The following is a 72,089-nucleotide window of genomic DNA, read 5'->3' as shown; positions in this document are numbered from 1 at the left end:
CGGCTGACAGAGGAGGGGGGCAGCTGACAGAGGAGGGGGTGGCTGACAGAGAGGGGGGTCTGAAAGAGAGGGAGATCTGACAGAGGAGGGGGGTCTGACAGAGAGGGATGCGGCTGAGAGAGACTGACCTCAGGAGACAGAGACACAGTGTGAGTTAGGACTCACTCCGGCAGCATACAGGGCTGGTGAGATTACCCACAGACACAGTCCAGCCCTGCATCCGCATGTGACCAGCTCCTCCAGGCTGATTGGGAAACCCAGAGAGTTTAGGGGATTCCAATAACATGTTGACTGCTGAACCACATTATAAAAGATGTATTTAATATACAAGCCTATGGTTTTAGCCATAGGCAGGGGAGCAAGCATATACAGTACATACAGTACATGGTGAAGTCATTGCTCTATCTGAGGCTGGGAGCCTTAAAACATTTATACAATTCTAAAAGGGGGGTGGAGATCTTGTGAGTCTTCTTTGAAGGTCTGATCAAGTTGTAATTATATTTATATTAACAAAGGGATGGTCACTTCGCACCTAGGTGTCACTTCCAGATTCTCTGGGAAAATACCCCTCACAGCTGGGGGTGTGATTGGCATTTAGACACTCTCAAGACAGCTATGAAAACACATCCTGTGTATTTGAAACAAATACACTTGCTTAATCAGAATACATGTTTTTGATAATCATGACAAAATTGTTTATAAATAAATGGCGATTCCATTTACCCGCTCAATCCCATCTTTTGGTCAAATTAAAAATTGACCACATAACTAACAAAACATAAGATAACAGCACTAAACCAAACAATTCACATAGTGGTTGTGGACAGTTGGGTTCTTGACTATTCAGTGTAGAGATTCTTTTGGTGACAGTTAAAGCTGTGTAGGGCCTAACTAGATGTGAATATTAATTGTCAAGATAATGGGGAAGATGGAAAAAACGAAGTCTCATAAAACATATAAAACCTAACACAAATGGCATTTTAAATAAAAGCAGATACAACTACAATTCCTATCAATCGCTCCAACATCTCTCTAACTGCCTAATCTTAGTTGAAATATATATTTTTTCTAGTTCATATTCCTCCTAATTTATGTACGCAATTTACTTCTGCAGAAAAACCTCATTTTGCTTTTTGAAGGCTAAACAAAAATGTAAAAATACAAAAAATCACTAAAATAAAAAAATTACACGTTGATCTAACAATGTATGAAGAACGCCAAGTCTTTTGTTGATTCCTCCGCTGTAACTTTGACAGCTAGTCTATAAGACTCCACTGCAACACCTTAAGAACGCATACAATGTTCATACATAATCTTCTTTTCTTCAGGACTATCGCAGTCCACATGACAAGAAACTTCCGGTAGGTGTGCAGATCTTTTTGCGTTTTTGATTTTCTTCTTAGACAGCTGACATGATAAGTATCAAAGTTCTTCAGACATTTACAAAGCTTTTGAAAGCACTCTTTTCCATCGATGCTGTTTGTGGCTGATGTCAAAAAGCCACGAAATCAGGGAGGAAATTTATGAAGATGGCGTCACTCAGATTGTTAGTCCAACATTTGATCATTAACAAAAATGCCCATAAAGCCGTTGAGTTTTTTACTGCTGAAGTAAATTTATGTTCTAGAGGCAAATACGATCTAGAAAAAAAGAAAAACGTAAGCCATTATCATTCAGTATAAAATATTATTCAACTGTCATTTAATCTAGACTATCCTGAATTCAATGAAACATTTATCATGAACAATAGGCTTCTCAGAGGGGGGGCTGCTATCATATACATCTTGGATCAGTGATCCTACAGGAACGTAGACAAGAGAGCACAGAATACAGGATTTACAAGAATGACAGGGGTATAGTGCAGTACTGGGGTTCAGGGTTCACAGGAAGTCAGTTTCACAAGATACAGTTGATATACAAGGGTTCTAAGGCCGGAAGGATACCTAATGGTACTATCTGGGGAGAACACAGCATGTCTGCACATGCAAAAATGGTGAGGGCCCTTGAAAGGGCCGAGGCGCAGAGTCTAAAGAACTGCCTTGTCTTCTCCAGAGCTCTTAATGGTAGAGATGGGTTGTGCTGCAAACAGTTCCCCGGTTGCGGCCCTCTTACTCACCCAGGTTTGTGCCTGGACACACACACAGACATTGGGGACAGATACACAAAGACACATAAGACGGCTAGAAATGAAACTGCAAACAGTCACACAGGATTCTATAAGTGAAGTTGCATGGTGTCACCGAACAGGAAACTAGCTTAAAATAGACTTGGAGACACAAAGGCAGACTTGCTTGGGACATTGTTATTGAAAGCCTAAGGCAATCTGCTTCAGCTTGAAAAGGCAGTACTGGCTGGGCAAGTAGCTAATTCAATTAACAGGAGGTCTAATCTCAACCGCAGACCTTATAAGTTAAAGCATTGGAACTAAATGCTAATAGTAATACATCACACACATAGGTTGGACTTAATGGACTTCTCAACCTCACCTACTATATAATGCCAGCATACCTACTGATAACACTCAATGTAGTAATACTGACATACATGTAGTAATAATACATTCATTACTTTTTTTTTTTTTTTTGTCATCATAGTTTAAACTAGAGCAGCAATTATTCAATTCAATCTTAATAAAAACTTTTCATCATAAAATAATATACAAAAACTATATAAGGCTCAGTTCCCACTATTGCGACTTAAAGTTGCAGAAACTTTGAAAAGGTTCTTGCGCTACCTTGATGCGACTCTGATCTAGAGACTGTGGAGATGAATCAAAGTCACACTCCAGAGTCTCTGAATTATGTGACTTTGGGGGGTCACTATAGTGGAAACGTAGTCTAAGACAGGAGATGCTTAATTATCTAGGCCAGGGGTGCCAAACTCAATTTCATCGTGGGCCCCATCAGCATTATGATTGTCCTCAAAAGGGCCGGTTGTATCTGTACGATTAGATGTCCAACACATCCCCTCCCCTTACATTAGATGTCAAGAGCCACCCCACCATAAGAAGTTGAGTCCCCTACTCTCCCTAACATCACAGTGCAACCCTTTTCCTTATGCTACTGCTGGGAAGAAGCTGCATGCATTGCTCGAAAGCAGAAAGTACAGGGTCTGAAGGAGGACCAGAGGAGGGCTGGAGCTCTCCTGCAGCTGCAGGAGAGGTGTGAGGGCCACATGAAATGGCCTGGAGGGCCGGATTCAGCCCGTGGGCCTTGTTTGACACCTGTGATCTAGGGCATTGAAACTCTTAAAATTTCAAAGCTCATATACGTCAGATCATAACACAACAAAAAAAGAAATTTAACACTTCATACTGTAAATAGGAACAAGAAACTGGGCAGTATAGACTCAGATGGCTGCACCAATATTTAGCTAGTGGGGGGAGTGAAACCCATAAATGTTTACATATGAAAAAAAAAAAAAAAAAAAAAAAAAAAACTTTAGAACAATACTTCCATTGTTGAATTGTCTTTGAAGGCTGTGGTCTCCTGTTCTGAAGACCTTAAATAAATCAACTCAGGACATAGAACTAATCTGAGGAATAAGCATCAACATTTTAGTAACAAAACACATTATATTTTCCTCCTAAAAATAAAACAAACATTAAAGATATTTAACATTTTCTTTCTTAGATATTTTACCAGTGCACTTTTTCTAATACCCCAAAAAAAAAAAAAAATTGTTTGACGTCAAACTAAATGTTACCACGTGGATTTTATGTATGGTATACCATTACTATAAAAAAAACTATTATTCACCATGGTTAAAAATGAGCAGCTCAAAAAAAAACTGATTTTTTTTTTTTTTTTTTTTTTTTTTTTTTAAGTTCCTCTTTGTCGACAGTTATACATCACCATACTGAGCATATTGGAAAACTTCTTCAAAAACAGTCTATGGAAACAAAGATTACCATTAATACACATAAACATGTAAATAAACATTATTGGGAGGTATTTAACCTTTAGGCAATATTACATTTCACACTAATTGATGGTAGTATTACTCCCCGGTACAAATGTACTCTCGTCTATTCTCCTATAGCAGTATTTCCCTTTACCTGGATATTGGAGTGTTAATCTATACTGTTCAATAGAAAAATTGGCTTTACATACATCTCTAATATTAATGTTAAACTCACTAGTCTCATTATCCCAGTAAAATGGAGTTGTAGTCAGCAGATAGCCTTGCTTACCATGCTCTAGCTGTGCCCCACAAATCCAACAGTTGGTCTTGTTTAGCATAAAGGCATTTACATTAAGTAAGGAGAAATAATGATTTTGATCAACATGTAAAGCAGAGATTAGTGTTGTAAAAACAACATGAGAGTAATACCACCTTCATTCTGCAGGTTCTGTGACCTTTTTTCAATGGCTAGTGTGTATCCAGGAGTCTTTGGATTAGAGTTTCACTGCTGTGTGTGTCACTAGTTGCATCTGAAATGGGCCCTCGTATCTGGGTTCAAGCCCTTTTTCGTATATATTTCTTTGCCACCACCCAATCTCCTGGGTTTAGAGGTATACTGCTGCCCGGCCATAGTAAATGCAAAATAATGCTGACACTCTATGGTAATAGGAACAGAAAAATATGCATTAGCCAAATCAATAACAAATCATGTACCAACCGATATACAGTTGGTTATCCTGGTTCACCCTTTTTTTTTTTTTTTTTTTTTTTTTTTTTTTAAACTGTAAATAGAGGAGTATTTGCAGGTGAAGTACATTTGGCAACTACATCCTTTTCCAGATATCGGTCAAGTTGTAATTGTATCCCTTCTATTTGTTGTGGATTCAGGGGATACTGGGGCTTACGTGGAAGGTGAGCTTCTTCCTTTAGTTTGACATGTACAGGTGTCACATTCAACAATCCAACATCATACCTGTCAATTGCCCATAGAGTTTCAGGTACTTGACTCAAGTCAGGAATGTCAGCTGTATCTACACATTTAGCTAGTAGTATGGCAGCAGAAGCTTGATTTAACACTTCATCAGATAGGGGGGTTGTTACTTTAATTCCATTTGTGACAACACATCCGACCCTAAAAGATTCTCAGGAGTAGATGAGGACACTAAGAGACTAGTAATGATCTCTGTTTGGTTTCCTAATTTCAGTTTAACAGGTTTGGTTTCTTGAAGTGGGCATGGAACTCCTCCCAGTCCAATTACATTAATTATTTTTCCTCTCAGTATACTAGAAGGTATATTTTCTGCTTTTAGAACCGTTTTGGCCACCCCAGAATCCACCAAACAGTCAAAATTAACATGTGGAAAATTAGAAAAAGTAGGGGGTACAAAAGCATCTTGACTGTTATTACCTTTGAGAGAAACATCAGCATACATAATTTTCTCAAAAGCTTTATTAGACACTGGTTGGCCTTCTTGTCAATATCTACCCAGGTAAGAGGACTCCCTTTGTTCTAGTTCAGGTTCATTTTGAGGTTTAGCTTGATCATTCTTGATTTTTTTTTTTTTTTTTTTTTTTTATGACCACTATTTTCAGGTACAAATTTACCATACATACATTACTCTCTGTGGTCTGGCTTTCTCTTTTCTATGTTTCTAGCCAAATCCATTATAGAAAAGGACCCCATTGTCCTCCATTCTGGTCTTATCTTTATTCTGTCACTCACTTTTTTGTTAAACCCACTCATCAAAGCACTTCTAAGGATACCATCAATCACTTCCTCATTTGCATTCTGACAATATGCAGCAACTTGCTCACTCATCCTTTGAAAGAACATATCACATGTCTCATTCGCACCCTGGGTTGTTTGTAATGACCAGCCCAATCACCTTCCTTGTTTTTAAACTTTAATGATCAGTAAAAGGCTTTCTTTACGTCATTACTCTTTTTAACATTTTACTTTAATTATTTTTTATCAATTTTATTAAGTGTATTGGGTGTGGCTTCAATGATCACATTATTAGCCACCCAGCAAGCATTTAATTTAAAGATTTTTTAGCTCACAGTATATAGATTACCTTTTCTTTTAGAATAAGCAAATATAATATTTTTACGTTTGTTTTTTCATATTAAATTTACCACAGTGCAAAATGACTACACAGTGCACATGGTTTTACAATTTTAAGTCTATATTTACCCAAATTCTATAGATCAAATTGTTCACGATTTTAAGTTAGAAATAAAAATTTTAGTCTCTATAATTTTAATAAATTTTTACACTTTACTGACAAAATATTTTTCTTGCTTCTAAATGTTTCAGTGACTTGTTACCTGGAATTGCCCTTGCGGCAATGTCCCGTTACTTTAAAACATACATCACAAACATCAAAACAAATCATCATGCCATCCATATTCATACTGTGTTACTATTATTTCATATTCATCAGTCCCTAACCTCAAGGAGCTTACAATCCTAAGGTCCCTAACTCACATTCATACATACACTAGGGACAATTTAGACAGTATACAATTAACCTACCAGCATTTCCCCGGAGTATGGGAGGAGACTGGAGTACCCGGAGGAAACCCATGCAGGCACAGGGAGAACACGCAAACTCCATGTAGGTAAAGTTATGGTTTGAATCAACTGTTTTGCTGATACAGAACTTTGGGCATGTTAATACAACTAACATGACATAACAATCCATGGATCTCATACACATATACAACAAACATAACTCTCACACTTACCCTGTAGACAAAAATATTATGCAGGACAATAAGTTTCTTTCATTTCCTCTTTTTTTTTATAGCCTTTTAGTGGTACAACACCCCTGTGTGCTTTTGTTCCATTCCTTGAGGGACTCGGCCACTCCTGTTCCCAAGGTGAATCCTTGGCAATCCAGGAGAAGCTGTGGGATCACACAGACCCCAATCTGAGGTGTACTCGGTGGTACAATTCCCCATCTCACACGGTGGTGAGACTTCCTCAAGAATTAATCTATTATTAAATCCAATGGTCACACAGATACAATTTTACTTAATAATAGCAGGAACTGTATATCTGGCCTCCAATCCTGGCCAAGGATATGTACCAGATACACTGTACTAATCAGTCACACAGACCGACAGGCACACAACTGAGGGGGGGGGTGTTAGTCACAGAAGCTGCTAAAAAAAAAAAAAAAAAAAAGAAGGAAGATGTAACACACTCCTTTCTAAAAAAAAAAGGAAACAGTCCACTTATATGCAAGATACATGGCAGCACATATGATAGGCACACAACTGAATAGGGTCACACAGACAGATTAAAACAGTTCACAAATGTTACAAGCACTCCTTTAGACAAGCCACTCATGCAGGACACACAGCATAACAAAAACATGTCAATAGGAGAAAATTCTAGTATAGAATCTGATAGTTCTGCTTCCTAAAGTCTTCTACATCAGCTTATAGGCACTGTGCAGAATAGGAGAGATAGTACATCTGCTCATGGTGTAGTTTTATGGAGAACTACGCAGACGCGAAACGAAAAATAGAATTTCATTCAAAACTGGTACTATGGTTTCAAGCAGCACTGTTTTTTAAGCAGGCCGTCACCCTCAGCAATAAACCAGGGCCTCACCACACATAGCACCTTATCAGCCACAACCTATGAATGATCCCTTGAGTCCGAAGACCCGATTCTTGACCTGGCTGGTCACCCAGACGCAGGAAATGCAAAAATCCTAGCTAAGCACACATTGCACCTGAAATAGGGCAAGTCATTCACACAGAACACACACTTGCAAGGACAGTAATAAGTACAGATAGTATGGAAAGTAAAAAGAAACATAACAAAATTCAACAGTCAAGGTTCTTGGAAAGAGTACTTCTACATGACACCGACTTACAGAAATAGGCACAGCACAAGGTGAAGTCGCAGTAAGCAAAAAATTAGCTTACCTTTAAGTGAATTCCCAGCTTGTGCTGCTCCATTTCTTTGCAATGTCTGTAGAGTTTCTTTTCCGGCATTCGAAGGACCATTTTGATTGGGAAACCCAGAGAGTTTAGGGGATTCCAATAACATGTTGACTGCTGAACCACATTATAAAAGATGTATTTAATATACAAGCCTATGGTTTTAGCCATAGGCAGGGGAGCAAGCATATACAGTACATACAGTACATGGTGAAGTCATTGCTCTATCTGAGGCTGGGAGCCTTAAAACATTTATACAATTCTAAAAGGGGGGTGGAGATCTTGTGAGTCTTCTTTGAAGGTCTGATCAAGTTGTAATTATATTTATATTAACAAAGGGATGGTCACTTCGCACCTAGGTGTCACTTCCAGATTCTCTGGGAAAATACCCCTCACAGCTGGGGGTGTGATTGGCATTTAGACACTCTCAAGACAGCTATGAAAACACATCCTGTGTATTTGAAACAAATACACTTGCTTAATCAGAATACATGTTTTTGATAATCATGACAAAATTGTTTATAAATAAATGGCGATTCCATTTACCCGCTCAAGGCGAATCACATACCCTCATGTCCTCCATCTTCCATCCTGCACATGACCTGCTCGGCCAATCACGGGACACCCCTACGCTGCCCATTGCTGAGGTTAATGTTCTGGTCTTCTGGAAAATGGCGGCCAGCGGACCTCTAGCGAAAACAAAAAAAGGATATCCTGGGACATTTCCCGGGAAACACTAAAATCGGGAAAAGGGTCTAAATCCTGGGAATGTCCCAGGAAATTCAGGACTATTGGCAACTATGTTATTTGCGCTTCAATGTGCACTGGTTCGTGCATTCAATTAATTACTTTTCCGGTGCACCAATTAATGTATGAGCTGGTGCAGTGCCTTCTTAGTAAACCACTCCCATCATTTCCATTGATGCTGAGCATTGTGAAAGCTGCCCATTACTATAGAGCAGGGATCCTCAAACTACGGCCCTCCAGCTGTTGTGAAACTACACATCCCATGAGGCATTGTAAAACTCTGACATTCACAGACATGACTAGGCATGATGGGAATTGTAGTTCCTGAACAACTGGAGGGCCATAGTTTGAAGACCCATGCTATAGAGCGCTATGTGAACTTTACATTTCTCGAGAGTGTGGTAGGAGCTGCAGGTTGCTAGAAAATGCCATTAACCTGCAAAAAGAGCTACAAGGACTTCTTGTTAACAGAGAGTGCTATGAGAGCTGCACACTACTGGAGAGTGCTACGAGAGATGGTTGTAAGAACATTGCATTATGGGAGACTGCTGCAAGAGCTGCAGAATGCTAGAGAATGCTACACAAGTGCTATGGGAGCTGTGCCAGTCAGGATCTTTGATTTTGCCCAGTTTTGGCAATCTAAAATGTTTCAGGCACTTGGGAACTGTTCAGAAAAATGTGCCCCAGCAGCGCAACGATGCTCGTTGTCAGTGCATTGACTAGGAAGGTGACACAGGTAGCAGTAGAACTGCAATAATGGACAGTGTTGTCACTCTTTTGGCTTTGTAGAGGTGTGAATCCCAAAGATGGCAGGTATTTCGCCCTGTATTTCAGTCACTAATTTCTTTTCAGAAACCAGCACAACAATCTCATGGAATGAGGAGCAGTCAGTGATCAGCAGCCAGAATAATGGACAATTATCTCTGACAGTTTTAGGTTGCAGCCAGCACTGACTAGAGACTGATAAAGAGTTATTTATAGAGTGGAGATATGGCTGCTCTTTGGCCAGGGTGTCAGTGGCATAATCTCATCTTCATATATGGACCAGAAAAATGCCCTCCACTTCTTTGTGGTGATATCATGTTATCAGTATGTCACCCCCCAGCCAGCTTCGCCCCCCAGGGATGCAGATCTGAACAGCTCCTCCATCTGCTTCATATTACCAGCGGCTAATTCCGATTAGTGCACTTTTGTAAGAATTCATCTCTGAAAACACATCTTCACTGACTATCAGGCTTAAAGTGTACATCCGAAAAATGATCTCCTATTATCTGCATACCTCCTATCTTTTTAAAAGGGGCAGAATGTGGTGCGTGTAGCAAGTGTAACCATTGAAAAGTGGGTGTGGCCATATGGGAGTGGTTTAAAGATCCCACTTCCAATAGAGACCTCTTCCCTCCCCATCGGTACAGACCTCCCCAAGTACAGATCTCCTCCCTCCCCACCAGCACAGACACCCCCCAGTACAGACCACCCCCACCAGCACAACAGACCCCCCCCAATAGAGACCTCTCCCTCCTCCCAGTACAGACCTCCTCCCTCCCTACGCATACAGCCCCCCTTCCAGTATAGACCTCCTCCTCCCCCACCAGTACACCCCCATACAGTACAGACCTCCTCCCTCCCCACCAGTACAGACCCTCCTCCCAGTACAGACCTCCTCCTTCCCCACAAGCACACTCCCATACAGTACAGACCTCCTCCTTCCACACCAGTACAGACCTCTCCCCTAGTACAGACCTCCTCCTTCCACACCAGTACAGACCTCTCCCCTAGTACAGACCTCTTCCCTTGCCAGAAAAACAGACCCCACCCCTCCAGTACAGACCTCCTCCCTTCCCAGCAGTACAGACCCAACCCCTCCAGTACAGACCTCCTCCCTCCCCACTAGTACAGACCTCTCCTCCAGTACAGACCTCCTCCCTCCCCAGCAGTACTGACCCCACCCCTCCAGTACAGACCTCTCCTCCAGTATAGGCCACGTCCCTCCCCAGCAGTACAGACCGCATCCCTCTAGGACAGACCTCCCCCCCACCCTATCAGTACAGACTTTGATAAAGTACAGGCCTCTCCTCCCTTCCCAAAAGTACAGACCCTCCCTCCAGTTCAAACCTCTTCACTAGTACAGATCGCCCCCACCCCATCTCCAGTACAGATCTCCTCCCTCCCCACCAGTATATACCTCCCCCTAGTACAGACCTCCTCACTCTCCAGCAGTACAAACCCCACCCCTCCAGTACAGCCAGACTCAGTGAAAGGAGACTTCTGCAGCATATTTAGCAAGTACAGAATCACAGTATAGATAAAATAACATGCAAAGTGGTTTCAGTTTCTCTTTAACCGCTTGCCGACCAACGCACACCGATTTACGTCGGCAGAATGGCACTGGTGGGCAAAAGGGTGTACAGGTACATCCCCTTAAAAGAAGCGGTGATGCGTGTGCCCGCCATCGTCTCCATGACCACGGGTCCCGCGGACTCGATGTCTGCTGGGTGCCTGCTATAGTGTCACAGAGAGGTAGAACGGTGAGATGCTTTTGTAAACAAAGCATTTCCCTGTTCTGCCTAGCGACAGGACAGAGATCACTGCTCTCTGTCATCAAGAGCATTGATCGCTGTCATGTGAGGTGTAGCCCCTCTCCCCCACTGTTAGAATCACTCCCTGGGACACACTTAACCCCTTCACCGCCCCCTAGTGGTTAACCCCTTCACTGCCAGTTTCATTTACACAGTAATCAATGCATTTTTATAGCACTGATCGCTGTATAAATGACAATGGTCCCAAAATAGTGTCCAAAGTGTTCGATATGTCCGCCATAATGTCGCAGTCCCAATAAAAATCTCAGATCGCCGCCATTACTAATAAAAAAAAAGAATAATAAACATGCTATAAATATATCCTTTATTTTGTAGACGCAAAACAATCAATATACGCTTATTGTGTGTGTTTTTTTTTTTTTTTACCAAAAATATGTAGAAGAATACATAAACTGAGGAAAAAAATATGTTTTTTTAATATTTTTTTGGGGGGATATTTATCATAGCAAAAAGTAAAAGATAATGTCTTTTTTTGTTTATAACGCAAAAAATAAAAACCGCAGAGGCGATCAAATACCACCAAAAGAAAGCTCTATTTGTGGGAAAAAAAAGGTGTCAATTTTCTTTGGGAACAACATTGCATGATTGTGCAATTGACAGTTAAAGTGACACAGTGGCGAATCGCAAAAAGTGCTCTGGTCAGGAAGGGGGTAAAATCTTCTGGGGCTGAAGTGGTTAAGCTCACTCATCGGGAGAACAGTGGAATATAGAAATGCAGTGGCAGCAGAAAATCCTTCTTCTGGCTGGAGCAGAGGAAGAACTTCACTTAGCGTGCCATATGAATGAGCTGGAGGGATATTTGCATATGAATGAGAGAGTAACCCTCATTCCTTTGTAAATCCTGTGGTCCGTCATTAAGGTGCCTGTTCATTCATATGCAAATCTAGTGGTAATTTGAACATTATTGCACTGTTGACCTAGTGTACAGGGATAGAACTTTGCGAGTCCCTGTACACAGGACAGCGAGAGTAGGGCCAAAATGTGGGATAGTCCCACACAATTTGGGATAGTGGGGAGGTATGTTATTTGTTCCCCTTTTTGGTCTATTTTATATTCCATTGAAAATGCTTTGTTTTATCGGTTGGTAAGTGCAAAAATAAGAACCTGTTGATCATGCCAGTAATATTGTGAGCTGATAACTTCTCATGCTCTCTGCCTGTGATGTACTGTCATCAATTACATTGTTGCCAGCTATCGTCATGTACTACAGAACACCTCCTCTGTATGTTTAGAAAGAGAAGGAGAGTTGTTCTGTATCCCTGTCCTAGGATGACAACATTGCTCCTTCATAGATAAAATACGATGAGTAAGTGTTGTCACTCAATACAGGAAGTGTGTTATTGGAAGGATCACCAGGTGAAAGAAAAGGCAGTAAAAGCCTAAAACAATAAAAAAAAGAAAGCAGCCACCACATTTAAAGGCTAGTAAATTTTAATATCTTACATTTTTGTTCTTGCGTTTAAGTAGCACTCCAGCCATCCCTGCAGTCTTCAACATACATACTCTCCTGTACTAAGATGCCTTATTTTGATTTCCCTACACACTGAGCTGACTAGCTGTAGAAAGTCAGATAGAGCTGGCCTCATTTCCTGGCTGGAGGACATCCATCACCATCTAGATCTTTCCTCCCCACCTTTGACTGCCCCTGCACACAAATAGAACAAACGGCAAGTTAACTTGAGCTGGGAATTTTTCTTTGTTATTGTTTGGTCCTGCACACAAATACATGCATAAATGCCTGCATGTACACGGCCATTATAAATTCATGGTCATATAAAAAAAAAAATGCCAGACGCCCTTAAAGCGGTTCTCCACCCTGAAGTGGAAGTTCCGCTCATCTGATCCCTCCCCCCCTCCGGTGCCACAATCGGCACCTTTCAGGGGGGAGGGGGTGCAGTTACCTGGATAATCCAGGTATCTGCACCCACTTCCGGGACAAGACCCCCGCAGACGCCCCGCCCCCCCGTTGTGTTCTGGGAAACACACAGTTCCCAGGACACAGCAGGGACCAGCAGAGACACGCAGCGCGACTCGCGCATGCGCAGTAGGGAACCAGGCAGTGAAGCCACAACACTTCACTTCTCGATTCCATGACAGAGGGCATCAGAGAGATGAGCGATCGCTCGTCATCTGCCGCCGACATCGCTGGACCCTGGGACAGGTAAATGTGAATTTATTAAAAGTCAGCAGCTGCAATATTTGTAGCTGCTGGCTTTTAATATATTTTTTAAAGGTGCAGAACCGCTTTAACAGTGGCATTTTTTTCTGCCCATGTGCATTACCCTTACTGTTTAACTATTTAAATGTCAATGAAACCTGGAATTAAAGTGGTTGTAAACCCTTACAACCAACTTTGACCTACAGGTAAGCCTAGATTAAGGCTTACCTGTAGGTCCAAGAAATATCTCCTATACCTACACAGTTTAGGAGATATTTGCTGAAAGATAGGCACCGCTGTCTATGGCGCATGCGCCGTAGACAGCAACGCGCAGGCGCACTGAGCGTGCCACGGTCAACGGCGATATGCCACGAGTGGCGGTTCCCATGCACATGTGCGGGAGTGATGTCATTGCGGCTTCGCCGAATGACAGCGGCGGAGCAGCGAGACCCACCGAGAAGATGGATGCGCTGGACTACAGGGGACATCGGTGACTTCGCTGGCTCCTGTGTCAGGTAAGTGACACATAATGCACTACTATGCGATGCGATTTACCTTTGCAGGGAATGAGAGAGGAAGTAGACTCATCAGGGTTTACTTCCTCTTGAAAGAGGTTGTAAACTCGGGTAGGCAAAAAAAAAACCTCCAAGACAAAGGCATAATGAGCTACTAGCTCATTATGAAATACTTACCTTAAAATGAAGCCCTACAGTGCCACCCGCACTCCTCTCACATGGCCGACCTCTTCCTGGAGTTCCTTCTGGGTTCACGGCCCTGGCACTGTAGCCTGAGCCCCAATGACGTCACCCCCGCGCATGTGCACAGGAGCCGCCGTGCACGTCACAGAGCGCGGAAGGACCCGTGCCTCTTCCTTCAGACTGCATGTGCCAGTGATGTCACTGGCCGCATGCAATGGAAATATCTCCTAAACGATACATGTTTAGGAGATATTTTCACTACCTATAGGTAAGCCTTATTATAGGCAAATATCTGCAGAGGGAGTTTATTTCCTCTTTAAGAAGAGTACTAATGCAGAGTGCTGTGATATTTTTAGGAAGCTAAGTACAGCACCCTACCATGATTTGCATATAGAAGCAGTGTGACCCAGTGATGATGATGATATTAGTAAATCCCCCACATATCCTAAAAATACGTATACAATCATTTATGGGAGCAAATTAGGCCTAGGGGCATACTTATAAAGCAGCGATAGTGACATTCAACAAACATTTATTGCAGGTGAATCAATTGCTATCATTTAAAACTCAGGTACTAGGAAGATACACCTACACAGAATGTATGGTGAATGTCACGTTCGCTCTTTATAAATATAGAGGTATTGTCAAATTAACTGATGCTGCTAAATTTGGCTTGGACATCTAGGTATCAATGAGCCAACCTCTGGTCACAGAAGCTTTAAAGTTTAACTCAGAGCACAAAATGTTCTATTAAAGTGTTCCTAAACCCACAAGAGTAAAATCAGTCTGTATATGCAGTAAGATATGCTTGTTATACTCACTGGAACCTATGGGTTAATCCTCCACATTGTATAAAAAGGCTGTTTGATCCTGTCTTCTCTGATCCTCTCCTTCTTCCATTCTCCCCAGTCCATCTGATAGTACAGAGCCTTTAGAGTCACTCTGCACATGCTCAGTTTGGTGTGTATTGCTAGAGAGTAGGGATGGTAGGGTGCATGTGATCAGCACAGGGCCAATGAGAACTCTCAAGACAGGGTTTCAGTAGTCATGCAGCCTCATAGGACAGTTAGAGGAGAATCAAAACTTGTCCTACAAGCTCTAACCAGACAATGATAGAAGTCACGAGACTGCTATACTGCTAATGAGAAAGGGTATTTATCAGTTAAATTAATTGCATTTCCATGTTCTGCGTACTGTGGAAGACCAGATATAGTGACTGCAGGGTCCTGGTTTTACTATTTTCCCCAATAGCCACAAAGGATATAAATCTGCTTTGTGTGCCCCAAACACTTTTACAAACTCAGATATTGCCTTGTAAAATTAGCAATGATACCATCCCTAAATTTTCTGTATATGATCTCTAAAGTGAGCAGAGCTGTGGGAGGGGCCCAGCAAGCTCCATCCACTACAGGAAATGACAGGAGGGGGAGGAGACAAGACCAGTCATCCTGCACAAGGAGAAAGAGCAGCAGTGACCGGTCTTTATTACAGGAAGTTCTTACAGAGACAGTTTCACACTGGATTACTGCACAGATCTGGAAGAAGTACACAAAACATATCAAGATTCAAGGAATAATACACATGATTCTTGTATTCAGATGATATTTGATTATCCTGGAGTTCAGCTGTAAGCAGCAATCAGATTCTATAAATGTAATGAGCAAATATGGCTTTAAAAACTGCATATATGCATAATTATAAAAAATGCACGCAAGACTTTTAAAAGATGATCATAAGATATTTAAGACACATTTCATGTACAATAAGCTGGTACTGTGACCAGATAAGGAAAACAGACATTTTTGAATACATAGTATCAATATTTTATGTAGAACTATAAATAGCCTGTGAACATGCAATACATTGCAGGTATCGCTTTTATTAAATGACATTCCAATATAGGCCCCCACGGGACATACTTTAATTGATACATAGCTGTAAACTGTTTGTGAACTTTGTTTTTTCAAGTGTTTAACCAGTTCAGAATGAGTAAAGTGCTCCTGTTAGTAAAAAATGGGCATGTTAGTTGATTGTACCAATTAAAGTGTTGACAGACATTCACACATTGCGGGCTGTGGGTGCAAGTAATAATGATCATAAGAAGAACAACAACAATACAACAATAATAATAATAATGATAATAAAGATAACACCACAAAACTAAATAAACTATTACTGTATCCTGTAACTATGAACTGTTTTTTTTGTAGCACTGCTGCCACCTTGTGGCAAAACATGATAATTACCGCTCAGTGGACAGCATGAAGTTGCATTTGTACATACATTTAACCATATGTGCTTTCAGTCATGATTGCCGCAGAAAGGCTGCCAACAGCCTGTTTTTGCACTGTATGGCCTCAGGGACCACAGCTATCCACACACAGGTGTCATTTGCAGCCGCAGGAATCAGTGGATTTCGGATGCTGGGATTCACTGCATGGTTAAAAGTCCATGTGAATGCAGCCTTAGTGAATATTTCATTTGTGATTTCATTAAAGCCCAAAACCAGCTAGAGCACTGACCAAAAAAAAAAAACGTTTTTTCAGTAGAGTGAGGAAGGGTTAGAAATTCCGGTAAAATTTGTAGTATTTGTATTGCCCTCTGTGCCTTCTCATTCAAGTGACAACCACACTCCCTATTTTTTGTATGGGTGTCACAGGGACAGGAAGTGAGGAAAAATCTCCACACAGAGAGAAATAAAAACCTGACAGTGATTTTACCACTTCACAGTTTACATCTTCACAGTCAAAAATTGTTGGCCAATTGTTAGGCTTTCACTTGTCCTATTCCACCTATATGACACATTTTTTATTGAGCGCCATTAACGTTCAGACATTTCTGATCTACGACAGCAGAAAAAAACCTAATTTTTCAAAACTGTTACTAGCAATTGATTCCAAGCTTGTGCCACATCCAAGCAAACTGTCACCTTTGTGCGTCTTTTAAAAGTTCTATTTAAGACTCTAAAGCTGGCCATACACTAGTAGATTCTTGTTAGTGGGGTGAAATTGACGTTAGACTTTGACTACAGTGACGAGAAAATTTGTAGGAGCAGGATGGAAATTTTTTCTCAATTTTTTTAACAGTGTATTTGGCTTTCATTTGGGAAAGTCCATTGATTTTGAGATCAAATGTTAAAAAATGTCATGTCATGAAATGTACAGATAAGAATTTTTTGATGAATGTTAATATGAACATTAATTTGAATACTACTAGTGTATGGTCAGCTTTCAAGCTGTCCCCATTATTTTCTAATGTACCTGCTTGTTCTTTATTGGCATACCATTTTTATCCATATCTCCATATTTATCCATTTGTATCCATATCTCAATTGGCATACTATTTTTATCCATATCTCTTTATTTCTTACATTGGAAAAACAATTAATCCAAATCTCGGATATGTTTGGAAAATTCCCACACCAGTACATATCTTTGGGTTCACATCTTCTATGAAGCTCAATGCACACTGTTATCATAGTATATAAAGCCTCCCAAGCAGCTTTCTGCAGTGGCCTTCACTGGGATTTCAGGACAGGTAGTCATCTGAGCATATAAAATCTGTTCTCCTCCTCCGCAGGATCAGAACTTTATCTTATGCCGCATACACACAACCGGGCTTTCCTGCAGACTAGGTCCGACGGTCTTCCCGACTGACTTTTTCATCAGAGTTCTGATGGGCTTCCGAACAAACGGACTTGGCCACACACGAACAGACTAAGTCCATTCGAAAGTCCGTTCATTTTGACATGATGATGTAAGACGGGACTAAAAAAGGAAGTTCAATAACCAGTAGACAATAGCTTCCCTTGCGATGTGTTTGGTCCATCGGACCAGCATACAGACAAACGGTTTTCTTGATAGGAATTGAGTCTGTCGGACAGATTTGAAACATGTTCTATTTCTAGGTCCGTTAGATTTTTTAAATTAAAAATGATCGGATTATCCCACACACGTTCGGATTGTCCGACAGACTGATTCCATCGGACCTAGTCTGCCGGAAAGTCCGGTCGGGTGTACACGGCATTAGTTATTTTAGCGCTGAAACTTAAAACCTATCTAGCCGAATAATATATATATTTTTGGGCTTGATTAGAGCAGGAATTTTTATTGCTGTCTTTTCCCAGTGGCAGTATTCCCTATCCTGGTGTCCAAGAGTGAGAAGATCTGTCCTGTAGGGAGACAGAATACAATGAAAGCCTATCAGAGGCTCTCACCCATTATTGATAACACTGGCACTACCAGATTGCTATCAACCACACTTTAAAGGACTTACTGTTTAGGCAAACAATTGCACTTTTTGTTATAAAAGTTTACATGAACTTTGCATGCGGAATATGATATAAATAATCTTATAAAGTTGTATATAATTTAATGTTGAGACAGCGCTGGGTACATATACAAATATACCTGAAAGGAGCATACCACCTTTTCAACTCAGCAGCAGTCTTCTAAGTTTAATCACCAATATCACATACACATTGCAGCACAGGAATCATATAATTTAGACATTTTCGGAAATATGGTTGCTGCGACGTGTCGAATGTTTGGTACTAAAGCAGGCCATAGATGATGCAATTTTCTTTCCTGCAACCAAGGATTGCAGGGAAGAAAAATAGCTTGATTCCCCCTTCAACACAGTCAGTGTTGATCGGGGAATCTCTCCCATAGAGCTATTGTGTTCTCCCAGCGGGGTTTGGGCACAGGGGGCCATCCCTGGTGGGAGAATACAGTGATTATTGCTAACGGCTATAGCCGCTGGCAATATTTGCATGTAAACATCTGACATGCTGATAGTACCCAAGTCGATCGACAGATAAAATTGGATACAATCAGCCTGCCCATATATTGTTCAAATCTCGACTGGTTCCTGCTGAATAGGGATGGCCGAACGGTTCGCCCGGCAGTCGTTTCGCTGCGAATTTTGGCTGTTCGCGGTCCGCCCGATCGGCGGACTATTGCTGCCGTTTGCCCGGCGGACTTCCGTGTTTACTGTGTAAAAGAACTTTGACATATGATTACACATCCATCATGGGGTACAGGACAGCCAATTGAGACATTACAGCACATGGACACTTGGACATTCCCCCTAACTTATAAATACACCCGATCCGGCGGCCATTTTACATTCTTTCTTCTGTCACTATAGGGAGAGGTTGCTGTGTGGAGCAGGGAGAGATTGCAGTGACCCAAATCGCTAGCTATTTGGTACACAAAAGTTCTTTTCAGGACTGGTATAGGTGTTAGGTGTAGTTCAGGATATAGGTTTGCTGTGCTACTGATTGTTGAGTTGAGTGTCTTTTGTCAGTTGAGAGAAAGGGACAGGACGGTGTGTGCTGCAGTGACAGCCAGTTTAGTCATTAGCTGTTACTATCAGGTCCACAAAAGTGCTATTCCAGTTATTGTTCCAGTAGCCTCTGTTTTGTCAGTTTATATAGGGACAGGCAGGAAGCTGTGTGTGAGGCAGTGAGGGTCAGTTTAATCAGTAGCTGTTACTATATTAGGTCCACAAAGGTTCTTTTCAGGACTGGTATCAGTGGTATGGTAATAGGCTTGTACACAATATTCTTTCTTCCAAATATAGAAAGAATATTATACTTGACTGCTGCCCTTCTGCTGCAGTCTGCTAATCAGTCAACCCTATACTGCAGCAGTCCTTCATCGGTATAGGGACTGACGTACAGTCTGCTAATCAGTCACACACAACCTACTTGTTCCACAAAGGTCCTTATAAGGACTGGTAAGGTATAGGGTGCTACAGTACATAGGGTTGAGTGAGGTACACTCTGCTACTCTATAAGGACTGGTATAGGTCCACAATACATAGGGTTGAGGTGCACTACTGCTGACCGCTGCCCTATACTGCAGCAGTCCTTCATCAGTATAGGGACTGACGTACAGTCTGCTAATCAGTCACACACAACCTACTTGTTCCACAAAGGTCCTTATAAGGACTGGCAACCTGGTGTAGGGTGCTATAGTACATAGGGTTAAGTGAGGTACAGTCTGCTACTCTATAAGGACTGGTATAGGTCCACAATACATAGGGTTGAGGTGCACTACTGCTGACCGCTGCCCTATACTGCAGCAGTCCTTCATCGGTATAGGGACTGACGTACAGTCTGCTAATCAGTCACACACAACCTACTTGTTCCACAAAGGTCCTTATAAGGACTGGTAAGGTATAGGGTGCTACAGTACATAGGGTTGAGTGAGGTACAGTCTGCTACTCTATAAGGACTGGTATAGGTCCACAATACATAGGGTTGAGGTGCACTACTGCTGACCACTGCCCTATACTGCAGCAGTCCTTCATCGGTATAGGGACTGACGTACAGTCTGCAAATCAGTCACACACAACCTACTTGTTCCACAAAGGTCCTTATATGGACTGGTAACCTGGTGTAGGGTGCTATAGTACATAGGGTTGAGTGAGGTACAGTCTGCTACTTTATAAGGACTGGTATAGGTCCACAATACATAGGGTTGAGGTGCACTACTGCTGACCGCTGCCCTATACTGCAGCAGTCCTTCATCGGTATAGGGACTGAGAGTTTTGTCACAGGGTCATTTAAAAAATGACAGGCAGAGGAAGAGGCAGGCCCTTCCGCAGGGGTGGTATACAGGGGTGGGTCATATTTCTACTGGGGCTGCTTATTATGAGGCGCTCCCACCATCCCTGTGCTGTGCTGACTTCCTCCTGGGCCTGCTTATTAAGAGGGGCTCCCACCATCCCTGTGCTGTGCTGACTTCCTCCTGGGGCTGTACCTCTGCTGTGCATATTATGAGGGGCTCCCACCATCCCTGTGCTATGGTCATTATGAGGGGTTCCCACCATCCCTGTGCTATGCTCATTATGAGGGGCTCCCACCATTACTGTGCTCTGCTCATTATGAGGGGCTCCCACCATCCCTGTGCTGTGCTGACTTCCTCCTGGGGCTGTACCTCTGCTATGCTCATTATGAGGGGCTCCCACCATCCCTGTGCTATGCTCATTATGAGGGGCTCCCACCATCCCTGTGCTATGCTCATTATGAGGGGCTCCCACCATCCCTGTGCTGTGCTGACTTCCTCCTGGGGATGCTTATTATGAGGGGCTCCCACCATCCCTGTGCTGTGCTGACTTACTCCTGGGGCTGTACCTCTGCTGTGCATATTATGAGGGGCTCCCACCATCCCTGTGCTAAGCTCATTATGAGGGGCTCCCACCATCCCTGTGCTATGCTGACTTCCTCCTGGGGCTGCTTACGGTGCAGGTGTCAGTGCTTTATGTCCCGCTGCTGATGTCAGTGCTCTCTATCACGGTGCTGCTGTCAGTGCTGTATATCACGGTGCTGGTGTTAGTGCTTTATGTCACGCTGCTGATGTCAGTGCTCTCTATCACGGTGCTGCTGTCAGTGCTGTATATCACGGTGCTGGTGTTAGTGCTTTATGTCACACTGCTGATGTCAGTACTCTCTATCACGGTGCTGCTGTCAGTGCTGTATATCACGGTGCTGGTGTTAGTGCTTTATGTCACGCTGCTGATGTCAGTGCTCTCTATCACGGTGCTGGTGTCAGATGACTCTATCATGGTGCAGGTGTCATTGCTGTATGTCACCCTGCTGGTGATCATCTCCTGTACCCTCTTTGCCTACCCTGACCTTCCCTCTCCTCCATTGCCTTCATGCGCTCCACAGTCCTGAATTGTCACAACAATTTCCCATATAAAAAAAGAATGCTTGTAGTTGTCGATCCCAGATTCACCTCATACATGTGTTATTTTGTGTCTGCAAATTTGACCTGTAGGTTTGCAAAGTTCGCCTCCCATTGAAGTCAATGGGGCCCGCCGCGAATGTTCCGGTTTGCGAACTATTGGTCCACGAAACGTCCCGTCGGAAGTTCGTCCATCACTACTGCTGAACCAGCCAAGATTCGAACCATCTATGGCCGGCTTAAGCTAACGATTCCCAATACTGATGGTTCTCACTAGTATGCTTCATCTTTATATTTGAAACCTTCTACCTGTTCTCATACGATGAAAAGATTCCATCTGACCTTTTCTGCCGGAAAGTCTGACCGTGTGTACACGGCATAACAGGCATATTTTGAGCTCAGCGTTTAAAGTCAGGAAAAAAAAAACTTCTGGTTTGCATTTCTGATTGGGGCTTTCTGGCAGAAAAAACACTAAACTTGCCTTAACTGTGTACAAAAACGCTATATATGAGTGCTTTTTCTGCCAGGAGAACAGTCTTTTTTATTTAAGCCCAGTGTGCATGGAGCCTTGGAATGATGAGCAAGATGACATCTTCTCAACTGCAACCAAAGCAGCACCCGTGCCATTCTGTATGCCTAGGGAAGGACAGGCTGGGTCCACAAATCAAGGTGTTCATAGACAAAACAGGCAGTTCATTGTGCAGGCACCCTCCACCCTGAGGTATGTTTATTGGCTGGTCTCCCACATCCACCCAAGAGTGATCAGACAAGTGGTATCATCTGCTACCCATGGGCATTACCCAATCCACCATAAGTTTGGCACATCAGGGGGCTGTTATTGCACATTGATGGCCGGCTCCTGTTTAACCGACTTGGGCTAAATACAAAAATGGATTTGAGATCATTATTTTAGCTTGCTGCATTTACATCAATATGACAATAAGTCATTCATATTCAAGAAGCGGAATACCATCAAATGTACAATTCACTCTGCTTATGTCAGGAATTAGGATATAGCACCCACAATAGACAGAAATATTGCAATATACTAAGATGGCTGGTAGAGTGTGCCTGGTCACATGATGCGGCCCCTACAGACTGTGCAGAGAGTGACTACACAGAGGACTGTCCATTGTATTACCATCCTGGGGTCACGTGGGAGGTTTTGTGTCATCTGTTGCAGCGTCTGATTGTACGTAGACTAGTAGGCATGCCGTCACACCCCTGCAGAAGAACACACGAGAAGTGAGACTCATTTTACAGCAATCTACAGCAGCACGGAAAGTGTTATAGTCTAAAAGGGAAACCCCAAGCAAAGAGCTCATTATGCAAAAAAAACTGCAAAAAAGAATTTGTTACACCATTCATTATGAGACTTTATCTCTGTGTAGGAACTTCCTGTAATAAAGACCGGTCACTGCTGCTTTCTCTCCTTGTGCAGGGTGAGTGGTCTTGTCTCCACCCACTCTTGACGTTTTCTGCAGGCAGCCTGTAGTGGGTGGGGCCTGCTAGTGCAAGAAAAAACCCTGAGGGCCTACTGATCCTAGTTATGGATGGGCACAAGGATTTTGGTGCAACTGATTTTACTGTGAAATTAATGTTTTCACAGTCCGTGAAATTTGGTTGGGAAAAGAGATTTCCTTGTTTTTGCTTTCTTTATTTAAAGGGCATGGTTTAACCACATAAGCCCGGACCAATATGCAGCTAAAGGACCAAGCCCCTTTTTCCGATTCGGCACTGCGTCGCTTTAACTGACAATTGCGCGGTATGCGACGTGGCTCCCAAACAAAATTGGCGTCCTTTTTTTCCCACAAATAGAGCTTTCTTTTGGTGGTAGTTGATCACCTCTGCAGTTTTTAGTTTTTGCACTATAAACAAAAATAGAGTGACAATTTTGAAAAAAAAATTCAATATTTTTTACTTTTTGCTATAATAAATATCCCCAAAAATATATAAAAAAAAACAATTTTTTTCCTCAGCTTAGGCCGCTACGTATTCTTCTGCATATTTTTGGTAAAAAAAATTGCAATAAGCGTTTATTGATTGTTATTTGCAAAAGTTATAGCGTCTACAAAATAGGGGATAGTTTTATGGCATGTTTATTAATATTTTTTTTTTTTACTAGTAATGGCAGCGATCAGCGATTTTTATTGTGACTGCGACATTATGGCGGACACGTCGGACAATTTTGACACATTTTTGGGACAATTGGCATTAATGCAGCGATCAGTGCGATTAAAATTGCACTGATTACTGTAAAAATGTCACTGGCAGTGAAGGGGTTAATCACTAGGGGGCAGGGTAGGGGTTAAGTGTGTGTGTGTTTTTTTTTACTGTAGGGGGCATGGCTTGGCGTGTGACGTCACTGATCGTCTTTCCCTATAACAGGGAACAGACGATCAATGACAGGCTCACTAGGGAACATGGGAGAGGTTTGTTTACACTTACATCTCCCCGTTCTTCAGCTCTGTGACCCGATTGCGGGACACCGGTGGCGATCGGGTCCACACCCACGGTCACGGAGCTCAGGCCCGGGTCGCTAGTGTGCCGGCGGCACTTAAAGGGCAACGTACCTGTACAGGAGGGGGGGGGGGGGCAGAGCTGTGGGAGGGGCCCAGCAAGCTCCGTCCACTACAGGAAATGACAGGAGGGGGCGGAGACAAGACCAGTCACCCTACACAAGGAGAGAGAGCAGCAGTGATCGGTCTTTATTACAGAAAGTTTCTGCACAGAGGTAAAGTATCACACTGGATTATTGCACAGATCTGGAAGAAATACACATAGCACACCAAGATACATACAATTGAGTACTGTCCCTTATACTTTTTTTATTGCAATTTTTCAGGACAAGCTTTCAGGGTGTCCCCTTCATCAAGGTCCAAGCAGTACTAATACACAAAGTTTTAGACAATCTCTGGGGGGGAAAAAACCCCACAAACTCACAGCAATAAATTAGGATTTTTAGTGAGATAAGACAGAGAGAGTGCTATGGGGGGGGGGTAACAGTCACAAAGGGGTCATAAAACTGTAGGTTAAAGATTAAAGCCGGTGTTCTGGCAGATAGTGTCCTGCCATCATATAGTGTCCGCCCCGCACTGCGCATGCGCAGTACGGGGCAGAAGAAGCTTCGGAAAATCTCTGAAGATGAATGGCGCCTGCGCCGTGAGTGGAGGTGGTAGCCCCACCATCCAAGCGGACATATGGTTGTGAAAATTAGAGGGCCCCTTGCGGGCGAGCTTCGCTCGCAGCGCTTCGTGCTCGGCCTCGCTGTGCTCGGCTCTTTTATATTCCTACTCTATGTCCACTTGGATGGTGGGGATAGAACCTGGACTCACGGCGCAGGCGCCGTTCATCCTCGGCTATTTTTTCGGAATTTATGTGTGCTGTATACTGCGCATGTGCAGTACACAGCGGACACTATCCGATGGGGGACCATATATGATAGGACACCGGCCATAGATGGTTTGAATCTCGACCAGTTCCTGCTGATTCTAACCATGTATGGGCAGGCTGAATGTGCCCAATTTGATCAATCGGTCAACTTGGGTACAACCAGCCTGATGGATTTTACAAATGCGATTATCGCTAGGGGCTGGTATAGCCATTAGCAATAATCATTGTGTTCTCCGGCTGTCAGCACTATCTGATGGGGATATTGAGTGAATTTCTTTCCTGCAACCTATGGTTGCAGAAGAAAATAGCTTAGTCTATGGCCATCCTAAGAAAACCCAGGTCTAAATCCAGCCCATTATCTTTTGTGTTAAATAGAAATTTCATTCTTAGTTCAAAAGTTTTCCTTTCCTGAGTGGTTTTAAAATACCCTTTAAGAACTAAAACTTTAAGATCTTTCATAGTGTGGTCCAGTGGGGAGAAATGATGCCCCGCAGGTATGCAGAAATCATCTTTCTTATGTCCCTTCATGGTGTGTCTGTGCAAATTCATCCTTGTTTGGAACATCTGTCCTGTTATGCCAACATAAGATCCTTTGCTAAATTTTTTGCATTGGATGAGGTACACAATATTACTGGAGGTGTTGTATGATACCGTTATATTGAAGGTCCCTTTTGTGTGTGACACTTTTTGATAGAATAATTTGGTTGCACATTTTACGTTTTTTTTGTTTCAGGGCCTACTTCCTAGTTTCTAAATCTCTTTCTCTGTCTTATCTCATTTACTATCCTAGTTGAATCATTTGCTGACCATGCTATAGCTGAATGACAACAGCTACTGTGATCAGGCAGCGTGCTCTCTGATCAGTGTAAGGAGGACACTGCTGATCATAGATTGAGGTAAAGAGTCAATCATTGGCTCTTTACCATGTGATTAGCTGTGTCCAATCACAGCTGATCACGGATATAAATAGAAGCCTGTTATCAGCACTCCTTTCATCGTGCTGACAGCATGCGGAGAGAAGAGAGCCAATAACTGGCTTATTTAAAAGAGACCTGTACACTGATAATCCAGACACTGATTATCAGTGTTCTGCTTATCAGTGCAGTCCCAAAACAGTGCCCGCCAGTGCTGCCAATCCGTGCCCATTGGTGCTTCCTCATCAGTGTTACCTATCAGTGCCGCCTACCAGTGTTCATCAGTGCCGCCTATTAGTGCCCATCAGTGCCGCCTATCAGTGCAGCCTCATCAGTGCCCACCAGTGCAGCCTCATCAGTGCGCTGATGAGCTGATGCACTGCTCTACCTTGCCAGACACCACCAGCCACATCATTTTGACTCCACCTTTAAGATCCATAAGGTACATCCAGATATCTGGCTGATGGATACAACCATCTTTAACCCTTGACGTTATGGATGTTTTAATAATTTTTCATACACGCTCTCTATCAACCGGACCTGCATCAAAGTACTATTCTACCTCTCATCTATAGCTACAGTCTATATAGATTTATACCATTAAGTTATACAATAAAATAAGACCATCCCACAATATACGGACCCCTGGCTGATGTCATTCACATTCTCTGTTGCTTGTGCGCTGCTCTGGCGGACATAGCTTTCTTTTCATTTTTGAGTTATGTTTTTTGTCTTTATGGGTAGAGCATCAACATTTGGGATATAAGCTACAAATCTGGAACCCGCAAGTCCTAAGACCCTGAAGAAGATCTGCATATTGTTTTTCGAAATGCATTGGACAGTCTGTCTGTCAAAGCTCTGGGCTTTTCCTTGCAGCTGGTTTCCATTTCTGCTCCCAATATTTGTGTTTGTTGCTTATATCCCCATGTTCATGTTGCTACATATTATCAATCTGTAATAAATTTTGAATATATTTTTTTACCATCAAACTGTTTGTGGCCTGGTTTAAAGTCCCAGTCTGAGGAATTCATGTTTTGATTCTATGTATCAGGTAGGGTAGGTAGGTGTAGGGATGTGGCCCACAATCAGTTTAAGCAATTAGTTGCGGTAGAGGGTGTCTTTAAACAGCAGTGCCCATCAACAGTGGCGTAACTAGAACCTTCAGGGCCCCGGTGCAAGAAACCATGAAGGGCCCCCCTGAACCCCAGCCAGGGCCCTTCCCTCTGAGTCCGGCGGTGGAACTCCAGGGCGTGGTCACAGGTATGACCTTTGTGAGCCCTGTAGTTCCACCACTGGTATCGGTATTTTTTTTTATTATTTTTTTTTAATTTTTAGGTGCCCCATTGGGGACTGTCCCTAGGCAGGATGGGGTCCCCGTCCCCAGAAGAGATGAGGTCCTTCTATCCAGGGCAGATGAAGTTACTGCCCCCAGGTGAGAAGGGGTCCCTGTCCCCAGGGGAGGTGGGGGTCCCTGTCCCCATGTGAGAAGGGGTCCCTGTGCCCAGGGGGAGATGGAGGGGGTATGTAATGGTGTGTGGGGATGGGGTCCTCTCACTCACCGTGACCAAGCTGTAGGCCGCGCACTCATCCATGTTGGCCTGGGCTCCATCCAGTGTGCTGGACGGGTGATCAGCATATCTCCCAGAAAGACCTTTCATCATCTGTGTATGACAGGGGAGGAGGGGGGCTGGCAGACAAGCCTGCAGTGCCCTCCGGGGGGCTCTCATAGGGCTGCACTGCATTTGTGTGCTTAAAGTTTGTTTACCCGGGAGAAGTATGCAGTGCAGCGTGGGCCGGACTCGGGGGGGGCGGGACTCTGGCTGGGGAGAACAGACATCGGACTGAGCGGCAATGCATGGAGCAGGAGAGGGGTACTCTGAGGAGCCTGCTGAGGACACAGGTCATGCGGGGAATGCACAACTAAAGAGCAGCCAGTGCGATAGTCGAGCATGGAGCTCTGATAGTCACCCTCCACCTCCAGCGCACTCATCCATGTTGGCCTGGGCTCCATCCAGTGTGCTGGACGGGCGATCAGCATATCTCCCAGAAAGACCTTTCATCATCTGTGTATGACGGGGGAGGAGGGGGGCTGGCAGACAAGCCTGCAGTGCCCTCCGGGGGGCTCTCATAGGGCTGCACTGCATTTGTGTGCTTAAAGTTTGTTTACCCGGGAGAAGTATGCAGTGCAGCGTGGGCCGGACTCGGGGGGGCGGGACTCTGGCTGGGGAGAACAGACATCGGACTGAGCGGCAATGCATGGAGCAGGAGAGGGGTACTCTGAGGAGCCGGCTGAGGACACAGGTCATGCGGGGAATGCACAACTAAAGAGCAGCCAGTGCGATAGTCGAGCATGGAGCTCTGATAGTCACCCTCCACCTCCAGCCACCCGTGTGCATGGTGCACTGGTACCCCTAGCTGCCTATGCTGCTGCCGGCCATATGTAGAGGGGGCTGCATGGGCCCCCTGCATCACAGGGCCCGGTTGCGGTTGCAACTGCTGCACCCCCTATAGTTACGCCCCTGCCCATCAGTATAGCCTATTAGTGCTCATCAATGCCCATCAGAGCTGTCTCTTCAGTGCCATTTCATCAGTGCAGCCTATCAGTGCCCATCAGTGCAGCCTCATCAGTGCACATCAGTGAAGGAGAAAAATTACATGTTTGCAAAATGTTTTAAAACAGACTATGAAACTGTTTATTTTTTCAAAATATTTTGGTTTTTATTTGTTTATTTAGCGGAAAAAAAAAAAAAACCCAGTGGTGATTAAATACCACCAAAAGAAAGCTCTATTGTGTGAAAAGCATGGTAAAAATTCTGTTTGGGTACAGTGTTGCATGCCAATTTTCACGCAATTGTCATTCAAAGTGCGACATCACTGGAAGCTGAAAATTGGCCTGGGCAGGAAGGGGGTTTTTTCCCCTCAGAAATTGTCTTACATTCTACTAAAACTTTGTGTATTAGTATAGCTTGGACCTTGATGAAGGGGGCATACCCCAAAAGCTTGCCCTGAAAAATTGTATGTTAGTGCAAATAAAAAAAGTATCAAAAACAGTACACAATCCACTAATATGGCTACAATCATCTCAAGCAAGAGGGAAGATGCTGCACATAGCCGGATGAAGAAGCAGTTAACCAACCTAATCACAAAGGAAACACAGATCAACTGTGACATCTTCTCTCTCTCTCAGAACACATAAAGATTAATCTCATACCACAAGGTTTCCGGATTAAAAATCCTTGTGCAAATACAATGAACTCTCCTGATGCAGAAGGACTTTGCAGACATTCCAGTGAAAGATTAATACCTTGCCGACGTCATACGTCGGCAGGTTGGCTCCCCTGCGCCAATTGAGCGACTCACTGTATAGTGAAGAGTGAAGCTGATACATGCTCGGGTCAGAGGCCCCTCCCCTCTCCACTGTATACACTCAGGAAGAGTATATACAGTGGCTGGATCCATGCAGCAGAGTCCTGGACAGTCAGGAGGCAGCCATCAACACTTTTCACCCATCAAACTAAAAATGGATTATTCAAATATACATGTCGATTTCCTAGACCCTACAGTATACATCAGAGATGATAAACTCCACAGGTCAACAGTGGCGGCTGGTGCTCAATATTTTGAGGGGGCGGCAAGCCAACGGACCCCCCGTGGGAGACGGGCAGGAAGGTGGCGATCCCCCCACCCCCACGCGGAAGACAGACGGGAAGGTTGCGATTAACCCCCCACCCTCACGGGAGACGGACGATCGGAGGCCTCCTTACTTTAGGAGGTAGGGCTGCTGTTCCTCGCTGCTACTCCTTACTCCAGGGACTTTGCTTCTCCTCTAGGCTGCACAGGAAGTGGGTCCTGAGACCCGATTGGCCTGGAGTCCTAAGACCTACTTCCTGATTGACCGGGAGGAGAACCAAGAAGACAATAGCAAATATTAATTTGTTATTGTCACACAACTGGGTGGACTCAGGGTGCAGTGCTCTTCACCTCAAGCCCACCCTTTTTTGAAGCAAATTAGAGCCTTAGGCTCTAATCATGTCTAATCCATGCATCCGGCACCCTGCATGTAGATTAGGGGCCCGTTGCATGGATTAGGGGGGCGGCGCCCCTGTGCCCCATATGGACAGGCCGCCACTGCACCTCAATATACAGGAAACCTAGTGACAGATGCCATTATCTCCATAGTTCCAGTTTTTACCCTCTACACACTAAATGGGCCTGTCAAGTTCTCACGTACCTGACCGAGGAGCCAGATGTGCAGAGGAAGGCCTCCCTTAGGTATCTGGTTTGTGACCCCTGGTAGAGCAGACAGGAGTGCAGAGTGGTATGAGTGCCTGGCGGGTCAGTTGTAGGACGGGCAGCCCCCAAGGTCCAAGATGCTGAAGAGGTGACCACCAACTGGAAGGAAGATCCGAACAGCAGACGGACTGGAGGCTGGAGCACCCGATATCCTCACACACACCCAGATGCTGTATCATACAATCCGTACATCGTTCAGAGGGTAGTGGATTCAAGTGGAAGCATATAGGCTGGTTAAAGCACAGGCAGGAGATGCAGGAGCAGAGCTTAGGTAAACAGGTCAGGTCACAGGCCGGGTCAACAACTGGCATGCAGCAAGGTATCCAAGGAGCAGGCAGGTTCTAGGTCAGAGTCAAGCCGAGGTCAGATGCAGGAAGAAAGAAGGGGAAATCCAAAGGTCAAGCCGGGTCGTTAAGAGATCAAACACAGACGCAGGTAAACAAGAGCAGGGGTCACAGGGAGCTGCAGATCAATCAGCACTGATCCTGTGTGCATCCCCCATTTGGCGCTGAGTGCCGTGCGTGTGGGCGAGCACCAGCACTGTGTTTTCTAGCGGGAACGTCCTGACAGGGCCATCATACATAGCCAGGCCATCAGATACCACTGAATATGTTCAGACCCAGAAGACCATCTCAGAACACTAGCAGACTCTTTCCATAAGAGGGATTACAAGGACAAAACCATCATTACCGGCATAAACACAGCCTTAAAGTGGTTGTAAACCCTTACAAACCACTTTGACCTACAGGTAAGCCTAGATTAAGGCCTACCTGTAGGTCCAAGAAATATCTCCTAAACCTATACGGTTTAGGAGATATTTACCCGAAGACAGCCACCGCTGTCTATGGAGCATGCGCCGTAGACAGTGGCGCGCAGGCGCACTGGACAGGCCGCAGATCACTGCGATATGCCGCGAGTGTCGGCTCCCTGCGCATGCGCGGGAGTGACGTCATCAGAAGTCGCTTTGGGATCCATGGCAGAGGCAAAGAGGAAGACGGAGGACCGCTTTGGGGGCTTCGTTCTCAGGTAAGTTATTCATAATGAGCTAGTATGCTATGCATACTAGCTCATTATGCCTTTGCCTTGCAGGGTGTGTTTTTTTTTGTTTTTTTTCCCCTTTACTTCCTCTTTAAAAACTCGAAGAGAAAATCAACTCCAATACAAAGAGAAAAAACAAGTAACCATGTACCTCTAGTAATCACATACAATCCAGCACTAGAAGGTATAAGAAAGATAATCAAAGATTTACAACCCATCATAATAGAGGATAAAACCTTAATACTGGCTTTCAGACAACCACCCAACTTCAGACATAAACTAGTCAGCAGGAAACTTCATTCTGATTATGAAGTCACAGATTAAGGAACTAGGTCCGGCAACAAAAATGATGTAAACTGTGCAACCAAATTAATCTACTCAAAAAGTGTCACACACACACAAAAGGGACCTTCAGTATCCCAAGATCATACAACTGCACCTCCAGGAATGTCGTGGACCTCATCCAATACAAAAGCTGTAGCAAAGGAACTTGTGGTGGGGTAACAGGACAGATGTTGCAAACAAAGATGAAATTGCAGAGACACACCATCAAGGAACATAAAGAAGAGGATTTCTGCACACCTGTGGGGCATCATTTCTCACAACTAGACCACACTATTCAGTACACACTACACAGTGGTTATAGCCACTAAGCCCTTGTACACACGGTCGGAGATTCCGACAACCAAATCCGTCGGAGTAATTCCGATGGATTAATTCCGGAAGAGGTCCGGAAGTGATGTTGCATACACACGGTCGGACTAAGTTGTCGGAAAATCCGATTGTACATAACGTGATGACGTTATTTCGTTACGACGGGACTACGTTCAGGCTAGTAGCCAATAGCGTTGGTCTAGGAATTTGATCTGAGCATGCGTGGCACTTTGTCCGTTGGAGTAGGCTACACATGATCGGAGTATGTCTGATTGGAGCATTTTGTCGGAAAATTTTACCGGCAAGTTGGAAAAGTTGGTCCGTCGGATATTCCGATGGAAACAGTCCGATGCAGACCACACACAGTAGGAATATCGACAAAACGTTCCGATAGGACACATTCCGCCGGAATCTCCGACCGTGTGCACAAGGGCTAACAATAATCTCTGTGTTCACCTGGCCCACCACCCTTTCCCTGCCGGGAGAACACAACGGCCCCACAATGGGGGAGGGATTCCCCCCATCAACACTGACTGATTTCCTTTCCTGCACCCATTCGCTCGTCTATGGCCAGCCTTTTCTCACTAACTATCCTAGTTTAATTATCATTGCTGTGTATGTTTGTTTGTGGTTTTTTTTCCACTCATAGAGTGCCTTACTTCAACATTATGCTAAAACTTGTGTATTGGTACTGCTGGGACCTTGAAGAAGGGGACATACTCCGAAAGCTTGTCCTGAAAAATTGGATGTTAGTGCAAATAAAAAAAGTATCATGGACAGTACTCAATTGTATTTATCTTAGATCAGCTTTCTTCAATGTATACGGTCCAACTGAGGATGATTTTGAAGTGCTGCTATCATTTTAAAATGTCCCCTCCATATTCACTATGGGGTTTTCCCATCCCTTATATACGCACCAGCGGAAAGTTGTGTTCCCGTATGCACATTTGACATCATCCCAGGACACCTAGAAGAGAGGCAACTATTAAACTTGTGTCTAAAGAACTAGTTTAACCATTTAAAGACCAGGCCTCTTTTTCAGACTCTGTGTTTACAAGTTAAAAACATGTTTGTTTTGCTAGAAAATTACTTAGAACCCCCAAACATGATACTTTTTTATGTTTTTTTTCTAACACCCTAGAGAATAAAATGGTGGTCATTGCAATACTTTTTGTCACACCATATTTGCGCAGCGGTCTTACAAGCGCACTTTTTTTGGAAATAATTAAGGTAGCCCAATTTTTTTTAATATTGTGAAAGATAATGTTATGCCGAGTAAATTGATACCCAACATGTCATGATTCAAAATTGCGACCACCCGTGGAATGTTGTCAAACTTTTACCCTTAAAAATCTCCATAGGTGACATTTAAAAAATGCTACAGGTTGCATGTTTTGAATTACAGAGGAGGTCTAGGGCTAGAATTATTGCACTCATTCTAACGATCGTGGCGATACCTCACATGTGTGGTTTGACCACGGTTTTCATATGCGGGCACTACTCACGTAAGCGTATGCGCGCAAGCTTGTTGGGACGGGGTGCTTTAAAAAAAAAACATTTTTTTTTCTTATTTGTTTTATTTGATTTTATTAATTTTTACACTGTTTTAAAAAAAATAAAAAAATAAATAGGTCACTTTTATTCCTATTACAATGAATGTAAACATCCCTTGTAATAGAAAAAAGCATGACAGGTCCTCTTAAATATGATATCTGGGGTCAAAAAGTCCTCAGATCTCATACTTGGACTTAAATGCAAAAAAAAAAAATTGTAATTTGAAAAAAATGACAATAGAAAAATGGCCCTTTAAGACGTATGGGCGGAAGTGACGTTTTGACATCACTTCCGTCCTGCTATGGTATGGAGATGGGTGGGGGCCATTTTAGCCTCACTCGCCTCCATACCCAGCCACGGACAGGTCCTGATCTCCTCCGCTGCTGCCAACGGCTCAAGTAAGCGGCGGAGGGCACGGGAGAGTGGTGGGAAAGGGGGTGGCCCCTCTCCCGCCGCTGATAACGGTGATCTCACGGTAAATCCGCCGCAGAGACCACCATTATCGTAAACAGAACCGCTGTTTCCAAAGATGGATTCCTCAGTAACGGCAGCAGCTGCTGCCGTTACTGAGATATCCATCTTCAAAGTGCTGATGTATATGTACAGGAGCCGGTCGGCAAACATAATACAGCAATCCACCAATAAAAGTTTCACTATCAGCATCCAAAGCGCAACCTATAATGTCATGTTTAAAAGGTAATTTTACTCAAAAATGATATTCCAGTTTTGTGTGGTTGGTTTTCAGAGATACAAACTACTGCATGAAAAAGTGGGGGTTAGGTGCAGTTTTGGTTGGTAGTTGAGTAGAGTGTTAAATATATTTTACAGTTTTAACCTCGCTAAAATGTATACACATCAATCATTAAATATTAAAGTGGTCCTACAGGCTGAAGGTCATTCTATGCATTAAGGTAAAAACCCTTCTGTGTGTAGCGGCTCCCTTCAGCAACGCCCCCCCCCAATCCTTACCTGAGCCCCCGCAATCCAGCGATGTTCATGATAACCCTGGCTGTATAAAGACTCTTCCTCCATTGGCTCCCACTGCTGTCAATCAAAGCCAGTCAATCAAAGCCAGTGAGCCAATAAGAAGAAAGTGGGGGGCAGGGCGCATAACATGTTTGTTATTTAAAAAAAAAAACTCAGAAGTGTTAATATCACTTTGAAGTCATATTTCCATAAATTGAAGAGTAATTCATGTTTATAACTCCTCTACTTTTCAAGGACAAATGTAGTGAATTGTCAGAGCATGTTCCATGAACACTGTCTCACCCTGCACACGCTGGAGTCGTTGAAGAAATACCATCTGCCATCTTTGTGACTGTTGATGTAACAGCAGAAGTGACCAAGACCGCCAGTGCCAGAATGTGCCACGACGGCAAACAGGCGATAATTATAGCACAGCTGAAAGACAACAAAACAAGGCAGGTGAGTATAAATTTACCTTGGGGGGTCCCAGGAGATCCCAGCGATAGGATTGCACAGGGGAATCACTGAGCACACAGAGACATATTTACTGCTGAACTCCACAATCACAGAAATTCTGTCTGGGCGAAAAACAAAAATACAGCACATCCCTACAATGATGCATATTTCCTTATGTTTTATCCCTTTAAAAGCACTGCAAGTGCACAAAATGCCTGTTGATTTTCCCAGAAATTAAGCCTATTGTAACAATATAATTACATTGTAATTATAAAGGAAGGCCACAGAAGCCATGGGAAGGGTACCCACAAAACATTTAGACAAAGTCGTCTGATTTGTTATGCACAGTGCCCAATATGAACGCAATTTATGGTCAGTCCAGTTCAAAGATGGTCAGGTGGCAATGTTACCCAGTAAACAGACAACAAGAAAGAGTGACACCTTTATGTCCGTATCGGAGGGGCAGAAGGTCTGCAAGGAACTCTTGCTTTCTGATTGCCTGGGAAATATAACAGCGGCAATTCAATTCAGCAACTTAAAATAAATTATCTCATTTAGGTAGAGTTGGCTTTTTTACATAGTAACATTTTTATCGTAGACATCCAAATGTAACAAAGAAAATAACAAATAATATGGCTTTTGACATGGATACATTCAAGAGTAGATATAATGGATTAAGAAGAATTGTTCTTCCAGCAGATGTAGTGAGACAGTCAACAGTAAATGGCTTCAAACATGCTTGGGACAAACAGAGATCTATAAACAGACAATAAAGTTAACAAAACAAAAAACAAACAAAAAATAAATAACAAAAATGGGCAGACTTGATGGACTACTTGATCTTTTTCTGCCGTCACTTTTCTACTTTCTATTGTACATAAGACCATTAGAACTGGCTTCTAATCTTTGCAGTGAGAAGGCCCTACCCGCAAGCACAGCCTGAATCAAACAACAACGGTCCATAATGGCTGTATATGTTACTGGTCACTCTTTCATAATGTTTTTGCAACTGTATGCACGTTAAATAATCATGATTATGCTTTAATCAGGAGCCTTTCCATGCATGGTGCCACCCAGAGTATTTAATGTCATTGCAAAGTCAGTGTTCACAATTACTGTCAGCCCTTCTGTTATAACAAGCTATACTACACAGTGTCTGTGTGGTTTTTTTTAATTCTGCTGCTAAATACCTTTTTTTCACATCGCCAATGTGTGGTCATGTGACAACCCATCGCTCTCTTTCCCTGATCTAAGGACTACAGTGGAAGGGGCTGAGATGTCAGCTGGGGCAGTCAAGTGACTGCATATCGGCAATGTGGAATAAGGTATTGAGCTGCAGAATTTAGAAAAAATGTATACACTTTGTAGTATGTCTTGCTATAACAGAGGGGGCTGGCAGTAATTGTAAAAACAAACTTTATTGCCACACGGAATAGCAGCAGGAGGGGTGAGGAGGGGCAGCTTAAACACAGGAGCTGGCAAGCAGGGAGGGGGAGAGGGGGAGACTGTGGGCTGGCGGAGGCACGTAAACTGACCATGGTATCCTGGATCAGCAGCCATGATTACCATGGTCAGCACACCTCGGGGGCACAGGAACAGGCAGATTCCACCAGGTTTTTTACAGCATAACAAGGGAAAAATAACAAAGCAAAAGCCCTATGCAGTTTAACATATTTTAAAGGAACAGGATTTTTTTTTTTTTTAGAGTTACAATCTTTAAAACGACCTTCTTCGCCCCAGCATAAGCCACACCCCTTATGCACAGCTCTGCTAATGCATATCTTAGATGGTGCAGAATGATATATTGTCTCACCATAGAATATTCCTCTGGCGGTAGGTGTTCTGGATCCAGAACTTCATTGAGATCAAGAACTGGTGGGAAGGACAGCGTTCTGTTGACCTTCTGCAACGGATTTTTTTGGCTCAGGCGTTTCAAGTGAATGTTTAGTGTGCGTGGCAACGATCTTAAGTGTGTCACCTGTAATACAAGGATTATTTTTTATTATTATTAATAATAATACTTTTCCTGTTCCAATAATGTTTATTAAGGAGGTTGTAAACCCCAAAAAGAAAAAAGAAAAAGTAAGACAAAAGGCGTAATGAGCTAGTATGCATTGCATTCAAGCTCCTTATGAAATACTTACCGGTACCTTAGAATGGAGCCCTCCAGCGGCGCTCACACACTGCTGTCATCTTCCCCAGTGCTTCTTCCGTGTTCACAGGCTCTGGTGCTGTGAATGGTCACAGCTGCGATGATGTCACTCCTGCGCATATGCGCAGGAGCCACCGGTGACAGCACAGGGCTCTGAAGAAGCGGCACAGGTGGCCGTTCCTTCTGAGCGCATGTGCAGATGATGCTATCGTTTGCATATACAGTAAATATCTCCTAAATGGTGCAAGTTTAGGAGATATTTACAGTACTTATAGGTAAGACTTATGATAGGCTTACCTATAGGTACAGACAAACCAGGGGAGTTCACTTCCTCTTTAACTGCAAACAAAGAAGAATGAGCAGGCTTATATCACACCCACGCAGGGGCCAAGTTGTACATACACATGCAAAATAAGCAAGCTGAAGTTATTTAAACAAAAGAATCATCACAGAATAGTAACTAAGATGCAGGAGGGCTAATACTGAGAATAGGATACATCAAACTTCCAAGGCAGAAATGTTGCCCTCCCAGAGGCGATAACACTATGGAGGGTGTGCCACCCAGAGATAAGAGAATATACGCACAAGACAAAAAAGGAAAAAAATGAGATGAGAACAAAAGAGAAAAGTAAGGTGGGAGGAGGAAGTGGAGGGGCGAGAAGGGGTAGTGGAACTCTACAGACAAGAATATTATTTTTTAATCCGTTTGTCATATATGTTCAAATATGAATTGGAATATTTGAATATAAGGTATGAATATTTTTGTTTTTTTAACTATAACTGCATATTCATACAATTCATACAAATATCGGAGCCATTTGAAAATGCAAAATGACTACCTGCAGTGCTGTTTCATGAAATAACTAAAAGTCAAACAAATGTGTTCCCTGTATGAACAGAAATATATTTAAAATATAATTTAAACTATAACAATTCGATATTACTATCCCCTGTATGGTCCATACTATAGCATATTCATTAAGGTACTTATGAGTTGGTGGGAGATCGTTGCAGAGGTTGTTTTCATCACCTTTATGATGGCCCATTGTCATACAGTGCATATGACCTTCAGATGATTAGGGGTCATATCCAATAGGTAAGAAGCTTGCAATTCATGGCGGTGAGTGGGAAATCACTGTACTGAATATGCATGAACATTTTTCACAATTGGATGTTGTGGACTTTCACTATATTAACATTTTGGTGTTATTTTCACAGGTTGAATATATAATTTATTTACTGGAATATTCATGCTAATAAAGAATTCATTTATTGTGTTGGATTATGCAATATAATTTGAAAGGGCAATGCAGCAATTTCTTTAATACATGACAAAGGATTCCCAGAACACTCAGAATTATCTAAACAGACGGCACAGGGGTCGCTGTCTGCCTCAAGACTTAGCTTTGTCTGACTGAAACCCTGAATGGAGCCGTTTTATAAGGCCAGAGTGTGTGTATATTTTCGCTTAAGCTATTGAGCTCTGTACATCAGGTGATAATAAGATGGAGGAAAACACATGAAAAGGAGACTGAGGCTAGACAAACGAATACATAATATTTACCCTGACCACAATAATTAGGAAAGAAAATACAAAACCTCTATACATTCCCATTTACTTGTGTCTGAGTGGGCTCTTGAACATTCAGTAAATGGTGACTTTTGAAGGACATGGCCTGGTTTTAGGCAAATATAAGGAGGCAACAAGTACCTTCACTATTCTGCTACTTTTACATTTGAGGCAGGCGTTTCTGTCGTCATGTGTTTCATGTGACCGAAAGTATCTCCACAGTGTGCGCTCCTGATAAAGACACAAACATGGCATTTCACATTAATATTGAAAAAAATAAAAATAGCTTTACAGAGTTTACAGACCAATCACATCAGTTCCTGCCCTCAGAATGTATTTTCTCTCACAGTACTCCTTATGCATTCATTTGCTTTTCTCTCCAGAAGGATGAAACCATCTTTATTCAGGCAAATCTAAGGTCACCAACTACTTTCTGGACTGGGATGCAGACTCCTCTCATCTTGTGACAGTCACAGTGCTGTAACATGATTGAGAGGGAAAGGGAGACAGTGGAAATTCTTTATCCTGCCTGCAGCAGACTAATAAAATCATCTCAGCCTAGGCAAAATCACTGGACTGGACTTTTTTTTAAAATAAAAATAACAAACATGCCTATACTTACCTGCGCTGTGCAATGGTTTTGAACAGAGCAGCCCTGCTCCTCCTCTTCTGGGGTTCCCCGCCGGTGCTCCAAGCTCAAGGAAAAGGCAAAAAGGCAAAGAGAATATACAAATTCCATGCACACAAGTGAGAACTGAACCCAGAACCCCAGCTCTGTGAGGACACACCATCATTTTTGTGGGTTGTGGGAAGAAACACAAACATTGGAAGAGCCTCTAAACTTTAAGGTGATGCCCAATGGAAATCTTGGATCAAAGCAACATAAGAGAAGAGTACAATCTGAATTATCCACCATGTTTGGTCAATCTCCATTACATATAGGAATATCTTAATAAAAGGAATCTGGTCCAGTTTTATCTGGCAGCTGTGGTAACACAAACCCCCAACCCTGTTGACCCCCACCCCCTTCTCCCCTACTACTTACCAATGTCAGTTTCCTGTGGAACTTGGAGTAGGAGATTCGGAGTGGAATAGCTAGGAGGTCGTTGTTGGATGTCCTCTGCTGGGAACACCTCTGACATGTGATACGTTCCCCCAATTTAATGGTATACAATGCTCTCATCGACTCTGCCTGCCACAAAAAAGAACAGTAGAAGTAATTCCACCAAAACCCATCTTTTCTCAACAGATATTGCATACACATTGAAACTCCTAAGGTTTGACCTCATATTAAATGGTTTTGGTAAATCTGAAGGAAAAACTCAGCAGAAAAACTAATAGTGTGTATGGGGCTTTACAGGTACTTATATAGTGCTGCCAATTTACACAGCACTTTACATATACATATATATATATATATATATATATATATATATATATATATATATATATATATATATATATATATATATATATATATATAAAAAGTATATTGTGCATCTACATCAGTCCCTGCCCTCAAGGACCTTACAGTCCACAGTCTACTCACATTCATACATGCACATACTAGGGCCAATTTAGACAGGAGCCAATTAACCTACCAGCTTTGGAGTGTGGGAGAAAACCCATGCAGGCACAGGGAGACCATGCAAACTCCAGGCAGGTAGTGCCGTGGTTACGATTCAAATCAGTGACCCTAGTACTAACCACTTAGCCCACCTGAGACCTTAATGTAATGGTTGTTTCCAGAAGGTATTCAGAGCTACCACTGCTTAGGTCCTTGTAAAAAGCTGACTAAAGACATCCACCCAGAACTGAAACATAAATTTTCTATGGAGAGGGCTAAATCTTTTATTTGTAATGGACTTCTAAATGACAAGATATATATACTCTTCATAAAAAGATAATTGAAAACAAATATAACTTTCACATAATGCAAATTTCAGGCTGAATTTGCTTAATAATTGCCCCCTTCTTATAAAAACATGTAACCTGCCCATTCAAAATACAATGTGATTGGATCATCTGCTGCATTTTGGCTAATTTGTAAAGGTAATATATGCAGTACAAGGAAAACCCAATCCAATTAAAAGGTACGTAAAAACAGTGAGAGTGATGGAAACATTTTCTTTACATCCAAGCAGATGCTACATTGTTCACTTGGTTGGCTTAGAATAAAGTCCTTCCCCATATCCCTTACCCCATATCTGCAACACCTACCAGTTGAGGGTTGGGCGTTGTTCGAAGTAGAAGGCTCAGTAGGGTAGAAAAGACTTCAGCTACATCATGCTGGGTATATACTGCAAGATAGGACAATCAGAACTCAAGAACTTCAACCACTTGTAATCCTCTCCCCCGAAAACAATGCCCTATAACCCTAGTGATTTCCCCTTGTGACTCACTAACCCCTCCCTGAAGTAAGGCTACCTCTATATATTTTACTTTGCACGCCTACATGTCTGCTTTTATTTTTCCTGACATATTCATTGTTTAATCATTTACAGTATGTCAATGAACTGCATGCCATGCTTTGCCTAATTTGTTGTAGTTTATCCTACTCTATCAGTCATCCTTACCCTTTGACCCACTACCCCCCCCAACTCTACCCCAAATTATGATTGCACCGTAATGTTTTTGTTACAGCCTATTTATTTTGTTAAAATACTTATGGCTCATTCATTTATGATAATGAGCAGTGTTTCATAGATGTAATGGTCTATCTACAGGCTTATCTTCCTCTGTCTGTCAATCTAGCCCCGTGGTCAACTACCCCTGCCCTAAAGCCTCATACGCACAATCAGACTGTTGGTCAACAAAGCGTCAGACTTTTGTCTGAAGTGCGTGTGTCAGGAACTTGTACACAATTGTTGGCCAACAAACACGAACATAGTAACGTACTACAAGGAATTTCAGCCTTAAGCGCCACCCTTTGGGCAGCTTCTGCTAATATTGTGTTTGGTAAGAATTGATTCCGAGCATGCGTGTTTGTACTTTGGACTTTTGTGTGACAACAATTGTCTGTAGGAGCGTACTAATGGTCGGATTTTAGGCCAACAGTCTGTCATCACACAATTCCCTGCCGAAAATCCGTTTGTGTGTACGAGGCTTTAGACTTTACAATTATCACACTACCACAAATATACTATTAGTTTTACTGTCAGCTCATTTACATATTACATTATATTATTTACATATTAATAAGCTGCATGACATAACTTGGCCTTTGGTATAGTCCAGTGATGGCGAACCTTGGCACTCCAGATGTTTTGGAGCTACATTTCCCATGATGCTCATGCACTCTGCAGTGTAGCCGAGCATCATGGGAAATGTAGTTCCAAAACACCTGGGGTGCCAAGGTTCGCCATCACTGGTATAGTCTATCCGCAGGCTTCTCCCCCTCCATCTGTCATAATTCCCAGTGATGCACCTCATTAAAAGCAGGACTAAACTCTGTCAATCAACACTAACTTTTTTTAATCCTTATGCTACTAGCATTAATAAATAGGTAGGAAGGTATATTATATATTTACTTGTTTTTTTACATTGCTTTTTTAGGTCAAAAATAATGTCATAAATCCCAGGAGTCTTCATGGGCATTTTTTTCCTTTTATCTGAAAGAAGGGAGGGAGGAGGGGCTTTCTCAGCTCAGCATGCCCTCCCACCTGCATGCCTGAGCTAAGGGCAGATGAATTCCAGGAAGTAAATGCTACATGAATCATTTGCCCTTAAGTAAGATGGCCATGGCCAGAAATGCTGAAATGCTAGGGGGTCGTTTTTTCAAAGTGATTTTCAACATAAAAAAGCTAGGAGACATGAAGGGATAGGCGAGTTGGCTTTGAATATTACAAATAAATGAAATGGTGTTTTAAGTTTGTGATGCTCAGATACAGTTATGTTCCACTTTTAATCCCCCCATCACAGCCCCAAAATTCACCAGTTGCTCTGAGAATCTGCAGGTAGTGTAGGAAGCGGTACGGGGACACTGCATCTTCTTTGCTGTTCTGCATTTCTTCAAAGAGCGCCAGCAGCTCATAGGGTAGTCGGCTGTCTGGGGGCATGTTGTCATCTGGGTCACCAATCCTGTGTGGAGGACACAGGAAGGATCTTATTAAATAAAATGTAAAAAAGTCAATCATTTATTAAAAGTCTCTGTACCCCCTCTAACCAATGGAGTCCTGCTCCCGGGAACATCACTGAGCCTGAAGCAGGGACTTTCCATGATAGATAGATAGATACTATCCATCTATCCATACATTTTAATTGTTTACATTAATTAAAAATTCAAGACTTTTTTTTTGTTGTTCAAATGCAAAACTCAAAGAATAAAATACAACAAAAAAAGTGTAAAAGCAGTCATAAAGCAAAGAATAATCACTTAGAGGCCATACAAAGCCCTTCCAAGACTAAAAATTACCCCAACCCACCATAATTTCAACTTTTCCACTGAATCCAGTGCATTTCTTTCATTGTAAGCTCTAACGAGCAGGGCCCTCTGACTCCTCTTGTACCGAATTGTTTTGTAACTGTACTGTCTGCCTTCATTTTGTAAGGAGCTTTGAAAACTGTTGGCGCTATATAAAACCTGTATAATAATAATAATTTACCCAATAGGCAAAATGCATTGCAGCCCTCAAAAAACTGCAACTTTAACCAAAAATTTTGGCAAAGTAAAATGTAGGAATCGGGCATTTTTACTAATGTCTAATCTTACATAAAGATTATTTATTTTATTTATTACAGGTATTTATATAGCGTGACAATTTACATAGTGCTTTACATATATATTGAACATTCACAATCAGATTTATTTGTTGCCTTGCCCTGCAATTTAACTATTTTAATTTTAACTTCAATTTAAATATATTCAATACACAATGCAAAGATGCAGTAAATAGTTTTAACACATAGGAGCCAATGAGAAGTTTTGTTCTACCACGAGTAAGGCTGGCCATTCATAGAGGGCTCATTGTGCCATTGTATTCTGACAGCAGGAACTCCTCCACTGTCAGAATACAGAATACTTTGATCATTGGGTGCATCCCATTGGCTGCAGCCACTGTTTGAGAAAAAAATTCCAACAAATCTGTTCGACAGAAGTCAATTGTTAGATCAACTTCTGTCAACCCTGATGGGTTTTACTTCCTCTTTTTTTCCCTGCAAAGGTAAAGCATAATAGGCTACTATGCATTGCATAGTAGCCCATTATGTGTCACTTACACTTACCTGAAACCGAAGCCTGCGATGTCACCGCTGTCCCCTCTTCCACGAAGTGTCCATCTTCCTTCCGGGTATCGCAGCTCTAGCGCTGTGATTGGCCGGAGCCGTGATGACGTCACCCCAGCATATGCGCACGGGAGCTGCCAGTTACAGCGCGATCTCCTGTAGAAATGTCACGCATGCCCCGTAGACATCAGTGATTGCATTTTTTGCAAATATCTCCTAAACCATGGAGGTTTGGGACAGATTTCAAGCACCTACAGGTAAACCTTATTCTAGGCTTACCTGTAGGTAAAAGTGTTACTAAACTCACAACAGTAAAATCAGTTTGTATATGCAGTAAAACATGAAACATCCACTGTCCCCAATCTATCTCCTGATAGAACGGAGGCTTGGAGTCACTCTGCACATGCTTAGTTTGGTGTATATTGCTACATATATATATTTTTTTTTCTTGGGAGGATGCATGTGATCAGCACAGGGCCAATCAGCACTGTCCAGACAGAGGGTCAGGAGTCACACAGCCTCAAAGGACAGTCATAGGAGAATGAAAATTCCTCCTACAAGCTTTAACCAGTCACTGATAGAAGTCACAAGACTGCTGTTTACTGCTGATGAGAAAAGGTCTTTAGCAGTTTATATTTACTAAGATAATTGCATTTCCATGTTCTGCGTACTGTGGGAGACCAGATATATAGTGAATGCAGGGTCCTGGGTTTAGTAACACTTTAAGAATACTAGCCCATGATTGGCCACCCTTGTGCCGCGTACACACGGTCGAACTGTTTGACGTACTTAGTCCGTCATACAATCCGACGGACAATCCGGCGTACTTTCCACTGAACGGACTTGACCACACACGGATACACAAACAGTCCGACGAAAGCTTGCGCGATGACGTACAGCACGTACGACGGGACTAGAAATAGGAAGTCCAAGACACAGCAAAGCCCTGTAAATCCTTTCTGGGCTTGCCCCATTCTTAGTCCGTCGGACTAGCATACTGACGACCGTATTGTCCGCTGAAACCAAAGTACGACGGACAGATTTTTGGAAAAAACGAAATTCTTAGTACTCCGGACTGCACGCTGAAAAAGTCCGCTGAAGCCCACACACGAGCGGATTGTCCGCTGACATGTGTTTCAACGGACTAAGTACGTCAAACAGTTCGACCGTGTGTACACGGCATTAGTCTCAGTATATTGATGTAATTGTGATATGAAATAAAATAATGCATTTCTTTGTTGGGTATGAATGCTGATGGTGTATCGCAGAACGCAGTATGGAGGAGTGTGGAATATGTGTGAGGTCGGCAGCTTAAAAAACCCTCATTGTTCTATTACACTCAGACATTGTTACATGTCAGAACCAGAAACTTATCAAACATGTTAATATACAAATGTTAAGCCCTTACTGTTATTATTTTCTATGTCTAAACCCAGCCAGCATTTTTTAAACAGTACAGAATGACATTGTTACAATTGTTATTGTAGCCAACTAAATTGCATTAATTCCTAAGATAATTTTTATATAAATACAGTAATTGATAGTCTGTACCAGCCTATCCCTAAATGTTTATGTTTTAGTTGTGAATAGAGCAGGGTAAGGTAGAACTTTTGTCAGATTTCAGATTATCAGATTCTGCAATTTATACAGCATTACCAGGTGGATGACACCACATACAAGAATACAGTGGTGTCTTCTTATTGGACAGTACATGAGCAGCAGGAGACTGTCATCTCTTTGCTTGTGGTCCTATTACCATGGTCCTTGTCAGCACATTTGCATGAAGCACACCACATAGGACAGTCAGAGGAGTGTCATTTTAAACAGAACAGATTATAGAAAAAAAAATGTATACATTTGATCTATAGTAGTATTTTTTTGCAAACTAACATTGATTAAATGTAGGAAAAAGTGTGTTTTTCTCATTTTACTTTTTCTGTCCATGGATTGCTACTAAAAAAATTATTTTTGCAATACAATATCCCCAAACAAAAGCCTTGTTTGTCTATAAATACTGTATATACAGTGTTACTTTTGTATCTTGACTAATGACAAAGGTCTTGCCAACATAAACAGGCCCATAGCAGAAATGTAACAATTACTCTGGTCCATGGGGGAAGGGAGTTGTAGAGGTGTGAGAGCTAAACTGCTTAATGATGTACGTATTAATAAATGCAGAGCTGTATTTATTTGCATCTTCTAACCATTCCAAATCCCAACTTTATCCAAAACAACAAAAATAAAAAAATAAAGTCTTTGCTGCAGATACATTTTAAAATACAAATTTGTATCGTCCTCTGCATCCTTCACTGAGGAAGTTCATAACCTCCTGGAAAGTGGCGGTAATGTGAGGGGATTCTAGGCAAGAAACTGTAAATATGCCCCCATCAATCAGTACAGTGTTGGTCCTGATTGAGTGGTGTCTGTAATTCTGTAGAAAAGCAAACGCCTTAAAATGCGTTGATGCGGACAAGGCCTTTAGCAACATTTTAGCACCATAAACACCATATGCAGCATTTCTCACCTGCACAGGATCCCTGTAAACTCCTTATTCATATAGAGTGTCTGTAGCAGCGGATTGAGGCAGCTTGTCGTCCCGATATTGCACAGTCCAGTGGCTCCTGTATAGGGTGGAGACCGCAGTGGTTAGGGACGCCTTAGCCAATACAATTAGGAAATGAAAAGGATCTAAACTTCTTTTATTATTTATTTACCTTTGTTTCAATCCTGTAGACAATATGAAAGTGAGACTCCAGTCAAAAATCTTTTTTCCTGACAGACTCCATGGCAGCCTACGTGTGGGTTAACCCCGCCTCCTCTCCAATGTTATAGGACCCCATTTCAATAAATTTGAGCTCAAAGTCAGAGACTGCGTTCCTTTTTTGTCCTCCTCATTGGACCTACAAGCGATGCACTTACATTTACAGATGTCCTAAATCGATCGAGGTTGGCGTTGGGCATTCGTTTCCAGCGGTGTCAAGCCCAGGGACCAGCCATGGGCGGGTGCGTGGCTTCAGGGTTCTGTGTCCAGTGGTGGGGACGGCCTGGGTATGCCCAGGAGTAAAGGATCAGCTGGCAAGGTCTGAAGCTTCGAAATTCCATGGCAGCAGTTTTTGTTTTCTGTCATTGATCCCCCTCATGTAGTTCCTGGTCCTGTTTTTTTTTTGGTCTTTCCTCCCCTGGAATACTTCCACGTTCCAGGACGCGGCTCAACCTTCCGGGTCATGGCCCCGGTGGGCTTCTGCGCATTGCACGATCCTCAGATGGTTTCACACATGCACAGTTTGGCCAGGGACCTGGCGACTGCGCAGGCGCTCTATGGCAGGTCGTCACTGCGCAGGCATGGACAGGGCACAGCAGTGATGTCATTACGGTGGGAAATTTAAATCCCTGCTAGCCCCTATCACATTGGCGATTCCTGTGGGCAGCCTGCAGCAGCTCCCCCAGGCACCAGGCACTGTCATTCTGTCACTGTGCCCATCTGTCACTCAGCTTTCATTCTCAGTCAGGGATCTCTTACACGAATCGGCTGATGTCGGTCAGTATTTGTCTCTTACCTTCAGGATCCTGGCCATATCCCCGCCGATCCTCCTAGGTGCAGCCTCACAGCAGATTCTCCGCTCACACTGCGGCCATCCGAGCAGCAGAGGCAGCCTCACCCTCCTCCCTGGCCAGCCAGCCACCTCCCCGGACACATGGGGGTCCAGCTGGGGGGGTCACAGCATCTTTTCCGCCTGAACCGCTGCCAGCCCATCCCCCCCTGATGTCACCCCCAGATCCCTTGGGGTACGGCAAGGGGGCGAAGCGCCAACAATACAGCACCAAGCTGTACCGACACCGACCTCCTCTATACCGCCAGTCCTTCACCACTGCCCTGAGCCTCCAAACTGGAAATATGGAACCCACTATACCGAAGCCGCCACCCTTCACTCTGGTCTCCGGTACTATACTCCCAGAGCACACAGCAGTGAGCCAGGAAACCGGAAGTGGTGCCACAAAAAGTACCACCCACCATCCTCCAGTCCCAGTCAACAAAAAGATAGGAAAGGAGGCCAGATAAAGGCAGTAGAGTGGGGAGTGTTCAGGGTGCATTGCTTGCGCCCCAACCACACCCTAAATAGGAGCAAATCAGCTGATTGCAGGCTGGGAAGCTTCCCATAGCCTGCCGCATATCCGACACCTGGTCACTCCCGAGCGCCCCCTACTGACTGGCCGTCACTGAGGCTTATAGAGCTAAGGGCTTGGCTCCTCCAGAGGCGGTGATGTCACACTCCACCAGGGGTATGGTGGCTTCCATGGCAGCAGCCCGACATGTGGCTCCAGATGTCATCTGCAAAGCAGCCTCGTGGGCCTCCATTAATACCTTTATGTCACATTAGTGCATAGAACCTGCTTCTCTATCATCTGTGAAGTTTGGTTTAAGAATCCTGCCGGTTGACGGGGCAAATTAAATTTATTCTTGATCAGCATACCCATCCGTGTGGCTTGGCTGGTTATTTCCCACACGTAGGCTGTCATGGAGTCTATCAGGAAAACAGAAAATTTCTTATCAAATACTTACCGTAATTTTCCTTTCCTGATGGACTCCATGGCAGAGGGAATTCCCACCCATTGGTCAAGAGTTGGCTACTTACGGAACATAGTCTCTGGCTGTGAGCTCAAATTTATGGGAATGGGGTCCTATAGCATTGGAGAGAAGGCGGTGTTAACCCACACGTAGGCAGCCACGGAGTCCATCAGGAAAGGAAAATTACGGTAAGTATTTGATACAAAAGTTTTTTCAGTGTTATACAAAGTAGGAAAAGGTTAAAAACTATGAAGTTTTTAATATTCTATTGGGATTTTTTTCTTACCTACTGGGATGGTGACAGTTTTTCCAGAACAGCAAATAGGAAATGCAAAAATTGATAGCTGTTATCAGTTTAGGAATATAGGGGAAATCTCCCAATGATGACACCCGCCCCCTCACCTTGGAGTGATTGCCTTCATTTTGCTGTGGTGTCACCAGGACAGGTAGAAGGAAGAAATTTCAAAATCCAGACAGAGGTTCTAACCCTCACCTCCTTCCAGAAAAAATGCCAGATTGAGGTGCCTCCTTCCTGGCTGGAGGATGTCTAGCGTCATGTAGCCCTTTCCTCTCCAGATTTACTGTCCCTGGCCTGCCCCTTTAATTAATTGGATTTCAGTTCTTTCAATCATGGAGGCTCAGCATCATAAGTGGGCGTTTTTTAAGGTGGTCCACACAGCCTACCTAGAAATGTCTGCTCCTCCAGACTGACATCCACTCATCAAAGCATTTTGTTATTTTTATAATTCTTCAAGAACCAGCCCACTTCTTGCATCAACGCTAATGGCTCTTGGGATGAGTACTGAGGCAGGGTGGTTTGATGTTTCCATCCAGGGAAAAAGCTAAATATTAGCAGGTTAAACTGCAACTTTTATTATAAGTATAAATGGAGAAATGTATAACAATGACCTTTTTCTAAAAGTGCTAATCCAAAATTGGCCATGAATAGATTTCTTTAGTTCAGGGCTTAAAGTAAATGTAAACCTGATTCATGAAATTTGAGCGGGGCACATATATCTGCAGTGTTTTCTTATCTCCCTTCAAAACACTATGTTCTGCAGCTTTCTCCTGCTCTGTTCTTCTGTTATCAGCCTGATAAAAGCAGTCGGAGTTTTGTGTTGGGGAGGATGCTATAGATTAGCAGAGTGCTGAACCATTAAACCATCAGTTCTGAAAGTCTCTACCCATGAGGAGAGGGGGTGTGTGCCTTTCCTCCAATCAGCAGTCTTGGCTGTATGCCCAGGCTTCACTGCAGTCCTGAAAATCTCCTAAGGCCTTGTGTACGCTGCTGTTGGTAAACAGACGTTCAGAGGTAGTTGGATGCTTTTTTTCAGCTGCCCCTGAACCCATCCAATGTTATCTTATGTGTACATGTACACAGGTTTGTTTATTGTCGCTTTTAGGCTTTTTAGAGGCTTTTAGAGGCTTTTCTTTGAAGGCAAAAAAAATGAGTTCAAATGCCGAAGCTTCCGACGTTTTAGACGCCAAATGCCTCTAAATGCATCTAAACGAGGTAATGGCATTTAGCCGCGTTTTAAAGGTGCCCTATTATTTTTCACATTGCATAACTTAAAAATGATAGCAAATGATGAAAAACCATTATTTTTTTTTTTTAACTTGTAATTGCTTGCAAGTGCAGAAGTAAAAATGTATATTTCCCAAAAGGGTTAAAAACCCTTACAAAAGGGTGGATGGGTAGGAGCACATCATATTGGTAATATGGCAGGTGTTGCGGCAGTGGTAGTCCCAAGAAGTCTCAGGGATATCCGGAGGTGTAATTCTATGGTCTATGGTAGCATATTCTGAAGTGGCCGGAAGATGGAAGCCACAACTCTCCTGGATACTGGGAGGACAGCTCGGCTGTCTGAGACAGCATGGAAGCCGAAACCAGGAAGTGATGTCAACGGGAAGGGACCAACAACCAGCGTGCACAGCAAACCAGAAGTGATGTCATCAACATGCAACGCATTTTGGAACAGCTAATTGGTTCCTTCTTCAAGCAATGACTGATTTTTTTTGGAGTGGGGGGGCGGGCAGCATTTCATTCTTGAACCCAGGCAGCACAATGTCTTGTCCTTCCGATTTTGTTTGGACCAATACTGTTACTGATTAAATGAAAATCTGGTATCGTACGAGGAAAATTTTTGATGTTTTCCTCTATGAATAATTTCAGATGAACTGTTGTGATCGGCTCTCGAAATGTTGTGCACTGACGAATATTCTGACAGAATATTGTACAATTGCTTAGAAAGCGTTATTTTTCGTCCAATTTTCTGATCATGTGTACTAGGAGTAAGAAGATTTTAGTAAGTCTTTTCATCGTCCTCCCATAACTCCTTTCTCTCTTCAATGAGCTCGATTGTCTCTTTTTGAGGTATAATTATCCTCCTCATAGGACTTTTCAGAGGTTTGAATACCTAAAGCCAAAACTTTTGTTCCACTTTGGACAGAGTAGAGTATTGTGTGGACATTTGTCTTTTTTTTTTACATTAGATACACTTTCAGCTGATTTGTGAAACAAATCTGAAACTGAAAATGCAGCCAGTGTGTTCCCTAATTGCACCGTGGGAGGCAGAACAGGGTCATGTGCAGTTAGAGGCCCTTGGAAAAGCCTGCTGAAATGTGGCTGTAATTAAATATGTCAAATCTGGACTAAAGGTGTTGTGATTGGCCTTTCAGTGAAGGTTTAAAGCAGCAGTTGCCTATAACTAGTTTTAGGTTATCTATTATAATTAACCGTGCTGTTAGGTGCTGTTAGGTTGTCCATCCCTGCTGATTGGCTGAAGGCTGCAATCTTTCCTCCTAGCATGAGCATTAGATCAAGCAAAAGTAGTCACTCACCATTTCTAAACCTCCCTGTGGAATAGGACAGGCACTTACTGGGGGGCTGCACCCCATTAACATCTGGCAGTGCTTCTTTGGGCTCCATTACAAGAATGTTTACATAGCTTTCCTCCTGCATCCTGCTCCATAGGTCATGGCAGGCTCCACCTAGATCAAAAGATATGTCATTATATTTCTATGTAAGAAGTGTCATTTTATAACACACACACGCCATATCTTATAATACAGTGCGCCCATTGTGCTTGCAACACTGGATTTTCTCAGGAAGAAAGCAATACATTCTATGCCACATATACTAAAACTGCCTTTTATCCCTCTGTGCAGACTATGCAAACCCGATTCCTATAGTAAAAATATGGAACAGCAAACAAGTAACACTCAAAATTTGCATTAAAAAAAAAATTACTATGGAGGTGACAAAGGGCTATGTTGTACATTGTAATCACATGAAGCATACCATGAATATAGCTTTTTAGAGTACGGAGGGTCAGCAGCTGTCATTTTATACTACCAAAGTAACTAAAGCTGACCATATACATTTCAATCTGATTCAGGACTATTTTTTGATATATACTTTATGCTGGCCCTTACCATTGATTTTGGTACATTTAAAGCTGAACTTCAAGCAGATATTAAAGAAATTAATGCAGATCTGTTACAATGTACATCATTCAGGGCCCATATACAATACTGCATGGTATATGTGTTGCTGTATTGCAGTGCCATGCATTTCAAATGGTACCCCAATGCACTAAGGCCCCTTTCACACTGGGGCAGTGGGAGCGTCGGCGGTAAAGCGCCGCTATTTTAAGTGCCACTCTACCATCAATTTCGCGGTGCTATTCGGCTGCTAGCGGGGTGCTTTTACCCCCCCACTAGCAGCCGAGAAATGATTAAAACCACCCGCACTGCCCATTGATTTCAATGGGCAGGAGCGGTGGAGGAGCGGTATACACACCGCTCCAAAGATGCTGCCTGCAGGACTTTTTTTTAGCGTCCTGCTAGCGCACCGCTCCAGTGTGAAAGCCCTCAGGCTTTCACATTGGAGACACAGGAGCGGCTCCTTCAGGGCGCTTTGCAGGCGTTATTTTTAGGGCTGTAGCGCCTGCAAAGCACCCCAGTGTGAAAGGGATCTTAGACAACACACTTGTGTTGCATTGTCATAAATAGCCTATGTCTGATTTATGACATGTTAGGATTCCTTGGCAGCCCATTATTTCAATAGGCTGTGTTAATGAAATTCACGTTATTGTACGACATAATGCATATCAACACAGCCTGAATGCACTAACACACCACAAAAATGGAAATGGAAATGGATCAGATGCTTGCAGTCCCTGTACAGCAGAGCTCAGACTGGAAGAGGGAGAAGTACTTATGTGCTAATATGAGAGATACTGATAGGAGGAGAGAGCGGAGTGACCATCATTAGTCTGCTGGTTCTCCTTTCACTGTCCAGACAAAGGTGGTGGGGGTGGTGGGGGGGGGGGGTGGGACAAGGTCTGTAAGGGCCAGTTTACGCCACATGAAGTTTCTGTTTCAGTTTCTCTGCATCAAACATGCATGGAAAGTAGGTTATATGGTTTTCAATGGCATAGTTCACACCAGTGCTTACAGTTCCAGTGCGTTCTAGTTCCAGAAAAAACAGTAGAACCTGCTGGATTTTTGCTGGACTGGAATGTTGTAAAACGCATCAAAAAAACGCACCTAAACACACCAAAAATGCACTGGAACACGTCCTTATTTAAGGTTAAGAAAAAAGAGGGGCAAAAACATGCACTGGACACATCAAAAGCACACCTAAATGCACCAAAAACGCACTGAAACACACATGTCCTCATATAAAGTTAAGAAAAAAAGGGGGGGGGGGGATGCGCTGGACATACCAAAAACGCACTGGAACGCATCAAAAACATATCAAAATTGTGCAAGCAGAAAAGCATCTGGAACGCATCCGGACTGCGTTTCTATGGTGTGACCTGGCCCTAAGTATTGCATTGCTCTCTGAAGAGTGATCCATGTTCGGGTCACTCTTCAGAGGGCAATTGACAGGCAGTGAGGAGGCAATTTATTACCTCCTCACCCTCCGTTTTAACCCCTTACACCCTGCAACCATGTACATTGCACGCAGTGGAGGGAAGGCTACAGGGCACCCCCTATCATTTGAACTGGTCATGTACATCAGGTGGTACAGCCCACTGATTGCAACAGTGAGGATCATTTTTGTAGAACCTCACAGCCGCGGCATATGTACAGTTCCCTTTGCAGGTAAGGAGGAGGGGTTGAGGGGTGGTAATACCGCGGCTCAAGTGCACATTATTTTTTTACTGTCCCCCAAAGTTTCTTTAACTGTCCCCCAAAGTTTTTTTTTACTGTCCCCCAAAGTGTAAACGAGTCCTAAGACTAAAGACGGCTCACACGTGAAGGTTGGCCATTCTCTTCTGTGGGATAACGGGAAATGAATGCATTGTAAGAGATCTCTCCCCGCTTTCTTAATATAAAAATCTCTTTCCGTCATTTCTGTCCCGTGTCCCTCTATGAATATCTTGGTGTGCTGACTAATTCCGGCTAGTCAAACAGTCCTTATCTCTAGACCAATAAATGCCGTTCTCCTGATTAGACTCAGGATGTAGGAAATGATTAATGTTAAATATGTCACATGTATGAAAGTAAATCAGCCGATTGTATTGTTTTGTGTGTCATGCAGCCCAAATAGATTAACAAAGGAACATTTCTACTTGGAAAGATAGGATGTGAATACTAAAGGACAAATTTAGAAAGCAGTGAAGGTGATGTTGGCCAGACATTCACTGGTGGTAAAACAATCAATGCCATTTAAAATCACATGCACCATGAAGATTCACCTGCAGCGAATGTTTGGTGAATGTCAGGTTAAAGTAGAATAGAGCTGCACGATTAATTCGTTACAAAAATCGCGATCTCGATTCAGCCCCCCTCACGATCTTAATCCGGCATTTCCACGATTCATGTAACAAGTGCTCTGCTCAGAGCTGTCAAAGAAAAAAAAATAGACAGCCGGTGCAGAACGAAAAAAAATTGTTTCGTTTCATTTCATTTTGATTCGTTATTTACGTAAATTTTTTTAATCCATTTAATTCGTTTTCTGAATTAATTTTGTTTATTCGTATTTAAATCGATTAGAATTTTCTAAATTCTAATAGTTTTCAAATCAATTTAGAATAGTTTTCAAATTTTAATAGTTTTTCATTTTCCAAAGGGAATAAATAATAGAACAGAAAATAAAGGAATAGAATAGAAAAAAAATATAATAAAATAGAAAAGAATATAAAAGAGCAGCCCTTTTCTGCTCAGAATTGTCAAAGAAAAAAAAAAAAAAGACAGAAAAAATAAAATAGACAGCCAGTGCAGAACGAAAAAAAATTGTTTCATTTCATTTTGATTCATTATTTACGTAAATTTGTTTAATCCCTTTAATTCATTTTCTGAATTAATTTTGTTTATTTGTATTTGAATCAATTAGAATTTTCTAAATTCGAATAGTTTTTAAATCAATTTAGAATAGTTTTCAAATTCGAATAGTTTTCCATTTTCCAAAGAGAATAAATAATAGAATAGAAAATAAAGGAATAGAATAGAAAAAAATATAATAAAATAGAAAAGAATATAAAAGAGCAGCTGTTCTCTGCTCAGAATTGTCAAAGAAAAAAAAAAGAAGACCAGTTAAACACTTGCAGAATGAAAAAATTTGTTTTGTTTCGTTAGTTACATGAATTTGTTTAGTTCAATTTGTTTAATCCCTTTAATTTGTTTTCAGAATTTGTTTTGTTTATTTGTATTGGAATTTTTGGAATGTGAATAGTTTTGGAATTCGAATAGTTTTCCATTTTCCAAAGAGAATAAAATAGAATAGAAAATAAAGGAATAGAATAGAAAAAATATAATAATAGAAAAGAATATACCAGAAAATAAAAGAATAGGATATAATGGAATAGAAATGAATAGAATAAAATAGAAACAATATACCCATATTCTGAAATTCAAATAGAAAAGAAAAGAATATAATTCAAAAAGCAATAGAATAAAATAGAAATAATATAACCATTTCCCAAAATTAAAATGGAATAAATTCGAATTTCAAAAGAACAGAAAAGAATAGAAAATAACAGAATAGTATAGCAAAAAACATAGAATAGAATAAAATAGAATATAACCACCTTCCTATTCTAATCTATTCTCTTCTCTTCTATTCAAATTCAAAATGATTCTATTGGTTATATTCTTTCTATTCTATTCTTTTTTAATTCTATTCTTTTTTTTCATTCTTTTTTTTTTATACGTTATTAAACACATAAAAACATTCCACATCATTTCAAAACCATATATATATATACAAAACATTCATAATAAACAATTTAAAAACACAAATATAGATCTATCTCATAATATACTCCAAGTTGTTGGAAATATTCCATCATCTCCATCATCAAAGAGCCCCCCTCCCACCCAAAAACAAAAACAACCCCCCCTTCTATTTTTTTCTATTTGTTTATTCTGTTCTATTCTATTGTAGTTTTTCTATTCAAATTTGAATTTATTCTATTCATATTTTGGAAGATGGTTATATTCTTTCTTTTCAATTTTTTTTTCTATACTATTCTGTTATTTTCTATTCTAGTCTATTCTTTTATATTCTATTCAACTTCAAATGTATTCTATTTGAAATTTGGGAAAAGGTTATATTCTTTTTATTCTATTGTTTTTTAAATTCTATTTTTTTCTCTTCTATTATAGTCTATTCTATTCTTTTTTTTCTATTCTATTATTTTCTTATGTATTTGAATTCAAATTTATTCTATTTGAAATTCGAATTTCAGAAGATGGTTATATTCTTTCTATTTTATTCTATTCTTTTTTAGTCTATTCTATTTGTTTTTATTCTATTCTTATATTTTCTATTCTATTATATTTTTTCTATTGTATTCATTTATTTTCTATTCTATTTTATTCTCTTTGGAAATTGGAAAACTATTCAAATTCAAAAACTATTCAAAATTTATTTGAAAACTATTCAAATCGATTTGAATATGAATTTCATTGTATTTTTTTTTTTCCGTTATTTCAGATCCGTTTTAAATTTGGTACTATTGTAATCCAGAAATTCGGATACATCCGAATTTCCGAAAAACTAAAAATTTGTCCCAATTTCAATTCAGAAAAAAACAAACTGCACATGTCTACAGCCGGTGTTTCGTCAGAACAGCCAACTCGTCCAAATGTTCAACGAAGTCACTTCCAGTGACTCTCCAGCATCAGTAATTGTAGAATTGAACGAGTTTGCTGTTTTGACATAACATCGGCAGCATATACACAATAGTACATGCTATAATCAGTGGACATTGTTAGTCTGCCCGCTACTAACAAAAAACATGGCCGCCTCCAAGGCGGCGACAACTTTTTCTTCCTTAGCCACTGCTCTGTGTAAGCAGCCGTCGTCATGTACCCTAGTGTATACTAGACATGTGCGCCATCAATAAATTAGTTTTGTTCCGTTTCTTATTAGCCATTAATTCGTATTTTGTAATTCACGTCCGAAATTCTATTTGGATTCGTACGAAATACGAATTTCAAACGTTCGTTATGATGAATTTAAAAAGCAAAAAATACTTTTCTCAATATGGCAGTCGTCGGACTCATTATGCTCATTATGGAGGCTCCTACCATCCCTGTGATGTGTTGACTTCCTGGGTTTGCACCCCTGCCGTGCTCATGATGAGGGGCTCCCACCATCCCTGTGCTGTGCTGACTTCCTGGGTTTGCACGCCTGCTGTGCTCATTATGAGGGGGCTCCCACCATCCCTGTGCTGTGTTGACTTCCTGGGTTTGCACCCCTGCTGTGCTCATTATGAGGGGGCTCCCACCATCCCTGTGCTGTGCTGACTTCCTGGGTTTGCACCCCTGCTGTGCTCATTATGAGGGGGCTCCCACCATCCCTGTGCTGTCCCGACTTCCTGGGTTTGCACCCCTGCTGTGCTCATTATGAGGGGGCTCCCACCATCCCTGTGCTGTGCTGACTTCCTGGGTTTGCACCTCTGCTGTGATCATCATGAGGGGGCTCCCACCATCCCTGTGCTGTCTTCCTGGGTGCGTACCCTGCTGTGCTCATTATGAGAGGCTCCCACCATCCCTGTGCTGTGCTGACTTACCTGAAGAAGTCAGCACAGGGATAGTGGGAGCCCCTCATAATGAGCACAGCAGGGGTACAGCCCCAGGAGGAACTTCCTCCTGGGGCTGTACCCCTGCTGTGCTCATTATGAGGGGCTCCCACCATCCCTGTGCTGTGCTAACTTCCTGGGTTTTTAACTTCATCATAGCGAATAATCGTAATTATTATGACAATAATAAAATGAACATTCTTATTTTGTCTGATTCTGAATCTCCCATCGACTACCAGTACCAGTCTCCCACTCCCATATTAAAAAAGGTAATTTTTCCAACCTTCACTCAGGCAGAGTGAAAATCTCTGATTGGTTAACAAAACCACAGTCACGTTTCTGTTGTAACGGAATTTGGATCCGAAATTCGTCAACGAAATTTCGTATTTCATATAAAATTCGGAAGCATAGCAATTCGTATTTTGGATGCTTCCATATGTATGAATCTTCAGAAATTCGTACAAAACAAATTGGACATGTAGTGTATATGCTGTTTGTTGTGTCAACAGCCAAGTCGTCAAAATCTTTATTTACTGATGCTGGAGAGTAACCGGAAGTGACGTGCTTTTGAGATTTTGACGAGTTGTCTATTTTGACAGAACACCGGCAAAGTTCATCACAACATTGCACAGCACTGAGAAAAAAAGAAACATTGTATAATTTGGTTCTTTTAGATCAAAGGGATGAACTTTAGTCTGCAAATGAGGGCAGTTTAACCCCTTAATGCCTAAGCCCATTTCTGACACTTGTTTACGAGTTAAAATCTGTATTTTTGCTAGAAAATTACATAGAACCTCCAAACATTATATATATATATATATATATATATATATATATATATATATATATATATATATATATATATATATATATATATATATATATATATATATATATATATATATATATATATATATATATTTAGCAGAGACCCTAGAGAAGAAATTGGCGGTTGTTGCAATATTTTATGTCACACTGTATTTGTGCAGCGGTCTTTAAAAAGCAATTTTTGGGGAAAAAATACAATTCAGTGAATTTAAAAAAAAAAAAAAAAAAAACAGTAATGTTTGCCAATTTATTTATTGATTTTTTGTATAATGTGAAAGATGATGTTACGCTGCGAGAACCGTGATCTTTATTCTAACTATAAAAATCATGATTCTCATTTTATCCAGAATTGTTGACGTGTTGGTATGAATATTCATACTAAGCCCTTGTACACACGGTCGGAGATTCCGACAACCAAATCCGTCGGATTTTGTGCGTCGGATTTTGTCCGACGGATTGTGTCCGAAACTGTTGCATACACACGGTCGGACAAAGTTGTCGGAAAATCCGATCTTTCAGAACATGATGACTTAATTTCGTTACGATGGGACTACGTTCAGGCTAGTAGCCAATAGCTTTGATGTAGGAATTTGATCTGAGCATGTGTGGCACTTTGTCCGATCGGAATTCTCTACACATGATCGGAGTATGTCCGATTGGAGCATTTTGTCGGAAAATATTTCCGGCAAGTTGGAAAATTTGGTCTGATGCAGACCACACACAGTCGGAATATCCGACAAAACGCTCCGATCGGACACATTCCGTCGGAATCTCCGATCGTGTGTACAAGGGCTAAACTAAAAATAAACAGGTCAGAGATCAGATGAAGTCTGACAGTTACAAAAAATCACAACTAAACTTTGGAAAAAAAATAGACGTGAATAATGTGCAATACATAACAAAAACATAAATGTGCAAATCAATCACAACTGCCTGACCCCACACCCAACACACTCAGGAGCTTGGAGACAGAATGTGACATAAGACAGCTGATGGGGCAACAACGGCCTTAGCAATGACATATTCCCATTGTGATAGCATGTCAATTCTAAAACTCAGCATGGAAATACATTGAAGGAACATATCTGCCCAGTTTCCATTCCAAAAAATCCAATAGTAATCTGGTATTTATGAAATAGCTAATCCACAGCCTGGGTTTCTGATGGCCCGGAATGCCTTCCTCGTGCTAGTGACCCCTCTAGTGATAATTAAAGATCTATATACAGTAGGGGAATCAGGATCTCCTTCCTTCTGCTGGGGTTCCCTCTAGTAATAACCAGGCATGTACTGGCCATTGGGACTACCGGGAGTTTCCCAGTGGGCCGATGGCTCAGTGGGCCACTCTGATGTAAGGGGGCTGGTGATGGGACACTCTGATGTAAGGGGGCTGCTGATGGGACACTCTGATGTAAGGGGGCTGCTGATGGGACACTCTGATGTAAGGGGGTGCTGATGGGACACTCTGATGTAAGGGGGCTGCTCATGGGACACTCTGATGTAAGGGGGCTGGTGATGGGACACTCTGATGTAAGGGGGTGCTGATGGGACACTCTGATGTAAGGGGGCTGCTCATGGGACACTCTGATGTAAGGGGGCTGCTGATGGGACACTCTGATGTAAGGGGGCTGGTAATGGGACACTCTGATGTAAGGGGGCTGGTAATGGGACACTCTGATGTAAGGGGGCTGGTGATGGGACACTCTGATGTAAGGGAGTGCTCATGGGACACTCAAAATGTAAGTGGGCTGGTCTGGATGAAGTCCAGGGCCAAATTTCTGTCCCAGTCCAGCCCTGGTAATAACTAAAAATATTTTTAGGGGAATCAGAACCTCCTTGCACCTGATGAGGATTCAGTTAGTGTTCAGTAAAGATATATATAGGGGGTATCTGGACCTCCTTTCTCCGGATGATTATCGCTCTAGTGATGACTAAAGACTTAGTATCCAGACCTTCTTACTCCTGCTGCTAATGATCTCTCTAGTGATGTCTAAAGATCTATATAGAGAAATCAGGACCTCCGTCCTCCTGCTGATGATCACTCTAGCGATGACTAAAGACTTATATTGGGGTATCCAGACCTCCTGTCTCCTGCTGATGATCGCTCTAGTGATGACTAAAGAGTTATATTGGGGTATCTGGACCTACTTCCTCCTGCTAATGATCTCTCTAGTGATGACTAAAGACTTATATAAGGGTATCCGGCAGGCCGTATTTAAGGCAGGGCAAAAGGAAGTTTTAGTCCTGTGCTGCTACTAATGCTGCCCAGCTCTGCCCTATTGTTGTGTACAGATGACTCACCTGCAGACCCTGTGTTTACATGTAAATACTGGCATTCATATGTAAATAGTAGTGACATGCATATGTAAATAGCTGAGGCCAACTGCACTGATATGTAAATAAAGGCAACATTCGTAGGTATATCATGCCCCGCTGCAGTGAGAAGATGTGTTGTAACCTATAGCAACCAGTGAGCAGTATTACTGTACAGCAATCTCTAGCAGCCAATCAACAAGCAGAAATGTGCTGTAACCTCTAGCAACTAATCAGTGAGCCTTAAGGAGTGCTGTAACCTCTAGCAACCAGTCAGTAAGCAGTAATGATATGCTGTAACCTCTGGCAACCAATCACAATCGCTGCCTGATCTGATACAGTAAACTGATTTTAAGTCTAGCTGCTATTTATTGTATGTCTCAGAGAAGGTGGAGAGCGAAATTGCATGGGGGAATGGGGGCCCTAAGAAAATTTTTGCCCAGGGCCCAATCAATATTAAAGACGGCCCTGGTATCCGGGCTTCCCTCCTATTGAGTCCTGCTGATGATCATTCTAGTGGCAACTAAAGATCTATATAGAGAAATCAGGGCCTTCTACCTCCTGCTGGTGATCCCTCTAGTGATTTCCTCCACACTTTATTTGTCTTACCCACTATCACACTGCTGGTTTTGTAGGCATCTGAAATGAGCACTCCCAAAACATTTACTTCTGTTCTGGTGAACACTGTACTCCCAGTATTGTACTCCATGAGAGGATTCTCCTAAGGGTAAGGTCATCTGTATAATTGAACAATACAGATCAGTAAAGGTTTTCTAAACTGCTCATTCGAATATACATCCCCAACTTCCCTAACAACCATTAATGGGCATCCTACGAGGCAGCTCACCAGAACCTATAACAGATAGAAACACGATGTGTTCCTGTACACACCTACATCACCACCTTTGCCAACCCGATCACAATGATCTTTGCTTCTGTGCGCAGCCATCTATGGAGAGCTTTGAACTCTGGCACAGTTTCAAACTTTGCAGTCACATCGAAGCAATTCATACCGAGTCACAAGTGAACTGGGACCTTTTCCAAAGTGAACTGGGACCTTTTCCAAGTGATCCGTGGCACCAGGGCCAGATTAAGAACATCATGGGCCTGGTGCTGAGGATTTTGAGGGGGCCTTTTATAAACAATAAATAAATAAAAATGCAAACTATTTTTTGTTATAACAAATTAAAGAGAGAGAGGGAGGATGAGAGAGAGAGAGAGAGAGAGAGAGAGAGAGAGAGAGAGAGAAAGAGAGAGAAAGTGGATGAAAGAGGTGTGATGGGTAAGGGAGGGAGGATGAGAGAGAAAGGGGGGGTGAGAGAGAGAGGATGCACATGAGGATGTGTGGGAATGACATCAATCCAGCCTGGCCAAGGCAAGTGACCGAAGGCACAGAACCCAGAAGGAAGACCAGGTGAAGATGGAAGTTCCCGGGCCCTGCCGGATTGATCACAGCACAGCACTGGAGGGCTCCCTAATGTGCTAAATGTACCCTAATGTGCTAATATGCTGTGCATACTTGTACATTATGGCATAACCTACCCCAGAGCCTCTAAAAAGTAGTAATGTTAGAAAAGTTTACTACCGCTTTAATATCACAGGAGCCTCTCATGGGGCCCCCTACTGACCCTGTGGCCCTTGCATAGTTGTCAACATTTCAAAAATATTTTCAGGGACGCTTTTTTTACAAGTGCTATATTTAGAGTAGCTGACATCCCCCTATGTTCCTCTATACATCACAATAGTAATTACAAAATTAAATAAGTAATAATAATGGGGCAGAACAAATATGAGGACTGTGAGATTTCCTTTAGTTGAACTAACAAAAGTGTGCCCATTCTACAGCTGGTAACATTGAGGATATTCAGTATAATTTTAAAGAACAGTTTTTGTGGGTAAGAGGCATAGGGGAGGAGTATGGATGGTATAAAAGTGGGAAGTATGTGCAGGTGAGGGAGAAGAATGTGGAGGGTCTAACAGTGGGCACTATGTACATGAGAGGAGTGCAGAGGGTATGGCAGAAGGCACTATGCACAGGAGAGGAGTGTGGAGGGTATGACAGTGGGCAGTATGCACAGCAGAGGAGTGTAGAGGGTATGACATTGGGCACTATGTATAAGAGAAGAGTGTGGAGGGTATGACAGTAAGCAATATGTACAGGAGTGTGGAGGGTATGACAGTGGGCACTATGTACAGGAGAGAAGTGTGGAGAGTAGGACAGTAAGCAGTAATTACAGGAGAGGAGTGTGGCGGGAGGGTATGACGGTGGGCACTATGTATAGGAGAGGAGTATGGAGGGTATGACAGTGAGTAGTATGTACAGGAGAGGAGTGTGGAGGGTATGACAGTGGGCACTATGTATAGGAGAGAAGTGTGGAGGGTATGACAGTGGGCACTATGTATAGGAGAGAAGTGTGGATGGTATGACAGTGGGCACTATGTATAGAAGAGGAGTATGGAGGGTATGACAATGAGTAGTATGTACAGGAGAGGAGTGTGGAGGGTATGACAGTGGGCACTATGTATAGGAGAGAAGTGTTGGAGGTATGACAGTGGGCACTACATATAGGAGAAGAGTATGGAGGGTATGACAGTGAGTAGTATGTACAGGAGAGGAGTGTGGAGGGTATGACAGTGGGCACTATGTATAGGAGAGAAGTGTGGAGGGTATGACAGTGAGTAGTATGTACAGGAGAGGAGTGTGTAGGATATAACAGCGGGTGTTATGTATAGGAGAGAAGTGTGGAGGGTATGACAGTGAGCAGTATGTACAGGAGAGAAGTGTATGACAGCAGGCACTATGTACAGGAAAGGAGTGTGTAGGATATGACAGCGGGCATTATGTATAGGAGAGAAGTGTGGAGGGTATGACAGTGAGCAGTATGTATAGGAGAGAAGTATGGAGAGTATGACAGTGGGCACTATGTATAGGAGAGAAGTGTGGAGAGTATTACAGTGGGCACTATGTATAGGAGAGGAGGATGAAGTAATCTGGGAAGGAAAAACTTAAAGGTTTGTGGAAGGATGTTTAGGAACTGCGTAGTGGTTAAGCAGGCCATACATGGATTGAAATTACACCAATTAAGCAGAGACCAGCCATAGTCGATCTATGTATGGGCTAGCTGGTTTTACACAAGTCAACCTATTAACCGACTTGAGTACAACCAGCCTGTCAGGTTTCCCCCAAAACAATCAGTGCTGCCAGCTATAGTTAGCAACACTAATCATTGTATTCACTGGCAGAACACAATAACACTGCGGGAGTGATTGCCCCATTCACAGGGCAGCAGGTGAGAGGGTACATGGGAAAAGACTGGGGTAAGATACTAGTCAGTCCCTGGGTAGGCACTGGTTAGTATCAGAGCCAGATACACACAGGTTACATACGCCACGATCGTTAGAGCGAGAGCAATAATTCTAGCACTAGACCTCCTCTGTAACTCTAAACATGTAACCTTTAAAAAAAATGTAAAGCATCGCTTAGTACACAACAAAAAATCGTGCTAACTTTAGTGTTTTTTTTTTTTTATGAATGAAACAGTTTCTTTCCAAAAAAAAGTTTGAAAAATTGCTGCGTAAATATCGTGTAACATAAAAAGTTGCAAAGACCACCATTTTATTCCATAGGGTGTTTGCTAAAACAATATATAATGCTTGGGGGTTCTGAGTAATTTTCTAGCATAAAAAAAAAAAGATGATTTTTACATGTAGGAGAGAAGTCTCAGAATGGGCCTGGGTGGCAAGGGGTTAATTATCATAAGTAATATACAAATAATTCTTATAAGCACTGTGAGTTCATCCTCTCGGTCTGCTGAAGAGTGTTCCAGCTTGTATTTAAACTGGCCGCTCTGTATGTAGCATCTGACAGGCTGCGCAAGGAGCCCCGTATCTCCGGAACCATAGATGATAGAAGCCCCATATTTTAACCAGTGCTGGGGTGGGTCTTTAGCTACATACCATCCAAATGGGGTCTCTTTGACTCCTGATCGCCGAGCTATAATCTTTGAAGTCTATCTTTTTTTTTTTTTTTTTTTTAGCAAATGGGCCTATTTTGAGAAAGGGGCCTGGAGCTGAAGCTCCAATAGTCCCTATGTTAATCTGGCCCTGCGTGGCACGGTACACTTAACTGTTCCTGGGCACGGTTTGTAGCACTCACACTACACACATGAACTGGACCAAGGAGGTGAACTATGCCTGGGATCAGTTAAAACTGGCAATGTGATTGCAAACATAAATATCAGTTTTCAGTGGGGTGACCCTTTCCATTTAATTATTTTTGTTTTTGTTACTAACATTCAAAATTCAAAACAAAAATTGTATCTATTCCTTATGGCACAGGTATGCAATCAGGAAATCGTGCTCTATATACAGTAGTTGGTAGATCTAAAGGAGACCGTACAGTCAGATTGTAACATGTATGGCCAGCTTCCCAAGAGGGCTCCCATCTCCGCTATAGCTCAAACTGCCTAAAATAGGAACGTCAGCACCAATTTGTCTCTTCTGTGTGTCCCACTATTGAAGACATATTGTACAATGTTACTTTCCTTCTTTAAAGCGGGAGTCCGCGTTTTTTTTTTTTTTTTAAAAGCCAGCAGCTACAAATACTGCAGCTGCTGACTTTTAAAATCGTGACACTTACCTGTCCAGCGCGCCCGCGATGTCGGCACCCGAAGCCGATCTCTAGATCGTCTGTCGTGTGCTGCCGCCGCCATCTTGGGTATGGGAATCAGGAAGTGGAGCCTTTCGGCTTCATTTCCCGGTTCCCTACTGCGCATGCGCGAATCGCACTGCGCAATAAGGACGGTCCCCGCTGCCTCTGGGATCTGTGTGTTTCCCAGCAGGCAGCGGGGCACTTGCGGAAAGGGGCGGGCACTTGCGGAAAGGGGCGTAATCTACACCCCTTTCCGCAGAGAGCTATCCCGGAAGTGGGTGCAGAATACCTGTACTGTACAGGTATCTGCACCCCCCTCCCCCCCGAAAGGTGCCAATTGTGGCACCGGAGGGGGGGAGGGTTCCGATGAGCGGAGGTCCACTTTAGGGTGGACCTCTGCTTTAACCAGTTAAAGTGTTTCATACCCTCATCGTGGTATGTTAGTCTCATTGTGTGGTAGGCTTTAAAGAATATGTAAACCCAGCATTTTATATTCCTGATGTGTGCCTGCTGTACAATGTACTTGTATGAAAAAGTATCCTGTTCTCTTTGTGTTGCTTCCTTTGTGTAAAATCCCTGGTGTTCCTGCCAGTCCCTCTGCTTTCTTATTATAAACTGACCACGCTAAGCATAAGAGCAAAGCATGGTCAGTTCCATAGCTATGCTGGGAATTCAGCCAGCTCTCCTCCAATGATCAGACTTGTCCTGAGCCCCACCTACACAGCCTTTCACTGGGAAGATCAGTGTGCTGCTTTTTCTCTTCCCCCCAGCTCTTAGGCTGGATTCACACCTATGCATTTTTTGTGCTTTTTGCATTTTGCACTACAGTCCATTTAACATGGTCTCCTATGGAACATTTTCTGTAGTGTAAATCTGCAAAATGCAAAAAGCACTAAGCGGTACCGATGGGGGGGTCTGCACCAAGGTGGGGGTGTCTGTACTGATAGAGGGGTCTGCACTGAAGGGGTGTCTGTACTGAGGGGGAGGTTTATACTGAGGGAGGGGATCTGTATTGAGGGAGGGGGATCTATACTGCAGGAGAAGGGTTTGTAGTTAGTGGAGGGGGGGTCTGTACTGAGGGGGGACTATAGTTGGTGAGGGGGGTGACACCATTTTTTTTTCGCACCGGTTGACACCAATCCTAGTGACGCCACTGCACCTATGCATTTTTCAGTGATTTTTCAGTTTTGCAGAAACACACTACAGTCCATTTAACATGGTTTCCTATGGGTCATGTTCACATCTGTGCATTTTATGGAAAGGGCCAGGGACTTTTTTCTGGTTTTTGGTTCCATAAACTTCAATGGATCAAAAATGTGTATTGGAAAAATGCAAACTGCACCTGGCATATGCAAACAGAAACCTGCGTAGGTGTGAACCAGGTCTAAACATTTTTTTTTATATATACATTTATACACAAAGCCTTTTTATACAGACTTTTTCAACCAGGGTGCCTTCTGGGTTCTTTGGGGGGGCCTTGGCAAAATGCCTAAAAGTTGCGGCCTGCCTTTTTTTGATACACAAAGCCACAGATTTTCTTTGTGCAGCATTACAGCCTTGGGCATTTTACTGGCATCATTGGTTGAAAAGGAGTACATTGAGCACCAGTACACCATCCTTGTTTGACCCCCCCCCCCATGCTCCTCTATGTCAGCACTGGGGTCATGTTAGCTGTGTGGGGCAGAGAAATTAGGAAAAAGAAAAGCTGGAATTCTAGTTACTACCAGTGTGCAAAAGTGTATTTGCTTTAAAAGAATAAATCACCTGTAATTTTGTCTTATGTGCATGGATGCTGTTGCAATAGGTAAAAATATAATTTTTTTTTCGTTTTTTTTTTTATTTTAGGGCTGCCTTGAGACTGTACAGAATTTTAAAGGGTGCCTTGACTGTAAAAAGATTGAGAAACCCTGTTTTACAAGAAGATAGTTTCCAATCACTTTAGGGGCATAGGGCATACCTTGTGGCCTCCTCAGTGTAGCCGCCGATATCTGTCCTTCAGACAGTTTGATAGGTAAGCTCCTGCTGTAGTCATAGCTGCTCTCAGCAGCCAATTCAGCTATGATTGGCAGAAACAGCTATTCTCTGCCAATGTCTGTTCAATAAACAAACACTTAAGCACAGCAGCTTGTCAGGTGGCATTGAAATAGAAACCGGCCAGTGTTCTGTCAAATAATGTCCCCCCATCGGATAGTGTCCGGACCGTACGGAGGACCAGGAGACTCCGAAAGTCTCAAAAGACGAACAGCACCTGCGCAGGATCAAGCCCCACCATCCAAGTGGACATACGGTAGCACTTAGTAAGAGGGCCCCCCGCGGGCTCACTTCGCTCACCACGCTTCGGGCACGGCCTCGCTTCGCTCTGCAATTTTTTATTCTAACTCTATGTCCACTTGGATGGTGGGGCTTGAACCTGGACTCAGTGCGCAGGCGGCGTTCATCTTCAGAGACTTTCGGCGTCTTCTTGTCCTCTGTACTGCGTAAGCGCAGTACAGGGCGGACACTATCCGACAGGGGACAGTGTTTGACACTACGCCGGCATTCAGCCCATGATTACTGCAGCCGATATGACAGCCGCCCATTCGCGTGGAAGGGGCATGAATAAAAAAGGTCTGTTGACCGACTCCCAATCAGCGCCAGCCGTCCCCCTGTCAGAACACAAGAGAACAGCAGGGGAGATCGCTGTACTAACATCAGATAGTTAGTACAGTGGCTCCAACCTGAGCTGTCAGGTTTTTTTTCATTCAGCTTGCTGGGTTGAACGAAAAATAAAAAATAAACTGGTAGTGTGTACTATGCTTTATACAGATGGGTTAATTTGCTCAAGGAGTAAATAATGTTCACTTTGCAAAGTCAATTTTCACTTTGCTTAATAAATGAGAAGTAAAAATAAATTTTGCAAAGAATATGTAGGGAAAATGTAAAAAAAAAAGGATTTTTCCTTGTCCATGATTGGATGATTGAAGTCAGTACATCTTTATTTCAACCACTCAGTACATGAAAATTCACACTGTTTGCAAAGTGAATATGCTGTACACTTTTAGTAAATCAATTTCACTGCAGCAATTTGCAGCTGTCATAGAAATCGACATAGGCGTGTGCAGGGGGTGTGCCAGGTGTGCCTGGGCACACCCTAATCACCCTGTGCGGTGCAAATTCCCCTTGCTGATATTTCATCAAAGCCTCCCAATGGGGTTCCTAAAAAATATTGTAAAAAAAATAATAATAATAAAGTACTGACACTGTTCACTGCCCTACTGACACCAGCCTCTTCCCTACTGACCTACTAACTCCATCCATGTTTTAATACATTTGGGGTGCACACTCTCAAACAATAGGCTGCGCACACCTATGGAAACTGATAAGAATGAATATGAATAACAATGGCAGCAGCGGACAAATAGTCGTACCTGTACGTCCCCTAGTGGGGCTAATGGACATGCGTGCGTCACGTACAGCGTGACTGTGCCTGCGGGTCCCGCAATCATGTCATGGAGCCACAGAACGGGAAGATGCCTATGTAATCCCGTTCCCCGTTCTACCTAGTGACATGACAGGATGTACTGCTCCCTGTCATTGAGAGCAGTGATCGCTGTGTGAATATATGAAAATATATGAAGCACATATCGTTACTTACTCAGAGTTCCCCTTCAATATAAAAATGTATTTCTGAGCAAAATGTTTCTGAATTCTTTTGGTATCATGTCAGTGGTAGCCCATCCCCCCCACAGTTAGCATCACTCCCTAGGACACACTTAACCTCTTGACCGCCCTCTGGTGTTTAACCCCTTCCCTGCCAGTGTCATTTACACAGTAATCAGTGCATTTTTATAGCACTGATCGCTGTATAAATGACAATGATCCCAAAATAGTGTCAAAAGTGTCAGATGTGTCCGCCATAATGTTGCAGTCATGATAAAAATCGCAGATTGCTGCCATTACTAATAAAAAAAATTGAATAATAAAAATGCCATAAATCTTTCCCCTATTTTGTAGAAGCTATAACTTTTGCACAAACCAATCAATAAATTGCGATTTATTTCTTTTTTACCACAAATATGTAGAAGAATATGTATCGGCCTAAACTGCGGAAAATAATTTTTTTTATATATTTTTGGGGGATATTTATTATAGCAAAAAGTAAAAAATATTGCTTTTTTTTCAAAATGTATGCTCTTTTTTTGTTTATAGCGCAAAAAATAAAAACCGCAGAGGTGATCAAATACCACTAAAAGAAAGCTCTATTTGTGGGGAAAAAAAGGAACGTCAATTTTGTTTTGGTGTAACGTCGCACGGCTACGCAATTGTCAGCTAGAGCGACGCACTGCCGAATCGCAAAAAGTGCTCTGGTCAGGAAGGGGGTCAAATCGTCCGGTGGCTGAAGCGATTAAAAAAAGAATTCATTGGAAAATACATTTACTTAAAATCTAAGAAAAAAAAAAAAGTGTTATCGTTTCAGAGTTTCTTCAGCAATTCCTGTGTAGGGAAAAAAAAACAGATCTTGCGCTCATTAACCCTTCTTCTCCTTTGCTTTTTTTTTTTTGCAAATTTTGTTTTTGCTTTTTATTGTTCATCCTGAATTTTTTTTTATGTTTTCCTTCATTTTGTTCTATTTCTTTTTTGAGAAGTGTAATTAAGATGCACGCACAAAATTTGCATTTTGCATACACATTTCATTTGAAAATATTGTCATGCTCCATATCTATGAACTTTATTTTGGCGTCAAAATAAATGGTAAAGTGTTAACATGAAATATCTTTCATATGTTCACTGGTCAAACACACTTCTTTTGAAAATGTTTTAAAAATCTTTGAAAACAATACCGCCAAAAGAAATGTCTTTCAGTCTCTAAAACATTTTCAGTCTGACTTCTGGATCATAATGTAAATAACGAATTTATTGCTGAATAAATAGGCCTATGGTTAAAAAAAAAAAAATGTAAATTGCAAGAGCTGCGTCTCCCATGTTAGAATATATCTAAAATATATAATGCGTATATAGTAATAATATATATATACACATATATAGATATATAAATAATAACAATAAAAAAAAAATATATATATATATATATATATATATATATATATATATTTATTTAAAAAATTATATATATAATGTATACACACACTACATGCAAATTGTAGATATAGATATAGGTATACCCAAATGTACACATACACACATTCATATTCAGGCAATCAGTATCAGTATCAATGAACTAAATTTTGCATGACAACAGAGAACAGCATCTTGTTGCATCTTGTATGGTTTGCTATGAACAATGTCTAGATCTTTCCATGCAAATGTATGTATTATTCCATACTTACAGATCACACAGAGGAGTCAGGAGGCTGCAGAGTGGGTTTTGGAGTGGAGTTCATATTCCTCCTTATATACAGCTCCACAAACACACCCGCTCACACACTCACACACACATTGGCTGATCTCTCTCGCTTAGTTTCATTTCTCTCTTCTGTTCCAGGAAAATGAAACTCAGCGCAGAGGAGATGAGGGGCCCCCAGCTTCCTCAGAGGACAATACGGTGCCCATGGCTGCACCCCGGTTGGCCCTTACCTTGACCGTTAACCCTTCTTGCCCCCCACCTTGGACAATATTCTTTTCGACTGTCAAAATCTGCTGTTCTCAGCGACAGTCCTGGGTTTTAAGCTGCAATTAAACCTATGCAAGGCGTTGCGTTTTATTTCACGCTATATTTTATGAATTTGTCACACGACAGCATAGTGGATGGACTAACTTATGCTCAACCAACGCGCCAAAGTAGCTGCCGCACCTTTTCGGCAGTAATAGCCCGCACACACGATCCGAATATTGTATGACAGCTCGTACGACTTTTTTTCGCTTAATAGTCACATGTAAGAATTGAATAGGTTAAAGTCACGAAAATTCTTGTACAACAGAAAAAAATAAAAAATCGGAAGTGATGTCATGTGTTGTAATGTATTTGTATTGTATTTTCGGGCAACAACTGTAATGAATAAACGAAAATCGTACAATCTGGTATCGTACAAGGAAAATTTTCGTGCTTGTCCGATCTAATAATAGTGGATGAATTGTCATGATCGGCTCTCGAAAGCTCTGTACTAACGATCCGATTAGCGTAAGATTGAGTTGAAATCTGTATTTTTCGTTCCGATTTTCGGATCGTGAGTACAGGTCATAAGGCTGCATTCACACCTCACGTTTTGAATCGCAGGCAGATTTGCCACTATTCCGCCTGCAATTTCAAAAGGCCGAGGTGTGAATGAGAAATCGCAGAAGGCACATTTGAGGTGCCATTTAGCCTAGGTTCAGACTAGTGCAATGCGTTGATCAGCGCGATTCCAGCGCTAGTCCCTGTATCGCTTCTCTCCCTACTTGCAAACCGCTGCGGGTGTCAATACATTGTTAATGACACCCCCAGAACGGTTCACAGATCGCAGTGCGAACTGTGGATTCGTACAGGAATCGGATAGCATAGGTGAGAACACCCATATGATCCTATTTCAGTGAAAAAAGTGAAAAACAAGACCCTGCACCTTTTTCTGTGCGAATCTAATGCGAGTTCAGCCATAAAACTGTATGTCTGAACTGGCATTGCTCAGACATCGCATGTGATCGGTACCTGTGGTGCGGGTGCGAATCACATGCAATGTCTGAAATCACACTAGTCTGCGCCTAAGCTTAACTGGCACCTAAAATCGCGGTGTGGTGCTGGCACGATTGTCACG

The 72,089-nt window shown here is 42.4% G+C and overlaps 1 protein-coding gene across 1 annotated transcript; it reads right to left on the bottom strand.

The window, feature by feature from the left end:
• Positions 1 to 15,777: 15,777 nt before the first annotated feature.
• Positions 15,778 to 70,811, bottom strand: USP18 (ubiquitin specific peptidase 18). Its single transcript, XM_077468824.1, has 11 exons — positions 70,689 to 70,811; positions 51,376 to 51,525; positions 46,492 to 46,588; positions 42,679 to 42,824; positions 40,965 to 41,044; positions 39,790 to 39,936; positions 38,886 to 38,975; positions 36,836 to 37,000; positions 34,870 to 35,001; positions 32,964 to 33,013; positions 15,778 to 22,978 (listed from the first exon to the last, which is right to left on the bottom strand). Exons 2-11 carry the CDS (start codon positions 51,494 to 51,496, stop codon positions 22,906 to 22,908), a joined length of 1,101 nt encoding a protein of 366 aa, XP_077324950.1. The 5' UTR covers positions 51,497 to 51,525; positions 70,689 to 70,811; the 3' UTR covers positions 15,778 to 22,905.
• Between the last annotated feature and the right edge of the window lie 1,278 nt (positions 70,812 to 72,089).

Source organism: Lithobates pipiens, unplaced genomic scaffold (assembly GCF_037356315.1).
Source record: "Lithobates pipiens isolate NorthernLeopardFrog02 unplaced genomic scaffold, aLitPip1_a1.2 Scaffold_8, whole genome shotgun sequence".
Taxonomy (NCBI): Eukaryota; Metazoa; Chordata; class Amphibia; order Anura; family Ranidae; genus Lithobates; species Lithobates pipiens.
Note: the sequence above shows the minus strand (reverse complement) of the source record. Positions and strands in the feature narration are given on the sequence as shown.

What these genes read in the sequence shown, in the direction of transcription:
- USP18 (XM_077468824.1), bottom strand. Translation starts at nt 51,496, where the DNA reads ATGCAGGAGGAAAGCTATGTAAACATTCTTGTAATGGAGCCCAAAGAA. An exon ending in TCCACAGGAAACTGACATTG is followed by an intron (nt 38,976 to 39,789) that starts GTAAGTAGTAGG and finishes TGTCTTTATCAG; the next exon opens with GAGCGCACACTGTGGAGATA. An exon ending in GGGAACACAACTTTCCGCTG is followed by an intron (nt 22,979 to 32,963) that starts GTGCGTATATAA and finishes GTTCTTCTGCAG; the next exon opens with GGGTGTGACGGCATGCCTAC.